Source organism: Emys orbicularis, chromosome 20 (genome assembly GCF_028017835.1).
Source record: "Emys orbicularis isolate rEmyOrb1 chromosome 20, rEmyOrb1.hap1, whole genome shotgun sequence".
Classification (NCBI taxonomy): Eukaryota; Metazoa; Chordata; order Testudines; family Emydidae; genus Emys; species Emys orbicularis.
The window spans coordinates 5986468-6056112 of record NC_088702.1 but is presented as its reverse complement, the minus strand read 5'-3'; the positions used below and the strand labels follow the sequence as shown (position 1 = coordinate 6056112).

Genomic DNA, 69645 nt, shown 5'->3' with positions numbered 1-69645 from the left:
CGCCGCAGAACGGCGTCCAGCTCAACGCCAGCTATAGCTGCTTCCTCAGTCTTGCCTGTCAAACAGTAAATGCTGATGCTGACCGAAGATGGTGACAGGACCCAGAGAACCACGCCGCGTATCTGCCTCTGGCTCCAACGCAGCTTTCCACTCCGTTATCGAGCTCTTCTATCAACGAAGCTATCTGCCAAGTCGCCGCCTCAGATCCTGCAAGCTTGCTTGATGCCCTGAATCAATGGTCTGACAGAAGCCTATAAAAAGTGCTCATTAAAGTCAACTGTCTTCTGCAAAAATAACCCCCGAGGTGTATAGCACGAATGGTGTCTAGGTACTGAGCCACAGTGCTAAATCATATGGACATTTTTGTGCTGTAGGTGAATCTCTCCTAAGTACAAGGGCTGATCTATGTTACCTACTTATACCGATGGACTGGTTATACAGCCGTTCCCTGGTGACATCCGCTGAACCAAAGCAAGGCCCTCTGATACTGGATTAAGTGTGCCCACCTTGGCGAATGGGTTAATGTCCGTTTACATCCGTTTACATTCAAACCATAGGTTATACTGGAGAAAAGGTTCCCGTCTAGATGCGGTCTTAAGCTGAGACGCCTCAAACCCAGTTCACTTGTGGTCGAAGTCGGCATTTGAACCCAGGGGTGGGGAAGCCATTGCACCAGCCGTCTACCCCGTGACTTCCCACCTGCTTGCACAATTATGCTTCATGTCACCTGTGCAGCTGTCACGCTGACGGGCAGCAGTGTCTCTGCCAAGGCAGTCGCAGAACTGTCAATCATTCGCCAGGCACTGCAGAGCTGACCTGCTGAGACGTGTGTTAAGGAGTCCCCCAAACAGGCCTTGATGCTGCAGTCTGAGCGGGGTGGATGTGCGTGGCCGGGCAGAGGCACTGGGATATTTACCTGCTGCTGTGAACTGACCTTGCTGGTCAGTTTTACCTGCCCCATTTCCCCATTTTCCTGAGTTCCAAAGAAGATCATTCAGTTCAACAGGAAGTCAGTCTCTGGCTTCAGCCCTGCATGAGAACCAAAGCTTTTTTTTTTTTTTTTTTTTTTTAAAGGGGTGGATTTTGCAGCCTGCATAGATCCTGGAAGATTTCACACTCCTCCTCTGTGGGGGCTGATGGGCCCTCCTTTCCCTTCCCTGCATATCACGGCTAGCTGCACTGCGAGCTTCCTCATGCACTGCCCCATGTGTGCCTCCCCCCGAACTGCAGGCACCAGAGAGGAGTTTGGTCTCTGTGTGGCTGATTCTCCAGTCCTTGGCCTCTCTGCTGAGGGCACTAGCTGAACTGGCATTTGCTGCAGGAACAGACACAATGTCTCTCCTGGCTTTGTATCCTGGGGAGGGGCCCTGACTCAGGAAAGCACTTAAGTGTGTGCTGAACTTTAATTAATTAATGGAGATATCCCATCTCCTAGAACTGGAAGGGACCTTGAAAGGTCATCGAGTCCAGCCCCCTGCCTTCACTAGCAGGACCAAGTACTGATTTTGCCCCAGATCCCCAAGTGGCCCCCTCAAGGATTGAACTCACAACCCTGGGTTTAGCAGGCCAATGCTCAAACCACTGAGCTATCCCTCCCCCCTTCACTTCAACGGGACTCGCACATGGTTTAGTGCTGTCCAGAATAGAGATGTTTTTGTGAATCGCGTCCCTGCTGGCCAAAGCACACAAGCCAGCAGCCCTGGCGTGGTAGTGGGAAGGTGTCCTGACCTCAGCTCCGGAATGGCCCAAGTCACAGGGTCAGATTCCTCATTGTCCTGTGTAGTCATTTTTGAGAGGTAGGAGGGCATAGTGGTTAGGGCGCTAGCCTGGACTCAGAAGATATAGGTTCAGTTCTCTGCTCTGTCACAGACTCCCTGTATGACCTTGGGCAAGTAGCTTAGTCGCTCCATGCCTCAGTTTCCCCATATTTACAATGGGGCTAATAGCACAGCTGTAACTCTCAGGGGGGTAGTGAGGATAAATTCATCAAAGATTTTGAGGTGCTCAGATACCACGGTAATGGTACTTTAAATAGATAAACACCTCTTGGAAAGTCTATATGAACCATCCGCAGTTACACTTTGCACAGAGGTGAATAACTGTGTTGGGCCAGGGCAATGGAAAATCGGGCCCGATGCGTGTGGCTATTCAAAGGCCCCACTCCGTGCTCAGCTCTTTGGGTGAGGTTGGTCAGAGTTTGGTTGGTCAGAGGTTTGTACAGAGGCTGGCGGAAGCATCCTTCGTCTGCCATTGGCTCGGGGCATTCGTTGTTGTTTGATAATCTTGGCGGGAGAGGCATGTGACCCACTGAGTAGGACACCGCCCAGTGGCTCAGCAAACCTGGGTGCTAGTCCCAGCTCTGGCACTGATCAGCTGGGTGACCTTGGGCAAGTCCCCTTCCCCTCTTGTCAATGTGCAGCATCCGGCACAATGAGACCCTGATCTTGGGGGGGGGGGGGAGTGGAGTGGAGTGGGTGGGTGGGTGAGAGGGGCATGCTTTGAGTGCTACCATAATACAAGCAATATGTATTTGAAGGAAACTTGATGACTTTTATAAATCTACCTAAACAAGGTGTGACTGCTTAGAAAGATCCTCCAAGTACATGGCTCTTAAAAGGATTTTGAGTAAAGAGTGTTTCTTTTAAGCCTGTACAAAGGAGTCAGCCTGGACAGAGGGTGGGGGAAGGTTCTAGGCAGGAGCGGAGTAAGAGATACGTGGGAGCTAAAGGGATGATACAGTTTTACTTATTAAAGTTCCTTGTTCAGTGTTGGAAGAAAGCGCATCTCCCTCTGATGCTTTGTCACCTGAGGCTCAGGATCCAAATAAGATAATTTAAAGAGCTGGCTACTGCCTGCACCACTGCCCTCCCCTGAACATAATTGGAACGGCTTAGCTGTGTGTCATAGGCCCTATACTGCATACAACTAATGGTGATTCTCCTTTAGCTCAAGTGGCAAGGTCTTACACATTTGGCACAGGAGGATCTGAGTTCTATCCTTGCTGTTTCTGTGAAGTCCTGAACAGTATCATGGCAGTAACAGTGAAGTCCTCTGTAACTACAGGTTTGTTACAATATTATTTCACTTGACTCTTTGTTGTAAACTTTCCCCCACTTAAAAAACCAACCAACAAAAAAACAACAACCCCAAACCCAACCCACTTCCTCCTCTCCAAGGGAAATGAAACACCATAACAAAGAAACGTTGGTGGCTGATTGAAAGGTAAGCCCCACTAACACACTGGAAGTTGGAAGGTTGTCTCATTGTTGCAAACAGCAGTTGATCTTCCAAGCCCACTGTGCACTCTGCATTACTCAGCGTTTGTCTACGCGGTGGGACCTCCAGTGGCAGAGATGCGGTGCCGTAATCCCCATAGTGTCGACTATCCTGTAGCAGCTGAAGGGTTTTTTTCCATCTCTGTAGGAACGGCCCCTCCCCCAGCAGTGGTACCGAGGTCAACGGAAGTATTATTCCATTGCGGCCGCATCTACGCCAGTGGTTAGGTTGGTGTAGCTACAGCGCTCGGGTGCGCATTTTTTAGCACCATAGAGCGATGTAGCTATAAATGTTTAGTGTGGGCCAGGCCTTAGGCTGTGGCTGTGTGCAGCTCATGCACAGAGGAAGGATAATCCTGCGGTTAGGTTGCTAACCTAGGATCTGCAAGACTGCACACTGCTTCAATTCCCTGCTCTGCTACAGACTCTCTGAGTGACCTTGGGCAAGTCCATTAGTCTTCTCGTGCCTCAGTTCCCCGTCCCACCTCACTGGAGCATGGTGAGGATAAATAACTCCAAGGCTGAGCCACTCGAATCCCCCAGTGACGGGGGCCAGATAATCTAGATAGTTTAACTCTGCTGTATTGAGATGTGAAATTCAAATGGCTAACATCAAGGATTTGGGTTTGTTTTGGTTTTTTTCTCCCCCAAAAGCCTTTGATTCCTGTTTGAAAAGGCACATTTAAATGCAGTGTGCTGTGTCTCTGCGGTTGTGATGGGGGCAAAACATTGCAGTTGATGACTGCGAGCATCTCGGAGCAAAAAAGGAAAAAAAAGTATCTTTCTGCTGCCGCCAAGCCTCCCAGCAAAGCTGTGCCTGTAGCAGCTATCAGCTGAAACTGACTAATAATACACCATTAGTCAGTCTCACCTCCTTCAGTGCATTTCAGTGAAGCAGGTTAAACTGAAATCTCGTCCCTGACGCAGGCAACCTGATCTTGCAGAAGATTCCCACATGCCTGGGTAACCGGCTGGGGGAGGCATTCTCATTTTTTTTTTCTGGTTCATTAAAAAAAAAAAAAATCTCTCCTCCTTCTCTGTTTTGTTTTCTACAGCAGCCAGTCCTGCCACCACCCTTCCCTGGGCTGTTACAATGGACTCTCCCAATGTTCAGTGTGTGTGTAGAAGGCTGCGATGCTAATGCTCATTCTGGTACCCATGAGCTATTTGCTTCCTGTATCCCTGCTGGAGCATCCTTCATAATATCACGCGAGACAGATACTTAAAGGAGGGCTGTGGCAGATCGGAGTATAGACCAGGTAAGGAGGAAAACAAATGTCTTTGTAAAAACAAGATGCTTTAATTAGTGTAATTGGATACATAGTTGTTGATGTAGAAAGGTTTTTTTGGGGGGGGTTTTCCCCTCCCCCTTTGGTGTGGCCATTTTGTCCTGAAAAACCTTGCCTCTAGGTTTTGTCTGTCTTTTTATTTGTGTATGAGTGTTAATAGCGTCCCATCATCTCACTTGCCCTGCTTATTCCAGATATCCTGCAGCTTGGAATCTATGCAGATAGATCTTTTGTAGGTTGGGTGATGGGCATCTCATGGGAGGGATGGTTATTTATACCGATGTAACCAACGCGTCTTGAACAGGGGAAGAAATCTGCACCGGCTTTGGGAGCGGGTGTATGTGTTGGAAAATGACCTTGGGGACTGTAGATTTAAAAACTCTCATTATCTATTGTCGCCATGTTTTTTGTTGCGCCTATGAGGAGGTCTCTAAAAGAACGGGGGTTTCAAATGAAGCGAAATCACTTGTTAACCCAAGCCCCAACCAAACAAATCATCTCTGGCACATTTGGGTTTTATAAGTGTGTGTTTAACTAAACCACTATTTTAAACCCAGAAGTACTGTATTGATCAACAGCTCTGATCAAAGAATTAGCAAAAGGAAATGGATTCAAAAATAAATAATCTTGGCTGGAAACTGCTGATCGTGCTTATTTGCTGAGATGCTCAGCTTAAATCTTGGTACAGATTTTAAATAGCAGCAATGCATTTATACGCGTAGGAGGGTATTTTGGGGGATTCCAACTTTGACGATGAAATGTCTGCTTATAGATGCTCTTCAAATCAAAACTAGCTCTGGGTTTAAACAGTTTCAATCCTTGATAAACTGCCTTCACACAGCTGCTAAGATTCTGGCTTTAGAAACCATCCTTTCTACCATGGAGGAGAGAGCCTATGACCTTGTTCCGATAGATCTAATTACATCTGTATTTCCCCTTCTCGAGTCCCTAAGCATATAGGTACATTGCAGTAAATATAACTGCCTTGACATGGCTTTATTGAATATCGAAAGGCACAAAGAGACTGATGAGGAGACCTGAGCCGGTGTTGGCTGGATGAGAATGACCTTGTCATAAAGAAGCGGGTCACATTGTTTTCTTCAAGGATGCTTATTTGTTTATTTAAAACTTAGCATTTTTCATCCCTTCTCATGTTATTTGATCCTGCATAAAGGAACTTGGATGGGGTTGTTCAGAGAGGGGAATGGGCGTAGGAGGTAATTTGCGTTGGTTAAAAGTACATCGTGTCATTCATTCAGAAATCAGCTGTCGCCAGCTCCTACATTTTTAATAGCTCTTTTGAGTCGGTGTGTGTGAACGTGATCTACCTGGGGTGGGCATGGCTACATAGGATGTGTGTGGATGTGACTGGGGCTCGCACACAGAGGATGCAGAGTTAGCAGTATCTATTTTAGACTCCCCAGTTTGCATTTAAATCATGCCCTCTCTCTCTCTCTCTCTCTCTCTCTCTCTCTCTCTCTCTCACACACACACACACACACACACACAATATCTCTCAGAAGATGCATTATCCCAGCTGTCTGCTTCCTAAGTGCCTGATCCACACCCACACTGGCCCCGCTCTGCAAAATTCCACTGGCCTAGGGCAAGTAACAATTCCTCCCCAGCCCTTTAGATGAGTGAATGACCCTTGGTTTCTCCGTCCTCCTTGGAAGGGCGGGCGAATAGATTGCATGGCTGGACATGCAGGTGATGTTGCCAGGCTGCGCTGCTTGTGCCCACATCCAGGGGTGACGGGAGGCGCAGCCATTATTATTTTAGAAGGGCTAATTTTAACTTGAAATCATATTTCCCCCCCGACACACAGTACATAAATGGCCAGGTCTGTTTCATCCTGCTTGACTTACACTTTTATACATGCATTTTTTTTCTCTCCCCTTTCCTCTCACCCCATCTCTCTCTCTCTCTCTCTCTCTCTCTCTCTCTCTCTCTCTCACACACACACACACACACACACACACTGCTCTCAGGCATGTTTGTGCTGCCAAAGCTAAAAAATAGACTTGCTGGGGGAAGTGGCTGGCTGGCTGGGGGAAGTGGCTGGCTGGCTGAGGGATGGGTTCCTGAATGTATGTTCCCGATTCCCTCCTGAGATCTCACCTTCAAACACATCCCGCGTCCCCCCACTCCGCCCCGAGGATCTCTGCTTTCTGAGCTGGGGCTGGAATGACCTGCCTTTGCACCACAGCTGGTACCCAGGCTAAATCCCGGAAACGACTGCAGATCCATGAATGTCAGTGGAGCTGCCCCCGTTCATGCCAAGCGGCCCAGGCTGGTTTGATCATCTGGCCTGGCTCCCATTGGCATTAGCAAGAGGTAGGCATGTGTATTGGGCTGGAGCATTTGATCACTGCTGTGACAGAGGTTTGGTCAGGCCCTGCAGGGAAAAGAGAGTGGGGCAGTGGTCAGAACAGGGTCCTGGGAGTCAGGACCCCTGGGTCCTCTCTCTAGCTTTGCCATGATGCTGGACAAGTTGCACCCTTCTGTGCCTCAGTTTCCCCTTCTGTAAAATGTGGATAGTGACCCCACCCTCACATTTCTGTAGCATGTCCTCTCCCACTGCCACAGGTCCTTGCTATCACTCTGGTCCCGGCTTTGTCACTGGGGGTGAGCTAAGCCTTTCCTTGGCTGCAGGGGGGCTCCTCCATTTGTACTTGTCTCCCTGTCAGACACATCTCTGCCTAGCAACCCTCTGTAGGGGGCATTCTGCACCCCTCGTTTTCCAGTAGCCTCTGCCAGCCGGCCCTGCAGATCCAGTTACAGGCCCGCTCAGCGATAGGAGGCAAGCAGGCCTGCCTGTGAGACCTGGGGGAGAAGCTCTGCTTAGTCCTGTTCTCTGCAGCCCCTCCCTAGCCTGACCTGCCTGCACTGCCCCAAGGGGCATATGGGGAGCATCATTTGCAATGAATGAGCTGAAGCTTGTGAAGATCTGGGCATTTGCTCCTCTTCCAACCTGCCCCGCACCCGCCTTCCAGCCATTCGAGGCGCAAACGCTCCAGTCTCTCTAGCTGCCAGCCTGGATTCTGCCGATTATTCATTGCTCCTTCAAACCTTTCTGGAAAGATCTCCCTGAAAGTGACCGTGAATTAGTACCTCACACACCCGGTCACTGGCATATCTGTCATCTCCGCAGCGGTTTCAGCACAGCAGGGCGGGATCCGGTTTTCCTGCCCCGCAAACATTTTTGAAGAGGTCGAAAAAAAGGTCCCCTTCTGAATCGGGATGAAAAGTCCATCCTGAAAACTTGCGCAAACTGACAGCGTGCAAAAAAAAAAATAATCTGGCTTGGGTCAACTGAAGCATTTCATTTTGGTTTTGACCATTTTTAACCCCCTCTAATTCGCTTTCATTTCAAAACAAAAAAGTTGGTTGTCCAGAAAACTGGAATTTTTCATTTAGAAAAGGTTTAAACTCCCCCCCCCGCCCACACACACACACAGACAATTTTTCGAGTTGAACATTCATCCAAACTGACCCTTTCCAAACCAAACCTTTTCTGCAGGATAAACTGGCATTTTGCTCACAAAAAAAAACAAAACATTTCACGGAAAAAATCCCAACCTGCTCCAGTGTTCTTGGGCCTGGCAATGGAGTGGGTGCCCGGCTGCATTTCAGAGCCCGGGTCAGGGTCGAGGCTGGGTCACCAGGCAGGATGCTCTGCTACTAGAACCAGAAGGCGCTGCTACCCCGCTAGTAAAGGCTCTTTGCCAACACAGCTTCCCCATTGCCTGTCTTAACCACCTGGTAAATGGCCTGTATTTTTATTGCCAACCAGGGCAAAAGGCAGGAGGGCCAGAAGCCAGGCTGGGATGCTTTTGGCTGCATAAGTATCCCCTGTGTGGATACAAAATTGCAGATTGGATGCGGATACCAAACATGCGGATATCCGCAGATTTGCAGGGCTCTGTGCATAGGAGCCCTGGGGCCCACCTGCCCCCTGTGTTAGGTGGAGCGTGCAGCGCCTGTGGTTTAAAGACCCATCCTCTTATGCAGTTTGGTCTTCCGCATCCGGCTCTGAAGCCACTGAGATCCCAGATCTGGGAGGTGTTATTGACCCATCTCTGGTGGTAACTGCGCCTCGCTGGGGGTGGGGTGGTTGGGAGAAAGCACCTGGAAAGGCCACGTCCTTTTCCCTGTGTTAGTCAGCAAGGGTGCAGCTTAGGCAGAACGGATCCGATCTAGGTTCATATCCCACGTCCATCGCCATGGTTTCTGGGTGCCACAGACCCAGGTCTCCCAAGACGGAGTCGGTGCAGATGCTGAGAGCTGGGGAGTAAGCTTGCCAGCCCTCCAGGATTATGTCCTGTGATGAAACCTGCAGGAATGCGTCCAATCCAAATTGGCAACCCTAGTGGACGGTGAGCACGCAGCAGCCCAGTGGCTGTGTCCGGGCCAGTCCGTTTCATCCCTGAGCAGCGGAGGGAGCAGGGTATTGTGGGGACCTTTATTTAACTGTTTCCTCCATGGCCCTGCACCTCGGGCACCCGTGCGAGCTGGGTGCGGGAACACTGCCACTCCGACCTGGGGAGGGCTGATACCCACTCGGCGCTGGTGTAAACGGATGCAGGGCAGCGGCCCGGTGTGGCTCTATAAATTTACTCACACCTGGCCCACGGTGACAGCAGGGTTGAACCCGGCCCCTCTGGATTTAAAGGCACAGGCCTCTCCGGCCTGAGCTAAAAGGCCCCTCTCCGGTGTCTCAAGGCTGTAGCAGGCTCTTTATGTGGCCCAGACACCCTCCAGAAGGGGACAGGTGGGTGAACCATGCAGTGGCCACAAAGTGGCGCCTGGCCAGGCTGCGCGTTTTGGGACTGCTGGGCTCAGTTGCTATGCGTGTGGGTCACTGCTGGCAGGAGGGGGGCCAGGTCCCCTGGCTAAGGCAGGTGGAAAGGGGCATGTCCTGAGGGCTTGTTCATTTCGTCATGTATCTGATAGGAAACCCCTCACCCCCCCTGCCAGCCCTCGTGTTACTGCGCCTTGTGGGGCAGCCCCTTCCCCAGGCCGGTGGGGCTGGCGTGATCGGACCATGGGCCGGGGGATGGGCGAGGTGGGGTGGCTTTCTCTGTCACGAGGGTAGGGAGTTCTAGGGGCACACGGCCGAGGAGGGGCAGGGAGCTGGGCCTGTGGATCCAGGGTTCCCAGGGCCATCTTCAGGGCTGCCCCATGGCTCAGGGGCTTGGGTCACACAGGCAGGTCTGGTCTCTCTAGGCTTGACACCACATGAGGGAGAACTCACTGGCTGCCCCACCGAATCCATGGGGCCGGGGAAGCTGGGTGCTGGGCAACCCAAGAGATGCTGCGAGCTGGAGAGACAGAGCCCTGAAACCCCGTGGGCCTCCGTTGGGGTGCTTGGCACTCCTTGGCAAACGAGGTTGTCCCCTGCCGCCTGGCGTTGATGGATCGGTGATCGACCAGGGGAGAGCAGATCCCAGTGCAGAGGGAAGCCCTAGGTTACTAGATTCTCCCAGCGTGGGGGTGGAGGCCTAGACCCCTACCCCCACCAAGTGCCACATGTGGATGCTCTTTTGCATCAGTGACTCCCTGGGCAGCTGATGTATGCACTGGGGCAGGGATTTCCTCCTCTGACTGAGCTGAGCTGGCTGCATCACTCGGGGGGGGGGGGGGGGGGACACGGACCCCCCCACCCCCATAAGGCCACAGACTCACTGTCCAGTAGGACTAGGCAAGTCCCCTAAAGCAGCTGCTGGCTGCGCAATGTGGAAAAGCCCAGTGTGTGAAGGGTTAATGCAGCCGCAGGGTTCGGATTAGCTCTGTGACAAGCAGCCCTTCTTGTAAGCCCAGGGACTGAATAACTCCAAGGTGGCAAAAGCACCATTAAGTCGTTCTGTGATCTGTGTTTGCACCAGCCCCTCCGGTGGGGCTGAGCGGCGATGGCAAAATGCCAGGCTTCCTCTGCTCCGGCTGGTCTCCTGCTCCGGCCTCCTTCTCCGTGAGACTTGGGTTGGTAACTGGGGAGCAGCTTACGGGTTTGCTGGCCTTTGTGCCCCTCCTTGTGGATGTCTGTTTCCTGCCCCTATAGCATAATTGGTAGCTTCCTTAGGAAAAGTGGTGGAGTGGCGGGGCAGGCCCTGCAAGGCAAATATTGGGGTGAACTGGGGGGGGAGGGATAGCTCAGTGGTTTGAGCATTGGCCTGCTAAACCCAGGGTTGTGAGTTCAATCCTTGAGGGGGCCATTTAGGGAGTTGGGGCAAAAATCGTTCTGGGGATTAGTCCTGCTTTGAGCAGGACGTTGGACTAGATGACCTCCTGAGGGTCCCTTCCAACCCTGATATTCTATGAACTGGCACAGCTGGGTGGGTGGACAAGCCTGCAGGTTGGGATTGAGGGGAGCGGCAGAGCTGGTTATAGGGGGAGCCCAGGGCAGGGGTAGCTGCTGGGAGCCAGGGGCCAGGACCACAGTGCCTTAGCAGAGCTGGGTGTGTGGGGAGCCCCACGGTTGGGATAGCAGCAGGGATGCCAAGTTAAGATTGAGGGGGCAGCAATGGAGCAGGAGGGGGCCCAGAGCTGGTCTAGCTGAGGGCTTATGGGTTGGGATTGAGGGGAGGCGGGGGGGAGCCCAGGTTGGGATTGAGGAGCGTTGCAGGGCTCTGCTGCTGGGGAGAGGCCCCTGGGATCCCCAGTATCCTTTAAGAAGCGTAGGAAATGAATACCCAGAAATGTGCTTTTAAATGAGGTTCAGCTTGTGAAACAAAGCCAGGCCAGCCTCTTCTCTCTCCTCCCCCCGCCCCGCTCTGTGCCAGGCTGCAGCTGGGCCTGTGACCCTGCAGAGCGCTTCCTGCCATGCCGGGAGCTGCTGCAAAGCCGGGCCCAGCTGGGTGCACGTGGGGAGAGCTAAAGACAGTCCCCCGTGAGCATCAGTGGCGGCGTCATGCCCGCGTGAGTGAGATCAGCGTCCGTCCAGACTAGCGCTCTGAGCTGCAGAAGTCCTGCCTCGCGAAGATGGTTGCCACCAACCATCCTGCCTGTGTGTGGGTCCGGCGGGGCCGTTCTCCCCCCGCAGAGCCCAGATCTGCCCCCCCCCCCCCCGCGGAGGAACGGACCAGAACTGAGCCGAGGGCAAAGCTGGCTGGCCCTGGGGGAAGCTCCCTGCTAGGGAGAGCTGTTTGGCTGTGAATTCGCGCCACCAGGCAGGTGGCCCGGCCTCCGGGGTAGCGGTGCATGAGTCATTGGGGAACACAAGCATTGCCAGACTGGCTCTGACCCCAGATCCGCCTGGCCCAGTGTCCGACAGAGGAAGGGGTAAGAACCCCGCAGTAGCAGAGGTGGGATAATCTACCCTCCCAGCCCATGGGTCTCACCCTCATCTTGAATAGGCAGCAGTGGGCTCCAGCCCTGAAGCGCGCGCCTCACGACACGTCTGTGCAGCACCCAATAGGGCGCTGATCTCAGGTGGCGGGGACCTCCAGCTGCTGCCGGAATACCCCAATAATTCTTCTCTCTCTCGACAGTATCTAGGGCACTTGCAGCTTGTATGAAAGATGTTCCTCCAGGGGAGTTTGGGGGCAAGGGCTGGTTCTGGTTGGCCTGGCGCTCAGTCTCGGAGACAGGGGCCCTCTCTGTGTTACTGGCTTTTTGGCCAGTGGTATAGGTATGTGGGGCGGGCTGCGGGCTGGCCAGGGCTTTGGAAGATGATCCCCTGCGCAGGGAGCTTTCCTAGAACCAGAGGGTTGGTAGGGACTGCAAGGATTTGAAGACCGCTACCACGTCCCCCTCCTTCATCTCCTCTTTTCCAAACTAAACAGACCCAGTTCCTTCAGCCTTTGCTCCTATAGCGCTGCCATTCCATCCCTTGGACCACCTTGCTCACTCGCCTCGGGATCCTTCCCAGTTTCTCTACATCCTTTCTGTACAGCGATGACCAGAATTGGACGCAGCCCTCCAGGACTTTCTCTGGTGAACTCTGGGGCTGAGCAGGCTGCCCCCTTTCCCCACAGCGCCCCCTTCATGGTGACGAGAGAGGGCGGCCGCGCATCCTTCAGGGCGCTGCAGGTGTCCCCTAGCAACCAGGCTGGGACCAAGGAGCCGCTGGGACCAATGACCCACTGCTCCCTCGCCAGCCATGGTCTCGTGCCAGCGACAAGCGGCCGCCTGGCGCTGCATGGACGCGCAGCGAGAGCCAGGCTCGTGGTGTAAATAGACACAGGGTGGGGCGGAAAACTGCCCCGCGGAGAAGGGACGTGGCTTGGCCAAGGTCAAACAGCAGGCCAGTGGCAGAGCTGCGGATGCAGCCGAGGACTGCTGAGTCCCAGGCCAACGTGCTGCCCGCTAGGGTATCTTTCCTTCCCCATTAGCCATCCCTGCTGTCCATAGCTGGGTCCTTCCCCCACCAGCTGTCCCCTCCTCTCCCTAGGGTGCTCTGTTGATGCTGGCAGTGGCCCAGCTTTCCCCCTCCTGTAGACATCCTGCTCTGAGGTGACGGCTCTCCAGCGGCAGTTTACTGGCCTGGACAGCACCCAAGCCCCACTCTGCCAGGCCTCTGGGTTGGCGTGACGCTGCGGGGGAGCGGGGGGCCGGCTGCCGAGCCCCTGCTTGGAGTCTACAAGCAGGAAACGGGTCACCTCACAAAATCCCTGAAGCTCTTGCCCAGAAGCCATTGACAGCCTTGTTATCTGGTGCTCTCTGGGCCGTCATCAGGGCTTATCTCCCCGCCGTGGCCAGGGCCCCGATCCCAATCGCGCGTCGGCCTCCCTTGTCGCCGTTTTCCCTCCAACGTAATCCTAGAAGGACAGCAGGGAGCGCGGCCGGCCTGGCGGCCAAAGCGCGGGCTTGAGAGGAGGGAAATCTGGGTTCAAGGTTCTGCCCCCGCCTGCCTGCGTGACGCTGGGCAAGTTTCTTCATCTCGGCTCCCTCTCTGTACGATTCCTCCTCTGCCCTGTGTGTGGGAGGCAGCAGAGCTGTGAATAGAACCCAGGAGTCCGGGGTCCCTGGACCCCGCTATTTCAGTTGTGGGCAAGGTGCGGTGAATGGGTCATTTTCCGCTGGAGGCGTTTCAGAATGCGCCAGCCTCAGCTTGCTAGGGCTTCCCTGCAGGGGCTGAGTTGGTGGGCACGTGTTGCAAATTGATTCACATTCACCTCTTGGCCCTTCATGAGCTATCCCAACCCCCTTCCCCTATGGCTGCTGGGAAAGGAGGGTCTTCAGGCCAGCCTAGAAATGAGTAAGTTTTGCTCTCTGACGTATCATTTATAATCGGCGTATTAAAGTATACAGTGCCGGGTTTATTTCCCACTAGCTTCGGCCGGCACAGAGTTGTTGGCATCTCTTTATTATGGCCAATTGGTCTGTGATTTGTGTGTAATAGGGTCTTTGCGCCTCGCTGGGATGTTACCGTCCTTTGCCTAAGCGAAATCCGCTTCTTATTCCAATGCAGGGAATCTTCTTCAAGAGGCACCTGCTTGTCTCAGGAGAATGCCCCGAAGCATCCCCCAAATGTATTGGCCAAGATTCTCACAAGCAGGTAGGGTGGGCTTGAGAGTCAGAGACTTGTGCGCCTAAGTCACATCTTCAAAGGAAATCGATGGGAATGAGGCGTCTAAATACCGTTGAGGACCCGGGCCCTGGTTGTTTTTTTGTAAATCCCATCCTTAAATCCTTATTGAAACTGCTAAATAAGTCTCCTGGTTTTTCAAGTATGGAGCCAGCCAGCAGCTCCTATCTGAGGTCAAATGGGGGCTCTTGGGTCCTCAGCACTTCTTAAAATCAGGATCCTCATTTCGAGACTTAACTGGAGATCTGAGAGCCCAATTTTAGCCACCTCTTTTTGAAAAGTCTGCTCCACCTTAATTAGAAGGCTCAGCCCTGTTAAGCTCTGTCTCGTGACCCCGGGAATGGCTGCTTAAGGGCAATTTCACTGTAAAATATTGATACGAGCCAGGGATATTGTTTGGGGGTAACCTTGTTTATTTATTTACAAAAAAAATGTCCTCAGAGTCCTGGTTGCCTGAACACGGGAGCAACAAACAGCAGGCAATTTCCTTGTTCAGAAATTCCCATGTCTGCCACTCCAGCGAGCACTGTGCCCAAGCATCTCTCTCTCTCACTGCTTCCTCTCAGGATCATGCTCACAACTGCTTCTCCTGCCTCTCTGCCTCCAACACACAGGGCCTTCAAAACTGATAACTTAGCCCTTGCATTTGCAGCTAGGGAATGCTCCCCTTTGCTCCCAAGCCCGCTCAGCTCAGCTCTGACCTGCCTTGGGCAATCCCTCCATTGTTTGTAGCTGTCTCGACTACATAAAGGGGCTTAATTGCTCCTTCCATTGATTCTGAAAGGGAGTGCTTGGAACAGCCATTGACTAGGTCTGTGATTGTCTTTGCCAAAGAGTCAGCTGATGGCACCTTTGAGAATAACTATATATAAATACGGAGATCTCTCATCTGAATATCAACCTGTCCGAACCGTACTTGGCTTGGGAGAGTCGCTGGATAGTTTGGGCATGACCAGAGCTAGATATGGGATTCTTATATATACAATATTAATAATCTATTTCCATGTTACGACAGGTCACCCCCAGCTATGGCTTGGCTTTCCCAAGCTAAGCATGGTTGGGCTACACTGATCTTTGGATGGTAGATCTCCAAGCAGGACCCTGGTGGCACAGGCAGTGACACTGGTGAGTCAGTAGGGGGCGCTCTTCCTTTTCGTATGGAGTCAGTGGCTCAGCAGGGTGTTAGGGTGTTGCGCAGCTGGAGGGGCCACCTGTCTGATGCAGTGGGAGACCAAGGTCCTGAGCTGTTGTGGGTGCTCAAAGACCTGGTGATACATTCGTGTTTATGAAGCTGACTTTTGGGGCCGGGATGCCAGGGCCTTTTGCATTCTGCTGTCCTACATCTCCACTTGCAGTGGTGGTCACATAGCATTCTTCAATTGCTGTCTCAAACGCGTGCTGTGCGGCTGTTAAACGGCCCCTGCGTCCCACCCCAGGGGCGGCTGCATTTCCACAGCAGATGGTTTAGAGGCCAAGGCCATTTCATAGCGAAGCAATGGGGCTGAGTTAGCATTGGCCGAGCTCCTCCAGTAACTTGAGGCAACTAAGAGGGGCCTTGTTTTCAGAGGACGGGGCTCAGCACTGTCTGGAAATCAGTCTCTTCCATGGTGTCATAAACTGGACCTCCAAAATTACTAATGACTTGGAATCCTGGCTTGGAGAACATGGGGATCTTTTTTAAGTTATTTATCTGTAATACAGTAACACCTAGGAGTCCCAGCCATGGGCCAGGACCCCATGGTGCTAGGCGCTGTACATGTTCATTGCTATTAGGTGTATTATGGTAGCACCTAAAGCCCCAGTCCTGGATCAGGTCCCTGTTATGTTCAGGCATACACACAGGGAAGTTAGATAAAAACCATGAATACTCTTGCTGGAAGGTTGCCCTGGAACATGACTTTATTACTTAAACTCCAGAATGGTAACACCCAAGGACCCCAAACCAGTGAGAGACAAAGCAGGCTGCTCCCTAAAGTGGAGCAGCACAACTCATCCCACCTTATTCTAAGCTGGCTCTCTGCAGAGCTGACTGTGATTGGACACTCCTGGCTGAGCCCTCTAGCTTGCAAGCAGGACTGGGAAACTGCAAATTCAAGTGATAGCCTGTGATTTTAACAGTTTCAATCTACCACAGAGCCCATGGCGTTAGGCTCTGTAAGGTGGGAAACTGAGGCATGAGTCCAACTAATTTAGGCTTAATCAATTTTTGCCTTTATTTATACATTTTCAGACAATTGTCACTTATGTTTATGCCAGACAGTAAAGAGATAAAATGGAATAGGTGGGGACCCAAGTTCTGGGAAGCTCTCCTACCCTTCCTGATGGTTGTCTCACACTCTGGCCTCCGGGCTCCTCCTTCAGTCTCATTCCTTCAGTTTCCGGTCTGGTATTTCTCCGATTTGGGCCCTCGTTCACTTGGTTCTTCCACATTTCCACATTAGAGTCGTTCACTTTCCTGCAGCCAACGTTATTTAACATCACACATACCCAGTTCTCCATCGAGCCACGTTTTCATGATTTGTTTTTCCATCCTCCCGTCTATGCTGTTTGTAGCAGTGTGGCTGCTTACTGTGCCCGGGGGGTCGTTTGAAAGGGTTTTACCCTGCCCTCCTTAGCCCCCTCTTGCAGACCCCGGAAGTACTCCACATCGCCTAGGCTTGACTCAGGCTGGCTTAATGGCCAATAAAGTTCACGCAAACCTCAGAGTCCTTAACCGCAAAATAATCCAAAACAGTCTTCAAGGAAGCCCCCAGTCATGAGCGCCACCTGCTTCCGCCGGCTCTCTCTGGCGGGAGCTCAGCCCTTTGGCCCTGCTTCCAAGTTTGTGTGCGTGCGTTCCTTCCTTTCCTTTCTCTCTTTCCACCAGATACACCTCTGCACCTTCCTCCTGCCATTTATATTAGACCACCTGGTTCCCCTCAGGTGGGCGCCATCCTGTAATCAGGATTGGTTTAGCCCCAAGCTCTCCAGCCTATGGGCAAGGCACCCTGTTAGTTATCAAACTAACGCACCGTCCTCCTTCTTTGCCATTCAGCAATTGGCCTCGTGTTTTGGTATCATCGTCCGCTCCGCATGGGTCATCCTCAGTTATTCGTTGTCACCTTGATTTTAGCTACCGTTTCTCACTGAGGTGCCAACGGGAGAGCTCTCGCCCGTCGGCTTAGAGCGTCTTCCTCAAAGTGCTACCCTGCCCTGTCAGCATATTTTAAGCTTTTCCAAATGTGGGTTTTCAGGGGACCTTTGCCAACGTCTAGCATCCTGCTTGGCAAACCATTGAAAAGCCTTGTCTGTAATTTTGCCTGTTGCGTTTTTGAGGTACTTCATTTGGCGTTAGGGCCTAGATATTGAATTGTTCCCCAGCCACGCGGTACAGACAGCAGCCTCCTCCACCGGGAAGTGGCTTTTGAGAGAGGGAGCATGGATGCCCTTTCCTACCTGATAACGCCCCCCTCTGTGTTTGTTCCCCCTCCCAGGACCGTCTCCATCTGCTGCCGCTCAAGGGAGACTCGCCCAATCGACCCGCCTGGCCACTCCGGCGTCTCAAGCTTGGATTAAGCGAATGGGTCGCGGTTCAGTGCCCTCGATCGGCCGCCGTTGGAAAGCTTGTGTGCGTGCTGAAGATTCCCACCGCTGCCCCCTGGCCTGAGGAGACGGGGAGGGGCCCTGCGTGCTCATCCAGGAAGACCCGCCCTCCCCCCCATCAAAGGCGGTTCCCATCCTCTTCTTCCTCACGCCAGTGAGATCTGAAGGCGGGGCGTCAGCAAGGGCAGAGCCATGGATGAGGGGTTCAGGGACCGCACGGCCTTCATCCGGGGGGCGAAGGACATTGCCAAGGAGGTGAAGAAGCATGCCACTAAGAAGGTGGGCAAGGGCGTGGACCGCGTGCAGGACGAATACACCAAGCGCTCCTACTCCCGTTTTGAGGAGGACGACGAGGAGGAGGATTACCAGCCCCAGGACGGCTACTACCGCGGCGAGTCGGCCAACGATGAGGAAGGGGCCTCCAGCGACGCCACCGAAGGGCACGACGAGGACGACGAGATCTACGAGGGCGAGTACCAGGGCATCCCCCGCAATGACTCCCTGAAGGCCGGGGACCAGCTGGCCGACAACCAGCAGGTGGTGAGCGAGTTCAGAGACTTCGAGGACCTGGAAGGGGACAAGAAGAAGGACAAGGAGGAGCTGGCCCAGCAGTACGAGCTCATCCTGCAGGAGTGCGGCCACGGGCGCTTCCAGTGGACGCTGTACTTTGTGCTGGGGCTGGCCCTCATGGCCGATGGCGTGGAGGTCTTCGTGGTGGGCTTTGTCCTCCCCAGCGCTGAGAAGGACATGTGCTTGTCAGACTCCAACAAAGGCATGCTGGGTAAGTCCTTGGGATGCCAGGAGGGAAGGGGGGGGGGACGCTGACCCTCGAAGGGGAAAGAGGCATTCTGGGGGATGGTGTTCCTGGAGGGAGCCTAGCAACCATAGGCCCGAAGCAGTGCATGCTGGGAAGGGGGGCAGGGAGATATAGGCACTCCCTTTGGCTTGGTGTGGAGTGGGGTCCTCGTGAGCTGAAAGTTCGTTTGGCAACCCCACCCCTCTTGGTGTCCTGCTCCCAAATGCACGTGGGAGTGCTCTGGTGTGGGTGACAGTCATTTTGAGTGTCTAGCACTCTCACGGATAGCGCATTGCCTGGTTCAAGCCATTTTTTGAGGGGGGGAGCCCCCCTTGCTACAAAGCCTTTCAGTTGGGTCCGCCCACCCCCACCCCACCTGCAAGGCTCGGGATTTAGTGTGCAGAGAGCCCCCTCCCTGCCCCCAAGCTCCTATGAGATTAGAGTAATTGGTGTGTGCGGTGGGATAGCGGATGGGGTTTTGCAGAAGCCCTGAGTTGCACTCCTGCCAAGGCCACAGTAAAAGGGGGAGGACGCTGCCCTGAGTGGGAGTTCAGATTATTCTCCCTTCTGGTCTCCCAGCTGGTGTGATGCAGCTCCGTACCATGCTGGTGGGAGCAAAAGTAGTAAAAGTGGCTCCCAGCCCCAGGCAGACCCCTGTTGGTTTAGGAGCACAGGTTGAACCCACCCTGGGTTGTACCGTTGCAGGGGGCACACAGGGCGTGGCCAGAATGGGATCCGGGCCCCAATCAGCCAGGCATGTCTGCGATTTTGTTTTTCTTTTGGCCCATGGCTGCAGGCCACCTTCGAAAGCTGGGAGAGGCTCAGTCAGCCTTCGCTGCCTCTCCCCTAGCACATGGCAACTGGGGTTTCTGCCCTGGCTGTGCTGTGTGAACAGAGGGTAGTCTTGCTCCACAGGGAGTCGGGCAATTTGCTTTCCCGGTGGGTGCACTCTGCCCTCCTCCCGCCCCTCCAATGGGGGTTTTTGGTTTTGGCTCATGTTATTTCTGCAGCAGCTCCTGTGTGTGTGCCTGAGGCATGCCACTGCTCTCTGGTGGATGGAATCGGATCTCCCAAGCTCTGTGTCATAGCCCCTGTACTGCTAACAGCTGATGGGGATTCTAAAGCAGCAGGGACCTGGCTTTTCGGGGTGGGAGGTTGAGTTTTATCTGCCCTGCGCCGTATTGAAATCCATCAAGTCCTTGGTAGTCCTGGATTTGGTTTGTCACGGCTCTTCACCTCTTTGTAGGAGAATCTCAAAGTGTCTTACAGGTCAGGCCCCATGATCCATCCCCTAAGGCTGGTCAATATCCTCCCCCTGGGAAGCAGCGAAGTGAAATGACTTGGGTCTCGCACACAGTTAGTCAGAGAGCTGGGAATAGGACCTAGGGGTCCTGACTCCCACAGGCTGCTGCTCTAACCACTAGACCTCGCCCTCCTCCCAAAACTGGGATTGGAACCCAGGAGTCCGGACTCTCAGCCCCTCCCCTGGCTTTGAGACGTGCACGCTCTGTCCTGAGTCCGTTGCGTGTCCCTGACTGTCCGGTCCCAGTGGCTAAAGGCCAGCAGCTCTCGGGGGTCTCCTCCCAACCCCTGCACGGCCATGAAGACGGCCTCTCGGGAACTAGCTGGCGCCTGGCTCTCTCCTGAGTGGGTCCCTGCGGCTTTGATTCCTGCTGAGTCAGTGCCGGCGCCCGCGTGACGGGAGCCCGGTGGGAAAGGCCGCTGCACCTGGGAGACGCAGGCCCAAGGAAGCTGGGGGGACAAGGGGGGAACCAATATCGGTAGCTTATGTATTTGGTCCAGCTTGGGAGGAACTGGAACCCATCCCCCTGCTTAAGTTGGGAGAGCCTACTCCATGGCCCACAGGCCTTCCTCACCATGCAGCCTGAGGAGTGAACGTCCCAGACAGAGCCAACAGCCCATCCCTGCAGCTCCTGAGCCCCCCCTGAGAGGCTGTTTCAGGGGACGCCCCTCCCTCTGAGCTGGGTATGGCAGCATCCTCGCCTGGACCAGGCCTTCGCGTTTGGGTTGTACGGAGGTGGCTAGCGGCTCTTTTGGGCCGTTGCTTTTCTCTTCAGCCCAGACTGAGATCCCAGATCTCCCTCCATGTCCATCCCTTTGGAGGGGGTGAGCGGGCTCCGTCCCCGGTTAGCACAGCCACCCTTGCTGCAGTCAGAGCTGCACCCGGGTTGCCACCTCCTCTGGGGGATGGGGGCGTTGCCTTCCCAGCGCAGGCAGGCAGGGATCCGCGGTGGGCAGCGCTGCTGTAACCTAGGAGCTAGGAGCGGAAGCCCCGTGACCCCTAGGGAAGGGTTCTGCGTAGGTCCCTGGGGGACTAAGGCTGTGCCGTGCCAGTGGCTGACGCTGTCCCTCCAGAATCTCAAATGCCGAGTCAATGAACTGAGCCTCCCCAGGAGATGGGCCTGCATCGTTATCCCTGCTTTACACATGGGGAAACCGAGGCAGATACTGGGGCGGTGACTTGCCCTAGGTCACCCAGCAAATTGGTGAAGGAGCTGGGAGTAGAAGCCAGGAATCCTGACACCCAGTCCTCTGCGGTAACCACTTGCCCCTACTCCCCTTCGAGAGCTTGGAACAGAACCCCAGAGCCAACCGTCTATGGCGAAGGAGCAGTGGGAACTGTGAGGGCAGGGCCCTGTCTGACCCTAATCACCATAGTGTATCAGTACCTGAGTCATGAAAGGACTGGTCCTCCCAACCCCCTGTGAGCTAGGGCAGTGCTGTTAAGCCCTACAGTTACAGGTGGGGAAACTGAGGCACAGAGCAGCAAGTGACTTGCCCAAGGTCACGCAGCAAGTTCCTGGCAGAGCCGGGACTTGAATGCGGGTCTCCTGAGCCCCCGGCTGGTGCCCTAACCAGTAGGCCAGCCTTCCTCTTGAGCTGCCCTGCTGCCTGATATGCTGTCCTTTGCTGCCTCCCAGCTTCCTATGTTGGCCCTGGCTGTAAGGAAGGCTCCAGGCTGGCTTGGGAGGCGGGGGGCAGCCTGGGTGGGGGATGCTGTTCCATACAGGCCCGGTCAGTAGCCGCCTCTCCCTAGTGAGTGGCAGAGCACTGGCCGAGGGAGGAAGCGCTGTTGGGTGGGTGTGATGGCCGGGGTGTAGTGAGACAGCAGAGCTTTAAATAAAGTGCTGCTTCCCCTCCGGAGTGTTACAGCCAGTGAAGCAGAGCGTGGGCTGGAGCCCGGGGTGCGCTGGGCGAGGGAGTTCTCTTTCCTTTAAGTCTAGGTTCAATAACTAGGGAAGGATTCATCCCTCTCGCTTCCTTTGAGAGCGGGCTGCGAGAGGGAGCGTGGTCTAGTGGGGAGAGCAGGAAGGGACCAGGAACCCCAGGACTCTGGGTTCTAGTCTCCGCTCTGGGCGGGCAGTGGTGTCTAGTGGTTAGAGTCAGGGGCCTAGTGGTAGAGTGAGGGGCCTGGGTGCCCCATAGTCCCTCCCAACCTGCAGCCCCCTGCTATCCCAGCCCTGGGCTCCCCCACTATAGCTCTGCTGATGCCTCTCAATCCCAGTTTACGGTGCTATTCCAGCCCCGGGCTTCCCCCAGCTCTGCCCATGCCTTTCCATCCCAACCCACGTAGGAGAAATCCCAGGTGGACTGTGAGGTACGCCCATATCGATATCCTGATGCCCCAGCCTTGTCCTGCGAGGGATGAGAGTGGACTGCAGTCTTTATGGCCCTTTTTTCGTTTTTCTTTTCTGGTGCCCGTAGCTGGGATTTGTAGCCAGGTCTCTGGAGGCTGCGGCCCTCACCCATGGCACCTGTCAGCTCCTGCCCCCTCTTTCATTTTTAAGTTCTGTTTGACTCCAGTAGTTGAGCCAGGCCAATGACCAGGCGAGTAGTTGGTGAGATGAGGCGCTGCTCTGTGGAGCGTCAGGAGGACTCTTGCAAGTCAAACTGCGGTTAGAGCCTGGGTCTGGACGGTAGGATTGCAGGCTTGTATTCTGCAAGGGGAATGGGATCTAGGGGGGAGAGCAGGGTTATTTGGGGAGTCAGGACTCCTGGGTTCTGTTCCTGGCTGCGCTAGTATTTCTCCTAAAAGATCTGCTCTCGGAATGATTTTGGAGCAGCTCCCTGGCCTGTGATACAGGAGATCAGACTAGGGGGGGAAACTGAGGCGCAGAGAGGCCAAGCTCTGTAGGATTTGCTCAGCGGTTGGGACGTAGACCAGACCTCTCGTGTCCCCCAACAGGCCTGTAGCCCAGGTGGGATTCGCACCCGGATTGCTTGAATTGCAGGCGAATGATTTCTCCGTCAGGCCACACTGCTTTCCTCACCTGACTCTGTCTCCCGGATGGATAATTGTGAGGCTAATGACAGCAAAGGGCTCAGGCAAGCGCCTCGCTTGGTAGAACCCAGCTGGAAATGGGGGGCGGGGAGCTGGATTTGTAGCCAGGGGTGGCTTGTGCTCTGAAATCCCTTTGGATGCTGCAGTGGGCGAGAGCTCCCGGCCGGCAGTGACAGTCGGTGACTCACCCCCTGCGTCGTCCTCCTCCTCCCTCTGCCGTCCTCGAACACCGGCATAATTTAGCCAATGTGAACGGCCCCCCAGCTTATCTCCCTGCACCACTGACAGCCCCTCCAGACCTCGGCACTGCCGCAAAGGGCTTAGTGGGAATTAATTCCAAATGAAAGCAAGCAGGAGGAAATCTTGCCTGAGCGGCTGCAGAGAAGAGGAGTGAAGGGGTGGGGCTGCTATAATTGGGGGGGGGGCAGGAGTCTGGGAACCCGGGGAAGGCCCAGAGCAGCCTGGATTTCAAGCGAGTTTTGTGCTAGAGGAAGGCACCGGATTGACGCCCCCGGCATGCGGCGATTTGAGCAGGTGCAGGCCGCACTGCGGCAAAGCTTGCTCCCCCGCCCACCTCGAGCACTGCCCGTCACAGCCCTGAGCGGGAGCTACCCCCCCTTGAAAGAGCCGTGGAGATGGGGAAGGGAGCCCCCCCTCCCACTTGTGGGGCGCTCAGTCTCCACGGCCCTTTCAATCCTTGGCCTGTCTGTGGAGTCCGTCCGCCCAGGGGCTGTGAGCGGGGCACCTCCCTGTCCTGCTAGGAACTAGACTGAGCCCCAGCAAACTCGTCGCATGCAGGTGTCACCAGACGACAGCCACGCCCGGGCCTGAGTGTGAAAAGCGCCTTCGCCCCAGCTCCCTGGCCCAGACCCCAGGAACTGCTTGGTCGCTGCTTGGCGTGGCCCTCTGCAGCTTCCCCTCTGGAGATCTCCAGCTGCAAGAGCTGTTGCTGGCCCCGTGCATAGGGCAGGGCAGGAGTGCGCGTGCATGGGGATGCGTGCAAGACGAGACATGGGCAGGGGATGGGGTGTGCAGGATGAGCACAGGTGGAGGGATAAGCAGGGGGAGGGCGTGTGTGTGTGTGCTAGGGGCCACGTGTGTGCAGGGGAAACATGCGTGTGTCTGTGTGGAACCACGAGGCAGCGCCCAGCTGTGCGGGAGGCTGGTTCCCGTTCGCGTTTGCTTAGCGGCCGGCCCGGCCCCTTGCGTTGCCCCTCCCAGCGCTTTAGGGGGACAGTCACTTGCACTGACGGGATCTGGGCTGTGGAGCGGTTCATCGGGGAAGCTCCTCGTCCTGCCCTGTGCTCCCCATCCCCAGAGGACTCCGGCCCTTTCGTTGAACTCCCGCTGGCGGGGCCCGGCATGAACTCTGGAAGGACCCTGCCTGGCAGCAGTTGCCAGGAATGTCTAGCTGCTAATTCAGTGCTTGGATTTGCTTGGGCTTCTCTCCGTGGTCCCCCTCCCAGAGTTGGGAATAGAACCCAGGAGTCCTGACTCCCAGCCCCCCTGCTTTAGCCACTAGACCCAACTCCCCTCCCACCACTGGACTAAAAAACCCAGGAGTCCTGGCTCCCAGCCCCCCTGCTTTAGCCCCTCCCAGAGCTGGGAATAGAACCCAGGAGTCCAGTCTACCCCCTGCCTCTCGGTGTAGCTCACCCCAGGACTAATAACTACAGTTCCCGCCCCACCCATGGTTCCCAGGACATGTGTTCTGAATTGGCTGATAACAGCCCCAGTCCTGGCCCGCGCCTGGCTGTCTGCGGATCCTGAGGACTAATTCCTTAGGCTTCAGAGTCTCTCCCTTTGATAAGCCACCGCCCGTAACCCTGAGCCTGCCAGCCCCCTCATCGGCTCCTCTCTCCCCCAGCACCCTTAGCAGCAGCCCGAGCATTTCCTTCCCGAACTTCGCATGCGCTGCACATCTCATTACGGGGGAGGCTGGCTTTATTCTCTGCCTCCCTCGCTGGCCCTGCAGGCTTCCCGGAAAAGGCCCATCTCTCATGCCCCCCCAGTCCAGCCACCTTTCCGAAGCATGTGCCTTGTGCTCGGATGAAAGGGCCTGTGGCAGGGGCGCGGTCAGGACTCTGCCTGTCTTCTGAGCATGGGGGGAGGCGGGGAGCTGTTTCTGCAAAGGGTCAGATCAACTCCACTTCCACCATCGCTCTTGGAGCCTGTGCGCAGGGGGATATGTGGCTCTGGTTGAACATGCTCGGGGGGGCGGGTAGCTGCAAACACTCTGCTTGGAAACCGTTCTGCTTCTAACTCACGTTTTCCCCGCGTGTCTCCCTCCTCTCCTCGCTTTACTGGATGTACCCCAGTAGTCTGCAGGAACGGTTACCCCGTAGCCCCAAGCGCGGCCGAGGTGGCTGGGGGCATTACTGGAGAACAGTGTAGTGTTTGTCTTTAGGGAGGCTGTGCCTAAAAAGAACCATGAGTGGTTTGTTCCTCCCCCGCCATGGCTGAGCCCCCAATTCTGGTGGGCTTTGGGGGGCACCTCTGTCGGTGTCGAAGAGCTCCTCCGTGCCAGCTGCAGGGCAGAGCGGTGCTGGGATGTCACGCTGCGGCGCTTGACAGTGCCGAATTCAAACGTAAACGTGACCGATAAAGCCATTGGGTTTGTTACCGTGCCGCGCTTCCGGGGCGCGGAGGACAGGGCCTCCTGCAGACCGGCGATCTCTCTTGTAAGCCCCGCAGAGCTGGCTGGTTCTGTGCCTGGGTCCCACCTGGGGCCGTGCTCTTGGCAGCTGTTGTGAGCTCAGCCGGATTAAGTGGCATCGGAATCTGGTTGGGAGACTTCCAACGGGGCGACTTGACCCTGGTGCCCTTCCCTTTGAAGCCACGGCCTGGACAAGGCGGTGCCAGGGGCACTATGGTCACACGAGGCTTTACCCCAGTGCAAGTAGGGAAGCCAGGACTCTGAACAGCTGCCTTGCGCTTAAAGGCTCCAAGCTTTGGAAGGGAAGGGTCAGAGGAAACGGAGCTGGAGAAAGGGGAGCCCCCTGCAATACACAGCAGGAATCCAGGATGGGCGGGAGTTTGGAGCTGGGTTGGTGGAGGAGCCAGGGGGCGAGAAGGACGAATCTGCCTATTCAGCCCTTGGCTGCTCCTGGTTTGGGTCCTCCAGGAGGCGCGAGGCGGCTGTTGGAAACCAGAGTGGGGGCTTGTGTCCCCTGCCAGTGCTCAGTGCAGCACGCAGGGCGATGGGGATCCAGCGGCAGGTCAAACTACCGAGCCCGGGTGCTGCGAAGGACTGAGCCCCGGGGGAACCTGTGACGCGAGGGGGCAGTCGGGTGGCACCTTGCACACTGGGCGGGGCATGTGGCCGCGTTGCAAGCTTATTGGAGGCTATGCAGGGCAATGCAGCTGGGTTTCCCTGGCATGAAGGGGGAGATGGGCCTCATGCGCCTTGCTCTGGTTGGCATGTGTATTCTGCTGTGGGAGCTGGGCCCCATCAGCCTGGGGACTTCCAGGTGGATCTGGCCACTGGGAGCGATACGCTGCTTCCAATCAGCAGGTGGGGTGGGGGGAGGACAGACCCCAGGGCCAGTGGTGGAGGAGCCAGATGGGGTATAAGTGGGATGCAGCAACGGGGAGTGGAGAGAAGCCATCTCTGGATCCTGCTGCTGGAGGGAAAGGGTGGCTGAGAGGGGACAGTCCCCGTGTCCCATTCCCATCCCCTGTGCCAGCTGTTTGATTATTTAGCATTGTGGTAGCATCTAGGAGCCACAAGCATGGATCCCTATTGTGTGGGGTGCTGTATGGGCCCTGGGCTGGGACCCCCCTCCAGTGCGGGGTGCTGTACTGGCTGTGGCCTGCGGCCCCTCCCCGTGCAGGGTGCTGTACGGGCCATGGGCTGGGACACTCCACTCCCCCGACTTCCGGGGCACTGTACAGGCACATAACAAAGAGCTGGGCCCTACCCCAAAGAGCTAACAATCTAAGATGGGAGATTTGCTCCTGGGCTGCAAGAGCCAAGACCTGGCAGCATGGGCACCGAAGGCTGCTCCCGAAGGAAACAAACCATGCCCGGGCGGACGAGCACAACCTCTTCCTTTAGGGTTGAATTGAGGGGCAATCTCTGCTCTCCCTGTGTGTCCCCCCCCAGCCCTGGATTCAATGGGATGGCGCCTGGGTGGAGGAAAGTTTCTGGCTGGATTAAGTGGGAGGGTGGGAGCAGACTGGACAACCCGCTGGAAAATGCCCCCTACGGGAACAATCCTGCACCAGCCTCGAGGTTCCGCCCGGTCGTTCCATCTCTAACGTCCCTGGCCCTGATTCGCAGGGTACGTCTGTGCTGCAGTCATGGGGTGTGGTCTGCGCCAGCTTCCCTCTCGCCAGCCTGAGTATCCATCGCTGTGTAACCACAGCAGCGTGGCCTTCAGTTCCAGCCCGCCCCTGTACCCTGGTTCCTTCCTCGGAGGGCTAGCCTAGGCTGCAGCCTGTGCTGCTGCAGCTTCACTGCTAGTGGTACCCGAGCCAGCTAGATCAGAGCTCCCGCCTCTGCTGTGTGGACGGACCCCTAGTCACACTCCGGCAGCACAAAGGGGGTGGAAACAGCCCTCTGAGAATCCCACCCCCATGCAAAGGCCTTCCCAGCTGGTGCAGAGCTAACATACGGGCCTTGCACCCACCCTGTTCCCAGCCCCCGGCATGGGGGTGGATTAGGGGCGTGGCTAGAGAGCACTGCACTATGGGTAGCCTTTTGATTCCTATGGGAATCAGAATGTGAGTTAGAGCAGCCCCGAGGCTGCTGTAATTTACACCAGGGTTGGACAGAAGCTTGCCTGACCCCAGAATAGGGGGGGTGGGTAAAGGGGCTTAGGAGCGCTCTTACCTCCCTGCCCCAAGTGTAGGAAGGGCGTGACTATTAATCAGGCACCCTGGTTCCAAAGCCAGCTGTAGGCTCGATCGCTTGAGGAATATGGTTCTTCCTGGCTCCATTTGGAAATGTAGATGCCCCCTTGCCACATGTGCCCCCTTCCCTGAACCCCCCCCCCCAATCTGTCCAGAAGAAAATGGTTGTGGCTTTTTGCTCTTCCATGAGGCCTGTCACCTTGTATCACGCTGACGCATGGCCCTGTGACTGCAGCTCAAATCGAAATGAAAGGCAGGATAAAAATAGCTGCGTCTCCTCTGCGTGCGCTCTGCCTCCCGGCACTCCACTGCTTTGCTGTGGTGGCAGGCTTCCCACCCCGCCAATAAGCCAGTTCTTCCAGCCCAGGAGCCCATCTGGACTTTGTCTCTTAGTTTTGCTAGTCAGGGCTGGTTTATGATTTCTCATTGGGCAATTTCTCCCCTGTGTTTTAAGTGGATTCAGCACTGGCGAAAGGGCTGGATTGACCGCCCCGCAGACCAGCGCCTCCTATGCACGCAACTAGGATAGGCATCGGGGTGAGCTTCCCCTAAATACAGCCCGTCACGGCCATGCCCCAACCCTGCCCTGCAGGGTTCACCTTCTGGGCCTGTGCAGTCCCGGTGGGGACCCAGTCTTCCAGCTGGAGCCACCAGCTGCTGCGTGGACTGGAGAAGGATCAAGGCGTCACAGACCCTGTTTTAAGGCGCAGTCTTTAGGGTAGGGCATGGGTGCCTGTGCTGAAGTTGGCGGGCTTTGTACAGGTTTCCCATTGATTCTCAGGAGCAGGATTAGTGTGGAGGGACGTGGGGTGTGGACAGCTCAAGCTTGTACTTATCCCTCTGGTGTCTGCAGACATCGAGAGCGCCTGCATTATGTCCCGGCACCGGTTTGGTCCAGCGAGCAGCCGCCTCATTCTCCCCATGAATACACTGGTGTAAAACGGGAGTCGGGGGAGGTGCAGGAGTCTTTCCCTCATCGCTCTGTTGACTGGTCCTGCAATCCAATCCTTGAGCCCAGACAGACCCTTCCTCGGACCTGCCTGCATGGATCGATTGCAGGGTTGGGGCCATAGCTTGGGGTTCCCTTTTGGGATGAAAGCCCCTCTGGAAACGTCAGGGAGTCCAGACTGGGTCAGTTCTGTTGGACGTGTCGATTTTCAGGCGAGAAGGGACCGTTCTGATCATCTCGTCTGCCCTCCTGCACAGCCCAGCCTGGAGAATCTCCCCTAGCGATTCCTGCATGGAGCCCATAACTTCTGGTTGAGCTAGGATGTGTCTCTGAGAAAGAGGTGGCCAATCTGGAAGGATGTTGGGAGCTTGGAAAGGGTTCAGAGAAGAGCCACAAAAGTGATTAAAGGATTAGAAAACCTGCTGGAAGCTAAAGGTAGACAAATTCAGACTGGAAATAAGGTGTAAGTTTTTAACAGCCAGAGTAATTAACTCACCCAGGGTTGCGGTGGATTCTCCATCACGGGCAATTTTAAAATCCAGATGGGATGTTTTTCTACGAGACCTGCTCTAGGAATTATTTTGGAGCAATTCTCTGGCCTGGGTTATCCAGGAGGTCAGGTTAGATGATCAACAATGGTCCCTTCTGGCCTTACATCTATGAATGTAAAGACTCAAGTGATTGAGAATCCCCTACGTCCCTAGGTGCGGTGTTCCCAGGGTTCAGACCCCTCACTGTTGCAAAATTTGTACCTTATTTCTAGTCTGAATTTATCTAGCTTCAGGCCATGTCTACACTATAGGGACTATCCTGGCACAGCTACGGTGCCCTACTATGTTGGCATAACCCCATAGAGTAGACCCAGCCTGAAGCAATGGAAGGGGTTTTTCCATTGGTGTAGGAACACCACCTCCTTGACCAATGGCAGCTAAGTCAATGGAAGCATTCATCCGTTGCCCTAGCTGCGTCTACACTGGGGATTAGCAGATTTATTTGGGCATAAGTTTTTTACCCACGAAAACTTATGCCCAAATAAATCTGTTAGTCTTTAAGGTGCCACCGGACTCCTCGTTGTTTTTGTGGATACAGACTAACACGGCTACCTCCTGATACTGGGGATTAGGTCAATAGTGCAGACACCAGGACTGGATCCAGCATCCAGCAGCTCTGTGCAGAGAACTGATCTGCAGTGTCTGAAACTGAAAAACTGGGCGGGGGGGGGGGGGGGGGGGGGGAATAGTGAATGACAATTCTTCAGATTATTTTTTTGGAACGAAACGATCCGTTTAACTCATTTTGGGTTGGTTTTTGGTTCTTTAACCTTTTTTTTTAAAACTAAAATTGAAGTAAAATTTGAAATGGAAAATGGTTTTGAATTGAAAAATTGAAAAGTTTTGCTTAAAAAATGTGGAAATGAAACATTTCAAAATTGGGGGGGGGGATTTTGTGGGGGGGGCAGGGTTGACTGAAACAATTCAACGAATTTTGATACAAATTCGCAAAATGTTTTGGTCAACAAAAAATCTGCATTTTTTTCCATCCTGAAACGATTTCAGACGGAAAATGTTGCCCAGGGCTAGTATCAGCTGACGGTCTCACCAAGGCCTTATACAACGGTGATAACACATCTCTGCTTTTGCTGAGTATTCTCCACCTTATCCATCCAAGGACTGCATTTCCCCGCCTGCCACCAGCCTTGGGTTTTTCCTGTTTCGTGGGTGGGTTTATGACTATAGCCTGGAATTCAGACATTGTAAAGTTGTTACACCAGCTTGAGTGATTTATTGCTAATATTAGTCCGGTGTTACCTCATTGTTTTGCCTCCAACTGGTGTCTCTTGCCTTATACTTAGAGTGCGAGCTCCTTGGGGGCAGGGACTGTCTCTTTGTTCTGGGTTTGTACAGCACCTAGCACCTGAGGGGCCTGGCCCACGGCTGGGGCTCCTGGGCGCAGCCATGATACAAGACAATTAACGCTGACTGTCCCGAGGGGCTTGGAGAGTCCATTTTGCGGCTGGAAAATTGGTTTTGCCCTTGTGCCCTTTGGTCAGGGAATTGACTTGGCGAAAGTCACCCAGCGGGTCAGCAGCAGAGCCAGGAATAGGACGCAGGCCAGCGCCCTCCCCAGGACCCCACGCAGGCTCCGTAGTTGCCTTCAGCCAGCTGTCTGGGCGCTGCCTTGGTGATAGGTGGCTCGTTCCACAGGAGCAGCCAGTGCTTAATTTGGGCCAGGGCCGGCACCTCTGGGCTTGGCAGTTCCTAGCCCCGGCGCCTCTGGGCTTGGCAGTTCCTAGCCCCGGCACCTCTAGGCTTGGCGGTTCCTAGCCCCGGCGCCTCTGGGCCCAGGGCCGGCGCTTCCATTTAGGTGACCTAGGCGGTCGCCTAGGACAGCAGGATTTGGGGGGCGGCATTTTGCCACCCTTGGTGGCAATTCTGCGGCGGGGGGTCCTTCCGTGCTCCGGGTCTTCGGCGGCAATTCTGCGGCGGGTCCTTCACTCGCTCCGGGACCCGCTGCCGAAGTGCCTCGAAGACCGGGAGCGCCGAAGGACCCCCCCGCCTAAGGGCGGCAAAAACCCTGGCGCCGCTCCTGTCTGGGCCTGCTGCATCAGTTAGGAATGTAAAAAAAATGGCTTGATTTTCATTACAAGTTAAGGCCTGGGAGCAGGTGCCTGGCCCCTGTGGGGGTGTGAGTGATTCCAGGCCGTGAGAACTGAGGGGTACGTCACTGGAGGGAGAATCTGGGCTCTGGCTGGCCACGGGCAGTGACCGGGCAAGCGGCAGCCACGAGCACTTGCCATGTGTCCGCCTTGGAGAGCCATCCCCTGGATTGAACAGGCAGGATTTGGCGAGAACTCCCCTACCATGGTGCAGCCGCGGCATCTCCTGAAAGTGACGTGAAGGGCACAGGGGCCGGGAGAGCCTGCCAGCCTCCAGGGAGGAGTGACTCAGCGTGTGTGTGTGGGGGGGGGGGGGGGGGGTTCGTCCTTGTCTCAGACCGCTCACGGGGAGAAGAGCTGGGCACGACGCAGATGAGGGTCTGGCCTGTGTAGGCGGGATGATGTTTCTCTCCCCCGGGCTAGGCTGACAAGCCCGGGCGGCTGCGGGGGCCGAGTTAGCCCTCTCGGCTTTAGCTGCCCGATGGGCCGTGAAATCCCCGGGACGAGGGATCAGGATCGTGCTAATCACGCAGGTCGACAGCTGCCGTCGCCAGGGTGCGAACGTGCCGCTTTGGAGTCCCCCCCCCCACGCTCTGCCACGTCAGGATCGGAGGCTGGGGGTGAAGGGATTCGTTTCCCCTCCGTACTGATGCGATCGGCGGCTCAGAGCTGCACTGCGACACAACTGGCCCCCCCTGCACCCCCATCTCCCCCTGTGCTCACCCTACCCTGCAACATTACAGAGACACCCCACTGCACCCCTGTGCTCTGCCCCCTAACTCAACCCTGCAGCATCACAGGAACCTCCCCACATCTCCATCTGTGCTCAACCCCGCCCCCCCTGCTCATCTCAGCCCTGAAGCGTGACATCGTGTCCTCTGCTCCTCCATTGCCCCCTGGGCCCGGACCCCACCAGCTCAGTTCTGCAGCATGAAACAGTCCCCTCTGCGCCCCCTGTTTCCCCTTGTGCTCTGCCCCCCAGCTCAGCTGTACCCCATAGCACATCTCTCCCCATTTCCCCCTTCCCATCCCCCGCCATGCCCTGCTCCCAGCTACAGCTGCCCGCCTGGCTCACAGTGCCCCGTGCGGCACAGGGCTGCCCCTCGTACCAGTCCCGTTAGCCAGGGCTCCCCTCGCGCCCCCATCCCCCAGCGGAAGAGAAGTGCAGCAAGAAATTAGCCACGGGTTGCTGGGACAACTTGGGAGATCACAGCACTTGCTGGCAGGGCAGGCGGGGCGGGAGTGGGTGGGAGTGGGGGCGCTGGGAGCCGCACAGAGCCACCAGCCAGAAGAGTGATGGGCCGCCCGCTATGGGAGGGAGGGATCTTCATCTCCTATGAGCTCCTAATTCGTTGGGTTTGGGGTTCAGACACAGCATGGGCGGCAGGACTGCTGGGTTCTCTCCCAAGCTCTGGGAGGGGAGTGGGGTCTAGTGGTTAGAGCAGGGAGGCTGGCCGCCAGGACTCCTGGGTTCTCTCCCCAGCTCTGGGAGGGGAGTGGGGTCTCGTGCATAGAGCACGGGGTTGAGTGTGGAACCCAGGAGTCCTGACTCTTCTTCCCCCTGTTCTAACTGCCTGCCTCCTAAAAGTTGTTGCGCTACCCGCCTGCCGCGCTCCACCCCAGCACCTGCTGCTTGGCGTTGGTGGCCGCACGGCCCCTGCATGGACATGCTCTGCTGAGCCCCGAGGCGAGGGAGCTCCAGGGCTGTGCGCTACTGCTGACTGGTGCCACTCTGTTTGCTGTGTCCCTCCAGGCCTCATCGTCTACCTGGGCATGATGGTGGGAGCGTTCCTGTGGGGCGGCCTGGCGGATCGGATCGGCCGGAAGCAGTGCCTCCTTATCTCCCTCTCGGTCAACAGTGTCTTCGCCTTCTTCTCCTCTTTCGTGCAAGGTTACGGCACCTTCCTCTTCTGCAGGCTGCTCTCCGGAGTGGGGTAAGGGAGGCCCGCCAGGAGCCAGCCCGTTGGATGCTCTGCTGGGAGGGTGGTGTATTCACGCCTCGGATGGGATCCGGTCCCCGAGGGGGCCAAGGGGAAGGTCCACCTCTGGCCGTGTCATGGCTGGTGGATCGAAACTGATCCTGAGCCATTTCCAGTCTCCGTGCACCATGTTTGCAGGTGGGGTGGAAAACCCGTTCCCCGGAGCTTTTAGAGCCACTGAGGTCTGCTCTGGGCCAGGTCAGAACTGGGATGGTCTAGTCTGGGATGCTGGGTGAGCGGTGGTATCCGAAGAGAAGAAGCTAGGTAGACCTGCGGTCGGAACTGCTACACGAGAGGCGGTCGGGAGGCCATAGCAGATGGGCCAGAGGCTGGATACGTTATGGCAGAAGGTGGGAAACTGGCAGAGATGGGCCAGTGGTCAAATGGGTGGCAGCTGGTGGGATGCCAGTAAGGTCTGATCTGAAATGGCAGGAGGTGGGGATACCAGACTGAATGGACCAGTGGTCTGATCCGAAATGGCAGGAGGTGGGGATACCAGACTGTATGGTCCAGTGGTTTGATCCGAGATGGTAGGAGTTGGGGATACCAGACTGTATGGTCCAGTGGTTTGATCCGAGATGGCAGGAGGTGGGGATACCAGACTGTATGAACCAGTGGTTTGATCTGAGATGGCAGGAGGTGGGGATACCAGACTGTATGGACCAGTGGTTTGATCTGGAATGGAAATGTCCCCGGAAATTCTGTAATATTTTTCCATCTGCTCCCTTCCCCCTTGGACATCCTGCCCAGATTCTCCCTCCCTCCCTTCTGATAATCTCAATGCAGCAACTACCAGCTCATCCAGGGGGCTCCATCCCCTGTTAGGGTCCCACCCTCGAATTCCCGCTGCTCATGCTAATGGAGGAGCCCGGCTGGGAGATCAAAGGTGGCCACTGATATGGAAGGTGCGACTTGAAGTGACTTGTCCGAGGTCACCCAGCAAATCAGTAGCTGGTCCAGAAATAGGACCCAGGAAGCCTGTCTCCCTCCCCCCTCCTCTAACCCCTAAACTCTTTTCTCCCAGTGGGTTTATAAGCCAAGTTGCCACTTTGCCTGCTCAAGCTAGCTCCCACATCTGGGCAGGAAAGCAGGTGCCGTAATGAATTGAGATGCTAATGCCGCGTGCACCTCTGAATTCCCCTTCTCTGGGGAGCACCGCCTGGAATCTGCCAGCAGAAATCTGCTGGTAATTAAGGTAATTAAGAGCAGGCTTCCCCGAGAAAACCAACGCTGTGGAAAGGAACGTCCAGACCCAGTGCCGGAATCCGGCCAGACTGGTGTCTCTGCAATGGATGTGGAACAAGAGTCAGTCTGGGATCTCTTTCCCCCCACCACCCTGCCCTAAGCAAACACGTAATTCATCTAGCCCAGGTATACGACCTGCTCCACCCGCTGCCTATCTAACTTGGTATCCTCCACTACCTGCTGCTATATTTGATCAGGCTGATGGTGCATCAGGTCTGCTTTCCTGGCTTCAGAGGATGGTGTTAAAACCTCAGCACCTTGCAGTAGGGCGCGGACGAGTCCTTCCTGACCCCCCGTTCCCATTTGGCAATGAGCTTATGCCCTGAAGCATGAGGATCGCCAGCCCTTGCAAGCTCTCTCCTACTGGAAGCTGTTCTGATCCATGTTTTCTTCCTCCCTTTCCCAGCATCGGGGGCTCAATCCCCATTGTCTTCTCCTACTTCTCGGAGTTCCTAGCTCAGGAGAAGCGAGGTGAGCACCTGAGCTGGCTCTGCATGTTCTGGATGATTGGGGGCATCTACGCATCAGCCATGGCTTGGGCCATCATCCCTCACTACGGTAAGAGAAAATGGGGCCAGCTGGTGCTCCCGTCCCCCTTGTGCTGGGAAAGCCACCGTGGTCTCTCCCCTCTTGCTCCAGCAAAGACTGTGTCAAAGAATGGGTGGGTCAGGGGTTGGTAGTAATGGACTATGGATAGGAGTGGCTGAAAATTTTCCATCCAAACTGTTTTCTGATAAAAAAATGGATTTTTTACTGAATTATTATTTTTTTTGCAAGAAGTGTCTGCTTCCCTCAGAAAATCCTGTAGTGCCTCAAAGTGGAAACATTTTGATTCAGAAATACCACCATGGTGCATCATGGGAGTTGTAGTTTGGGTGCCGCCTGTCCCCCATTTTCCTCTATGGGCTGGACTCCTGGGCCGGACTCCATCTCCCATGATGCACCATGGCTAGGGCTTCTGAAGATGTACCACCTCCCCTTTCCAAGTGGGGGGGGAGACTGTGGTGCATCATGGGACATGGAGTCCAGCCAGGCAGCCTGGCCTATAGAGAAAAGAACAGGAGTACTTGTGGCACCTTAGAGACTAACAAATTTATTAGAGCATAAGCTTTCGTGTGCTACAGCCTCTAATAAATTTGTTAGTCTCTAAGGTGCCACAAGTACTCCTGTTCTTTTTGCGGATACAGACTAATACGGCTGCTACTCTGAAACCTGGCCTATAGAGAACGAGGCACCCGAACTACAGCTCCCTTGAGGCACCAGAGTGGCATTTCCGAATTGAAATCTTTAGGTATTCAAAATTTTCCAGGGACGGAACCCCACATTTTTTGGACCAGCTTTAGCTCTGTAGCCCCTACCACTCCAGTTCACACCAGTTGTCACAGTTTAGCTGTCTGCGTGGATTGTGTTTCGCCATCCCAGCCATTCACACCCCCAGGCTGGCAGCCTCAGCAGAGACATCTGGTGGGCCTGAACTCCCCTCTTGCGCCTGCCCTGGGCCAGGCCACACTGGTAGTGTAGGAGCAGAGGGCATGTGTGTAGGGGGACGCTGGCCCCGAAGCTGACTCTGAGACGTGCCCCGGCTGGGATGTGGATGCTAACAACATCCAGGGCTCCTGTGCATCAGACCAGGGGCTTTGTTATGTGCACTAGGCTGAACTGATTGCAAGATAAGGAGTTGGGAAAGAAATTCCCTCGCCAAGGGGGCGTGTTGGGGCGGCAGGCAGTCTGGGGTGGCATTTAAACCCTGAGTGCCAGGTTCTGGACTGCTCCAGGGGTGTCAGTCACGCCAGCGATGCTGCCTGCCGGCCACTGGGAGCCGGGCTCCTGCTTTGCTCCTCCCACACTCTTCCAGTTCCCGACCACACCCACGGGATGGGAGCCGGCTTGGTTGGGGGAATCGGGGTCATGCTGGGGAGGGTGCTGTGCAGAAAGGGGGAAGCTGATGCTTAATGGGGGTAGGCAGGGAAGCCCTAAGGAGGTGGAGGAAGGAGGAAGGGGGCAGGAATGGAGACGAAGACGCAACTGCTCCTGGTGGGGTGGAAATCTCCCCCCACGCTCCTCCACTTAAGAACCTAAGAACTTAAGAATGGTCACATTGGGCCAGACCAGTGGTCCATCTAGCCCAGTATCCTGTCTCTGACCATGGCCAGATTTAGGGACACCCTGAGCATGGGGTTGCGTCCCTGACCATCTTGGCTAACAGCTATTGCTGGACTTATCCTCCAGGAACTGATCTCGTTCTTTTTTGAACCCGGTTGTGCTTTTGGCCTTCACAACACCCCCTGGCAACAAGTTCCACAGGCTGACCGTGTGTTGGGTGAAGTCGTACTTCCTTATGTTGGTTTTTAACCTGCTGCCTATTAATTTCATCTGGTGACCCCTAGTTCTTGTGTCAGGTGAAGGGATAAATAACACTTCCCAAGTCACTTTCTCCCATTCATGATTTTATAGACCTCCCTCATATCCCCCCCCTTAGTTGTCTCTTTTCTAAGATGAACAGACCCAGGCTTTATAATCTCTCCTCGTATGGAAAACATTCTAGCCCCCTAATCATTTTTGTTGCCTTTCTCTGCACCTTTTCCAATTCTAATCTATCTTTTTGAGATGGGGTGACCAGAACTGCCCGCAGTATTCAAGTTGTGGGCGCACCATGGCATTATATAGCGGCACTATGATCTTTTCTGTCTTATTATCTATCCCTTTCCTGATGGTTCCTAATATTCTGTTCGCTTTATTGTCGGCCACCCCACATTGATTGGAGGTTTTCAGAGAACTATCCACAATGACTCCAAGAGCTCTCTCGTGAGAGAGAGGTGTTGTTGTTTATTACTTCTCATAACACAAGAACTAGGGGTCACCAAATGAAATTAATAGGCGGCAGGTTTAAAACAAATAAAAGGAAGTATTTCTTCACACAACGCACAGTCAACCTGTGGAACTCCTTGCCAGAGGATGTTGTGAAGGCCAAGACCATAACAGGGTTCAAAAAAGAACTAGATAAGTTCATGGAGGATAGGTCCATCAATGGCTACTAGCCAGGATGGGCAGGAATGGTGTCCCTAGCCTCTGTTTGCCAGAAGCTGGGAATGGGCGACAGGGGATGGATCACTTGGTGATTACCTGTTCTGTTCATTCCCTCTGGGGCACCTGGCACTGGCCACTGTCAGAAGACAGGATACTGGGCTAGATGGACCTTTGGCCTGACCCAATAGGGCCAGTCTTATGTTCTTATGTGAATGGTAACAGCTAATTTGGACCCCGTTGTTTTGTTTGTATAGTTGGGATTAGTTTTTCCAATGTGCTTTACTTTGCACGTATCCGCACTGAATTTCATCTGCCCTTTTGTTGCTCAGTCACCCCATTTAAGTAGGGTTACCATATTTTGAGCCTCCAAAAGGAGGACACTCCACGGGGCCCTGGCCCCGCCCCCGGCCCCGCCCACACCCCCCGCCCCAACTCCGCCCCTTCCCCAAAGTCCCCGCCCCAACTCCGCCCCCTCCGCTGCTTCCCGCGAACATTTGATTCGCGGGAAGCCTGAAGCAGGTAAGGGGGGTGTGGGAGGAGGAGGCGCGGCCCAGTCTGGCCCCCCCGGCGTCTCCAGCCTGGGTCGGCTTGGGCTCTGGGGTGCCGGCCCCGGGCCAGCCCCCGGCCGAGCACCCCCGGCCCGCCCAGCACTGCCGGTCCCTGGCCCGGCCCCCGGCTCAGCACCCCCCGGCCCCGGCCCCCGGGCCCGCCCAGCACTGCCGGTCCCCGGCCCGGCCCCCGGGCCCCCGGCCGAGCACCCCCGGCCCGCCCAGCACTGCCGGTCCCCGGCCCGGCCCCCGGCTCAGCACCTCCCGGCCCCCGGCCCCGGCCCGGCCCCCAGCTCGGCACCGCCGGCCTGGTCCCCAACCCGGCCCCCAGCTCGGCACCGCCGGCCCGGCCCCCGGCCCGGCACCGCACCGCCGGCCCGGTCCCCGGCTCGGCACCGCCGGCCCCCGGCTCGGCACCGCCGGCCCCCGGCCCGGCCCCCAGCCCGGCCCCCGGCCCAGCACCGCCGGCCCCGCATGTCCCGATTTTCCCGGACATGTCCGGCTTTTTGGGATTTCCCCCCGGACGGGGATTTGGAGCCCAAAAATCCGGACATGTCCGGGAAAATCCGGACGTATGGTAACCCTAATTTAAGGAGATCCCTTTGTGACTCTCGGCAGTCAGCTTTGGATGTAACTATCTTGAGTTCTACCACTTCTCACTCCTCCTCCTCCTGTTTTTCGCTCCTCTCCTCTCCTGTTCCCCAGGCTGGAGTTTCCAGATGGGCTCCGCGTACCAGTTCCACAGCTGGAGGGTCTTTGTCCTGGTCTGCGCCTTCCCCTCCGTCTTTGCCATCGGCGCTCTCACCACCATGCCCGAGAGCCCACGCTTCTTCCTGGAGGTAAAGGCTGTGTGGCTCGATGCGGGGAGGGAGTCAGAAAGGACTAATCTGTGAGTGTCCGTGTTTGGGGCCCTGGGCTGGGCTGCAACAGGATCTAAGGCAGAAAGGGGGCACTGGCTGGCTCTGGGGTATGGGGATCGGATCCTGAACTGGCCCCCAGCTCTGCTCCAACCTCCTGCAGTAGAAACTAGAGACAGGCCAGGAGCAGCGGTCAGATGGGACTGACGGGGCTTTGGGGTCGCCGCCCCAGGCCTAGCCACGAACCCGTCAGCCTCAGCAGTGAACAGGTGCACCAGGACTGAATCCCACCCCCCTTTGCCCCGAAGGGGGGGCGATGCAGAAAGCTGGTGCGTCCGTACGAGCTCTGGGGATGGAGCACCTGTTACCAATGCTAAATCAGCAGCCTGGAGCAGGGATGGTGCTTAGAGCCCGCTGGCAGCATGGGGCATCCCATGGCTCTACCGTTTGTTTGGGTGACTCGTGGCCATGCCCCCATGCACAGGTGGGGAGGGGCTGGGAGGGGGGCAGGGAAGGAAGGGCCATTCTGGCTGCAGCGGGGGGGCATGATACCTGGAGAGCGGCGACACCTGGCTCAGGGCCTGGTCTGAGAGGTAGGGCAGTGCTGGCCCGAGGCGTGGGGTGCCTAGGTCAGGGGTTCTCAACCTTTTTCTTTCTGAGGCCCCCGCAATGTGCTATAAAAACTCCACGGCCCACCTGTGTCACAACAACTGTTTTTCTGCATATAAAAACATAGGTGCTGGAACTAGGGGAGCTGGGGGTGCAGCTGCACCCCCTGGCTTGAAGTGGTTTCCATCATATACTGGGTTTACAGTTTGGTTCAATGGCTCTCAGCACCCCCACTGTCCAAATTGTTCTATCACCCCTATATAAAAGCCAGGGCCAGCATTGGGGGGTAGCAAGCAGGGCAATTGCCTGGGGCCACATGCCACAGGGGGCCCCGCAAAGCTAAGTTGCTGGGCCCCGGCTTCAGCCCCAGGTGGGGGGCTCGGGGCGACGGGGCTTCGGCTTTCTGACCTGAGCCATAGTGAGTCTAATGCCGGCCCTGCTTGGCAGACCCCCTGAAATCTGCTTGGGGCCCCCCAGGGGGCCTTGGACCCCTGGTTGAGAACAGCTGGCCTAGGTGACCCTAATTCTTAGGGGCATCTCCTGCATGGCTGACCTCCCTTCAAGCCAGGAAGCCCCTTGTAGGCTGAGTTGCAGTAGCCCAGGTGCCTAGCACTGGGGGCTCTGGAAGAGCTGGCAGTGGGGGGCAGCCTGCCCCACGCTGCCCCCTTGGATTTTCTCTTGCAGAACGGGAAGCACGACGAGGCCTGGATGGTGCTGAAGCAGGTTCACGACACCAACATGCGAGCCAAGGGCCACCCCGAGAGGGTGTTTTCGGTAAGCGCCGCTCGGTCGCTCCCCCCCCGGCTGCTCTGGTCCCCCGGGGCAGAGGAGAGACCTTTAGGCTAGAGGAGAGAGGGGCAAGCCAAGGAAAACGCTTGTCGGTGGTGACGGAGGAGGGTGTCGTGAGTAGGGCACTGGGCTGGGAGTCAGGAGACCTGGGTTTTATTCCCGGCTCTGCTGCTGAGTTTGGACAAATCGCTCCCTCCCTGTGCCTGGATTCCCCACCTGTAAATAACGACGACGATCCCTATCTCTTTCCATCAGCAGAGCAGTATCGTTATCCCCATTTCATAGCTGGGGAAACTGAGGCACAGAGCGGGGCAGCGACGTGCCCAAAGTCACCCAGCAAGCCGGGAATAGAACGTGAGTCTCCTGAGTCCCAGCCCAGTGCTCTATCCGCTAGGCCATTTCCCTACCTCTTGGGGGGGGTATTGAGAGTCTAAAACCCGCTCGTGGGTTGTGAGGGGAATATGGTGCCAGCTGCCTCTATTGGGCCATTGGTGGGATAGGGACCCCCCGTGCAGGGATTGCTAATGCTATTTTTGTTCGAAATAATTTCTATCACCCCAGAAATATAACAGGCCCTGCACCATGGGCCAGCAGCAGGGCTGGAACCTGGCATCTTCCACACCAAAGCACAGACCCGGCCTCCAACCCCCTGAGCTAAAGGAGTAACTCCGTTAGCTGGTAGCAGTAATAGGCCATTATCCTCTATATGGGCCAGTTGCTAGAGGGTAACGTGGCACGCCGGGCCAGCATCCGACATCTAGGCCAGGATTGGCTCGAGTGGGGAGAATCTGAGCCCTAGGACGAGGGGTGCTCCCCGCTGCTAGGAGGAAGGGGGGCGCTGGACTGCGGCATCAAGGCAGACGGGGGTGGTGAGAGGGAACTGAGGGAGAATGTGAGAGGGGGAGATTCATTCCCAGCGCGAGGCACAAAGCCGAGCGGGGTAGGGGGGAAGGAGCGGGGCTAGGGAGGAGAAGACCTGAGGGGCTCCGCTTGGATTCGGTATGATTAGTTTTTCCAGTGAGCCAGTGAAAGGTGGGTGGGGGGCCATGGGGACTGTCGGGGCAGCAGGGGAGGGGGCAGGGGGTTGAGACGGGGTGTTTGGGGACGGGAGAAGTACTGCAGGGCAGCCCGGTTCCCAACCTGGGAGAGGTCACCTCCCTGCAGGGGTGAGGCCCCGGCTCTCCGGTCTGCGCTGCTTCAGCATCGTGGACAAACCTGCCGCCAGGGGCAGAGATCGGGGTGTAAGCTGGCACTGGTTCCCCTAGCACGGGGCGATGGGTCTTCGGCTGGTCCGTGGCCCCAGGCTGGAGGGGCCGGACCGGCTGACATGTCCGCCCTCTGAGCGTCCTGCTGCCCGTGCTTTATCCCTGCCCCGTGCCGGGGGACGTCCCTGTTCTGCCCCACGCCGCCAGTAACCTCGTCCTCCCTCCCGCCTGGCAGGTCACCCACATCAAAACCATCAAGCAGGAGGACGAGCTGATCGAGATCCAGCTGGACACCGGTACCTGGTACCGGCGCTGGATGGTTCGGATCCTGAACCTCTTGCATCAGGTAGGGCCGGCCCCTGGGGACCTTGTCATAAACCCAGGAGAGCAGGGGCCAATTCCACCCTGGTCTGGGCTACACCGGGGCTGGATTCAGGCCGGAAGACGGCTCCATGCAGCCAGAATCCTCCCCCAGCGTGGCCGAGAGCTGGCAGGACGCCCCCCGTGAGGCACTTGGCCCTATGTGCTGGGCCCTGGGGGGAAGCGGGGACCTCCCCCCCCCCCAGATGACCAGCTTTATCAGGACGTGCCAGGCAACCTCATAGCCTGGCAGGGATTGTGGGGCAACTCTTCGGGGGTCAGAGGTCAAAGCTGAGTGACCCCTTGCAAAGCGATGGAGATTTACCTATCCAGCAACACCGGCCTCTTTTGCCTCTGGCTGGCCTGTCCCTTGGCCGGGGCACTGCGCCCAGCGCGGGGGCAGGGGGCTTCCCCAGCCCCACCGCTCCTCGGCTCCTCTGCCGAGAATCCGAGAGCCCTGGTCCCACGGTGACCTGGACTGGGTCCCAGTCCCCTCAGGGGATCATTCGGGCTGGATTTGAACCCGCAGCCGAGCGTGGCCACGACCGCAAGGGCGCTCTCCCAGCCCGAAGCGGGGAGGTCGTCCCCGCCCCCGGGCGGCAAGTGTGGGTTCCTGGGCGAGGGGGTTATTTGGGTGGCGCTGCAGCTGGAGCTTCTGTAACACACAGACCAGCATGGCAATGTCCGGGCTCTCCCCCCTGCTCCCTGCCCGCGGCCTTCCCCGGCACCACCCCGAGCTTGAACAATCTGCTCCAATAGGCTCCAGTCAGGCTGCGTTGCCGCGACCGAGCAGGGAGGGGGAGGCGGACGTGCCCAGCCGGGTCTCCAGGGCTGGCCACCTGGCTCGTGCGGTAGGGAGTCCCTTACCAGCCAACCCCGGGCCTTGGGACTTGGTGAGGGGGGTCCAATGGCCACTCAGCGTCCTGTGTGTCCCAGCGCCCCCCCGGGCCCTGCTCTGCTGAAATCAATGGGGATTCCTGGGGGCATGGGGCCTGCACCCCAGCCCTCTCTGTGCCCATCCCAACCCCCCTGTAGGCCCCTGTTCCTGCACATGCATCAGCTCGCCCTATCTGCTGCTGTATTTCTCTCCATCTCTGTCTTCTTCCTCCATCGTGCCCCATCTCCCCGCTCATCCCCCGTGCCTCCATCTTCCCTCTACCTGTCTCTCTTCTTGGGTCTTTCCCCCATGGCCCCCCAGTCCCCAGCTGTCCCTGCTGGGAGCTGGGTGTGTCCCTGGCTGTGCCCGTCCCCCAGCAGAGCTGGCGTGGCGGTGAGTGGTCCCTTCATGCTCCCCGTCTCTCCCTCCTTCAGGTCTGGAGCAACTTCCTGCAGTGCTTTGCCCCCGAGTACCGGCGCGTCACGCTCATGATGATGGCTGTGTGGTTCACCATGTCCTTCAGGTGGGATGGGTGCGGGGACCCCAGGGGGAGGGGCTGGAGAGGTGATTTTGGCCCCGGTGTTGTTTGCTCTGTGTGACTTGCTGGGTCAGTTTCTTCCTGGCTCTACTCCCAGTGCGGGAGGGGATTGACCAGGGTCTCCTCTGAGCCACGAATTATCCCGGGCTCAGTGATGCTTCCCTGTTGCACGGCGTGAAGGCCACAACGTGCTTTGCAAAAGGTGGAGGAATCCTGTTATGCCCATGCTACAGCCAGGGAAACTGAGGCACGGGGGGGGAAGTGACTCGCCAAAGGTCAGGCAGGGTGTCAGTGGTAGAGACAAGAGTGCAACCCAGGAGTCCTGACTCCCAGCCCCAACCCTGCTCTAATCTCTAGGCCCCACTCCACACACACAGCTGGGAACAAAACCCTGGAGTCCTGAGTTCCTGGCCCCTGCTCTAACTGCTACACGTACTGTCTCTGTTAGGGAGAGGTGGTCACACCCTGGTGTAGATCTTATGAGGGATGCGAGTATAATCCATGCAGTCTGAAGGAGGGGGGCGTAAGATATTGCCGCTGGGAAGGGGAATGGGGCGTGCCCAGGGAGGGATTAATACCTTGTGGTTGACAGGGATTTTCCAGCAGCTGGGTATCGATGTTCCCCTGAGCCACTTGGGTGCCTTATCAGACCCCCGCCCCACCCGCTGTAGGGTTGGTGCCCAGGGTCAGAGGCCAGCTGTGCAATCCAGAGGGGGCACGCGCCCTCTGCTCATGCTGCCTGGCTTCGCATGAGGTCCGCCATGCGCTTCCCTTCTCCAGAGCTCTTTCTGCAGCAGCCAATCGGCGCCGTGCTGTGGTCGGCAACAGGTCATACCCAACAGCTTGGCATCAGCCGCGGCTCCGGTTAGGGCCAGCAGGAGAACAGCTTTGTTGGTGGTGGCACCGAAAATGAAACTTTTCTAACTTTTCGGCAAATCGAAAACTTGAAAAAAAAACCAACAGAACATTTCAATCTGGGTTGGATCCTGCGTTGAATGGGGGCAGGGGGAGGAGCATGAGCGTTAGGGCGGGGACGGCTGGGCTTGGGGGTTGGGGGGGAGATGGCGGGAACAGCATTCTGTCCTTGCCGGGGTCTGGAGCGTTGATGCAGAGCTGAGACAGGAGGTGTGATAGTCAAGGAGAGGAAGGGGATGATGAAGCTTCCAGCACCGTTCAGGCTGAGGCAATATTTTTAGGGCCTAAACTCCTCGGGCCGTACATCGGTGCAGACTCAGTGGAACAAGGCCAATATACCCTGGCTGGGGTTCTGGCCCAGCAACTCCAGTGGAGCTGTGACCAATTTACACCAGCTGGGGATCTGAGTTCAGATCCTTAAAAGTATTTAGGCACCCCGTGATTTCAGTCTTGGCATCACTGTGATTAAATATTCCATTGACTTTTAATGTAAATGGAGCAATTACCAGCATCATAAGCAGAATCAAAGGCCACCAATTTGCACAGTGGCCCTGCGAGGAGAAATCTGCCTCTTTGGCTTTTTGGGACAAAGGAGCTCAGCTGCCGATATCGGCCGAGGCCGCGGGGAGCTGGTGAGGGCTCCAATCAGGAACCGGGTCTCTGCAATTGATCTCTGCAAAGTCCTGGTAGTTGGAGCTGGCAGAGAGGTGATTGTCGTGGCGTTCCTCTCGTGCAATCAAGGTCCTGCTTGCGGGCGCAAAAGCTAGAGTGTCTTGCTCCTGTTCTAATTCAAGTGAACTGATTGCCAATTAACTTTAGCAAACTAATCTCTGGACTACTCCGCTAAAGCGTATTACAGGACAGGTGTGGGTCCGTTATGGGGATGGTTGGATAATTGCTGAGGCTGGGCGTATTGTTCGCAGTGAGCAACACGCCTGGGAATTGGGTGCCGAGTGCTCGCTGCTCCCATGAAATCCACCCGCTGGGCATCTCTGCAAACTGGGCCCCAGGCTGTCCTATTCCTGCTGGTTGGGATGCTCACATGCCTTCGTGTCGCTTTGCTGCGACTCGTCAGTTGGGTCACATGGTATCACTTCTTTTCTTCGATTGGATGAGCGAGCGTACAGGGGGTCGTCAATTATTTTTTGGTCAAGGTCCACATTTCTTGGTCAAGGTTCAGACTCCAGAGAAAATAACACAAAAATAATAACAAGAATGGTGGTAATAAGTAAATAAGAAGATTTTGGTGCCTGTTTGAAAGCGCCTGGCAGTCTGGCTTTGGCCCGCGGCCCGCCTATTGCCTACCCCTAGGCAGGCGGGGTGAGAGAGAGGACGGGAGTCAGAGACCCTCCAGTCTTCTCTCAGGCGGAGAGTTCAGCTCCGCCTCCAGAACGCCACGTGCTGACCCAAACCGAAACTTTTCCCCACCCTATTGCTGCCAACAAAGGCTGCCCCCGATTCTCCTTGGCGATGTCCAGAGTGGCTTTGCGTGACGGTAGCTCCCCCACCCCTGGCACACAGCACGCTCTGGCTCCAAACCTCCCTCGTTCTGGTTGGCTTCCAACAAACGAACTGACCCCCTCCCAATGAGCCAGGATCCCCCTGGTGCCGTGCCACGCCCACTGTGCTCCCCAGCTAACAGGGCCGGACGCCAAGCACGTTCCCCCTGCCTCACATCCAGCCCGTCGCCCCCACTCCCAGCGCACTGCTGAGCCTTTCCCTGCTACCCTGGCTCAGAGCTAATTAATGCTCCGCTTCCTTGCCAGACACTATTCGCTCGGTGTGGGATCCATCTCGCTCACAGAATCCGCCCCCCTCCTCCCCTGCCGGCTCCTATTCCCAGAACAGGATTTCACACTAGGTTTAGCTGCTGTCAGAGAGGCTGGGGGGTGGCAGTGTGTTTCAGAATGGGGGAGGGGGTGGCAGGGCTGTTTGCCGCACTCCTTGACTTTCCCGGCACAGGCCTGGCCCTGCCAAAGCTCTTACGCCCCATCTACAAGGGGGCGCCCCCAGGAAGGAGCTGTGCAAAGGGAAATCTGGGAAAGCCAGGCTAACAATGAAGAGCCTTTTCTGCAGTGGCGAGACGTGCTAGGCTGTGGAATAGTCTCCGGTGGGAGAGGCGGTGGCTTCCCCATCGCTTGCGGAATCGCCATTCACTCCCAAGCAGCCCCATTGAGTTTAGCAGCCAGAATTTGGCTCTGTGGCGGTTGTATTTAACCGGCTTCTCTGTTCTCGGCCACCTCAGCAATAGGGCCGTGTAACCAGGGCAGGCTGTCTTGTATCAGAGGGGGCTTGTATCCCAGCACACAGCCTACAGGGCGGGTCACATCACGTAAAGCCCCACAGAAGTCAGCTGGCTTCTCCAGGGTTATCTATCTATCTATCTATCTATCTATCTATCTATCTATCTATCTATCTATCTATCTATCTATCTATCTATCTATCCCCACACACCCCATCTATCTATCTATCTATCTATCTATCTATCTATCTATCTATCTATCTATCTATCCTCTTTTTGAACATTAAGAAGAAAGCCTATTAACTCCACATATCTCGGCAGAGGGCGGGAGCGTGATCCAGTGACTGGATTGGAGCCTGGGGATGGATCAGGACTCCTGGGTTCTGTGTCTGGGAGGGAATCTGCTCCCGTGACCATAGTGTAGGGCTTGGAGTCAGGACTCCTGGGTTCTATCCCCGGCAGTGTTATTGACCGCACCCTGGGAAGGACTTCAGGAAGACTTTGGACTCTAGTAGCTGTCCTTGGTGCTGAAGCATGGAGCTCAGGGCAGAGAATCTGCCATGAGACTCGCTGCAGGAAAAGGCCATTTCTTTCTCCCCTTCCCTCTCCCCTTTTTCTCTGAATACCCCACGGGCCCCCAGCTATGCAGGGGTCAGTACATTTTCCTGCTGTCTTTAAGCCACCATTACAGTCGGCTGGGGGCTCATCTGAATGGTTCAGGGGTCGGTGTGTGGAGCGGGCGGGGGGCCAAGCATGCCCAGCTGGTGCCCATGCTCTGGATACACACAAGATCCCAATCTACAGGGCTGCCCTCTTGATGAGCATCCCCCCCCCCCACCACCACAACCCACCGAGCCCAGAGACCTCCTCCCAGCACTGGCCATCCCCCAGTGCAGGGGGAGCCAGGTGAACCCCATTCTATGGGGCAACTCTGGGGCCTTCAGGTGGCTGGTTCAAATCCACCATTGGATGGCAGAGAGCAACAAATGTTTGGGGAAAAGGCTTGGTGGGTCTGAGCCCAGATTTAGGGGTGGGGATCCCCAGTCTCAGCCAGCCCCTTGTTGGCAGCCTCAGCACAGAGGCCAAAGACAAGATGGTCCATGGAGAATGGATGCCCACAGAGGGATGCTGTCAGGGCAGCGTACTGGGAAAGGATGCCCTGTTATTAGCTGAGATTTAAGCCCCAGATCCAGCACGCATTGGAGACAGAGCCCGGACTGGGACTGAGAGACCTGGGACCCTTGTCTGATACTTAGATTGTAAGTCACGCTGGTTGGGGGATTTTTCTGAGAAATGTTTTTATGCAAAACAAAATTGCAGATTCATGGAAACCGAATTGTTCTGCAGGAAAGGGGCAGGCTGATGAATTGCCCAGCTGGAAAAAAACGTCAGAAGGATCAGAGTGGGATGTTTCAACCTTTTTGAAACCAAACGTTTATTTTCCAGTCGGAAACAACTTTTTGTTTGGAAATTTAACTTAATTTATACTTTTTAAAAAGTTTCAAAAAAAGAAAAACAAACAGGTCAAAATGGAAATGAAGCATTGGAAAAGGATCAAAATGAAGCAGTTTGATTGACCTGAACTGCAGGGTTTTTTTCAGTTTGTGAAAAAGTTTTGAGATTTCATCTTTTCATCCTGAGTCGAGACGGGAACATTTTTCAGAAATCTCCCGGGAAAACCATTTCCCACCCAGCGCTAACTGTGAGCTCCTTGGGGCAGAGCCTGAGTTTTGCTCCTTCTTTGTACAGCTCCTAGCACACTGGGCTCCTGCCCCATGACTTAGGGTGCTAGAGCTACTGTAATGCACCTAATAGCAATAACAATGTACAGCTCCTAGCACACTGGGCTCCTGCCCCATGACTTAGGGTGCTAGAGCTACCGTAATGCACCTAATAGCAATAACAATGTACAGCTCCTAGCACAACGGGGTCCTAGTTCATGACTCAGGCTCCTAGGCACGACAGACAATAAGTACTGATCTCTCTCTCTCTCTGATAGTTACTACGGCTTGACCGTCTGGTTCCCAGACATGATCAAGCATTTACAGAACATCGAATATGCCTCCCGCACCAAGCTCTTCACCCGCGAGAAGGTGGAGCACTTCACCTTCAACTTCACCCTGGAGAACCAGATCCACCGCAACGGTGAATACTACAACGACAAGTGAGTGGTGGGTCGTCCCTCCTCACCCCCAGGGCAATTAGCAAGAGCCCTCTTTGACCCTTGTGAGATGGGTCGAGGTGCTGGGGGGGCCGTGCTCACGGGAAAACAACCGGGTGTCCTGTACTGGGCAGAGCCTGCGAAGACACTGGGAGGTTGGTGGGGTCTAACATGGCTCCGTGGTTGCAGAGAATGGGCTGCATGTGCCTGCGCTGGGGGATCACTAGTCTGGGCAGTGCCGGGAGGAGGTCTCGGGGCTCGAGGGGAGGAGGGCTGCATGAATAACTAGGTGCTGGAGGAAATGCAGCAGAACCTCACCAGGAGTGCAGCTGGGGAGGTTGGGATCCTTTGTGTAACCAGAGCACGGGCATCAACAGGGCAAGCTTGCCCCTCACCCCGCCACACACCGACCCCTGCCTTTACGGACCCCCATACTCCATGCAAGCCTTGAGTTATCTGCTGTGCCAATTGCAGATACTTAATTAACTCCCAATCGTGGATACTGAACTGAGACCCACCAAACTCATTGCACAGAAGGGGTCTCCGAACATCCAGTGTCTGGCTTAGCAAGGTCCAGAAACCATTTTTGTTCCCCCGTGATGGAGGGAGACCCACACTTCCCACGCCCCCTATCCCAGTCGCTCTTGGGTCGCTCAGTCCCCGGGTTCGTGCCTGGCAGGTTCATCGGCCTCAAGTTGAAATCCGTCTCCTTTGAGGACTCCCTGTTTGAGGACTGCTACTTCGAAGACATCACCTCCAGCAACACCTTCTTCAAGAACTGCTCCTTCTTCTCCACTGTCTTCTACAACACAGGTAACTTCCTGCTGCCCTGTAACATGTCAATGGGCCATCTAGACCGGTGGGTCTCAACCTGGCCCAATCAGCACAGAGCTGCAGCCCATGTGACATCCTGAGGGCCATAATATTGGATACGGCCCACAATGATAAATAGGTTGAGACTCCTGAGACAGTACCAGATCCACTGGGCCACACTGACTCTGGCTTTTAGCTTATGTCTTTACTGCAAAGGTGTGTTCTGAACTTGGGTTCGCTGACTCAGGTTAACATAGCAGTACAGACCTGGCAGTTTGGGTCAGCTGCTCAAATTCAAGTTTATAGGGCAGCCAGGGACTGAACTTGAGATACTAAGCCCTGTCAAAAGCCAAGTTGCTGTGTCTTCACTTCTATTTGAACCCGAGTTAGCTAATGTGGGTTAGTTAACCCATGTTAAGAACACACCGTATTTTGCAGTGTAGACATGCCCTTAGAGACAGGCTGAAATCTCCAACACTGGACCTCATAGGGGAGGTTCCTTCCTGACCAGCCAGCTGGTGGTCAGCTTGTGCCATGGAGCATGAGGATTAATAGCCCTTGTGTTCGCTAGCCTAACTAGCGCAGATGCTGCTTTTGGGGTCCCTGGAAGGGGAGGGCAAGCGACATGAACGTGATGTTTGGGGGGGGGGTGTCAGTGGAGGGCAGGTCAATTGGCGCCTGCACTGACTCATTCTGCCCTCTGGTGGGCTTGGACCTAGCCATTAAAACCCAGGCTCCCGGCTGTTCATGTTGATTCTCTGGGCCAGTCTGCAAAACAGAAAAGTGTTAGTCTTGGTTACTTGGCTAATTACACCCCGGTGGCTGACAAGTCCCCTGCATGTCTATCTCCACTTCCAGCACTGCTGTATGCTGTTGAACAGCAGCTGTGTTTCACTTCAGAGGTGGCTGCATTTCAGTGGTGGGTGGGTGACAGCTGCGCAACGTTGCTGCGAGGCCGCTAAACAGCAGCCATGTTGCACATGAGAAGTGGTTTGCTTTTCGGTGCTGGGTGTGCAAGCAGCTGCTGCGCTCCACCCCAGAGGTGGCTGCATCACAGCCCATCTGTCCCCCCCCACTCCCCTTTGCTTGGTGGGAGGGGCAAACGGCCTGCTAATCGCTCTGCAGCTCAGCGCAAGGCCACGCCCAGTGTCGTCTTCTCCCTCTCCACAGACCTGTTCGAGTACAAATTCATCAACTCCAAAATGGCCAACAGCAGCTTTCTGCACAACAAAGAGGGCTGCCAGCTGGACTTCAGCGATGAGAACAACGCCTACATGATCTACTTCGTCAGCTTCCTGGGCACCCTGGCCGTGCTGCCGGGGAACATTGTCTCGGCCCTGCTCATGGACAAGATCGGGCGCCTCCGGATGCTGGGTGAGGGGCGGGGATGCTGCCTGGGGACTGGCAGGGGAAGTGGTGGTGGCAGCATGGGGATAGGGATAGCCTGTTCCTTCTGCACTGATCCCCCTGTAGACCCTGGCTGCAGGAGCAAAAATTGACCCCTGCCCCTTTAATCCAGCTTCCCTGTGGCTTGAAGTTGCAGCTGCCCCCTCCTGGCCAGAGAGGGTCTCACCCTTTAACAGAAATCCCCAGGCTGGCTGCATGCCTCCTTGGTAGAGCTGGGAAGGAAAGGTTTCCCCAGCCCGTGAGAATTTTTGAGATTTCAAAGTTTCCCCCCATCCAGATTCGGGACAAAAATTTGAAAATCTTAAACATGGTCCCGAACTGAAAACCGGAATGTTTTCTTTCCGAACCCGGCCGGTGACCCGTTCCGTTTCGATCGTTTCAAAAGGTTTGGTTTTTAGGTCCACCTCTTCTCTTTTGAAAAGACGGGGGTTTATCAGACCCAAACAACGTTTCAAAATGAAAAGTCATTTTAAGCTGAAAGACAGAACTCCTCAAATGGTTCGAAAGGGGAAATTCATCAGATTTGACCCTTTCCCACGAACAGGTTCAATGAGTCCATTTTCCTACCAAAAAAAAAAAAAATGTTGATTGAAAAATTCCCAACTGGCTCTATTCCTTGGCTGATGCCTGAGCTAGATACACTTGTACCATAGGCATCAACTGTTCCCAGTGAACCTTCTCCTCCTTGACCTGCACCGAGGGGAAACCTCTCCTTGCAGAGCAGGGGCACGGCTAGGATTCGGGCCAGCTGCTTCAGCTGTCTCTTGTAGCTGGAGGGCCTGGCAGAATTGCAGAGTCTGTGGCTCTCGCACTGGCAGAACGAAGGAGCAAGGAGCAAGCTGGTGAGAGATGGTGGGCAGGGCAGGGAGGCTGCAGAAGAGAAGGATCTTGCACTGGGTTGTGTGGAGGGGACGGTCAGGAGGCCTTGCAGGACTGATGGAGGCTGATGCATAGGAGAAGGTTCTTGCACCAGGCAGGTGATGCTGGCTTTGACCAGGTACGATTCCAGCCAGGCCTGTACCTGCGGATACACCCTCCTCCCCAGCCTAACACGCCTCTCCTCGTCCTGCTGCAGCCGGCTCCAGCGTGATGTCGTGCGTCAGCTGCTTCTTCCTGTCGTTCGGGAACAGCGAGTCAGCCATGATCGCCCTGCTCTGCCTTTTCGGGGGGGTCAGCATCGCCTCCTGGAACGCCTTGGATGTGCTGACGGTGGAGCTTTACCCCTCGGACAAAAGGTACAAGTCTCCGCCTCCATTATCCACCCAAGGCAGAGCAAGTCCTGATCCCGGGATGCCCAGTCCAGACGTGGGCTGGTCCCGTGAAGCCACCTCGGGGTGGCTGAGAAGGAGGAATCCTGGGTTACCACCTCGACTGGTAGCTTTGGGAACACGATGCAATAACGATAAATACCTGTTAGGGCCTGAAGGACGCTGCATGTTGGGGGGAGGGAAGGTGGCCCAATGGCTAGAGCAGAATGACTGGGAGTCAAGACTCCTGGGTCCTATTCCCAACCCCAGGAGGAGAGTCTAGTGGTTAGAGCAGAAGCAAGGAGCCAGTCAGAAACTTTCCAACTAAACTAACTTAATTTTGCTGGAAAATGCCAGTTTGGCAGCGTGAAATCTTGAGCCAAATCAGGCAGAGATTTGACCAAACCTTTGTTGAACGCCAGCTCCAGGGGATGGAGAGGCAAAGACCAGGGCGCCCCTGCCTCCCCCTGCCCCGGCTCGGTGGGACGAGCAGCACCTCCCCGGCACTAGGGTGACCAGATGTCCCGATTTTATAGGGACTGTCCTGATATTTGGGACTTCGTCTTCTATAGGCGCCTATTACCCCCCCTACCCCCGTCCTGATTTTTCACACTTGCTGTCTGGTCACCCTCTCGGGCGCCCAGAGCTGGGGCGGTTCACAGGGAGGCAATGTGGTAGGGCCGTCTGCCTCTCCAGCACTGGGAAGGAAGGTACTTGTCAATTTCACAAGAAATTAACTAGAGCCTTCCCTGAGGGCAGCTGGAAAGCCAAAAAGTTCCATTTCAGTTCTTCCCAAATGGAATTTTTCCTTAATCTCGTTTCCATGAAAATTTCCACAGTTTTGACATTTCAGCCTGCTTTGGGAGGGCACATTTTGATTAATAAGATTCGGACTTTTCAGCTTGGAAAAGAGATGACTAAGGCGGGATATGATAGAGGTCTATAAACTCATGACTGGTGTGGAGAAAGTAAATCAGGAAGTGTTATTTACTCCTCCTCATAACACAAGAACTAGGGGTCACCAAATGAAATGAATAGGCAGCAGGTTTAAAACAAACGAAAGGAAGTATTTCTTCACACAACGCACAGTCAACCTGTGGAACTCCTTGCCAGAGGATGTTGTGAAGGCCAAGACTGTAACAGGGTTCAAAAAAGAACTAGATAAATTCACGGAGGATAGGTCCATCAATGGCTATTAGCCAGGATGGGCAGGGATGGTGTCCCTAGCCTCTGTTTGCCAGAAGCTGGGAATGGGCAACAGGGGATGGCTCACTTGATGATCACCTGCAGGGGCGGCTCCAGGCACCAGAGTAGCAAGTGCGTGCCTGGGGCAGGAAGCCGCGGGAGGCGGCCTGCCGGTCGCTGTGAGGGCGGCAGGCAGGCAGCTTTCGGGAGGTCTGCCGGTCCCGCGGCTTCGGCGGCAATTCGGCAGCGGGGATGCCAATGGCGCAGCACCGGCGGACCTCCCACAGGCATGCCGCCGAATCCCCATGACCAGTGGACCGCCCGCAGGCGCGCCGCCGAAAGCCGCCTGCCTGCCGTGCTTAGAGCGGCAAAAAACATAGACAACAAGGAGTCTGGTAGCACCTTAAAGACTAACAGTTAGTCTGTTAGTCTTTAAGGTGCCACCAGACTCCTTGTTGTTTTTGTAGATACAGACTAACACGGCTACCCCCTGATAAAAAATATAGAGCCGCCCCTGATCACCTGTTCTATTCATTCCCTCTGGGGCACCTGGCATTGGCCACTGTCGGAAGACAGGATACTGGGCTAGATGGACCCTTGGTCTGCCCCAGTATGGCCGTTCTTAATGTTCTTAAAACTGGACAAATTTTCACAGAAAGGAAGCCCCCCCCCTCTTTTTCAGCCAGTTCTAGTCCCAGCTCTGGGTGGGGAGCGGTGTCTACTGGGCAGAGTAGAGCACTGGGGCACAGGACTCCTGGGGGTCCTCTTCCCACCTCTGCTGCTGCCTGGCTGCACAGACCTGTGACTTCCTCTTGCTGTACCCCCGTTTTCTCATCTGTGAATTGGGCACTGACTGTAGAGTGAGCCCTGGCATGGGTGAATTTGACTCGGAGAGTGGGACCAGTGAGAAGATCTTATGCCACATCCCCAAGAGCCAGCAATCATAGTTTAGCCGGACCAGGCCTACGCTGGCACGCTGAGCCTGCCGGCTGGCATCCCCTGCATTTGCAATTGGCTTCCAACCCCTCTCCCTGGGCTGCCAATTTGTCCCGCCCCCCTCCTGAGATGCCAGGGATTCCCCATAAACCTTTGTGCTTGGGGAAGGCCCACAAAGGATTCTGGGAGCACATCAACATTTGCATGGTGGGGGCGGGCGAGGCTGCAGGTTTGAGGCTGAACATGCGGAGGACAAGGCATTGGTAATGCAGAGCGGCTCAAGGGCGCCACCTCCAGGCTAAGCCATGAATCACATCCCTTTCACCTGGGCCTGAATCACTGCAGCTGACCCCTGCTGACACCCCTGATTGCAGGGGAGAAATCACGCAGGCCCAACTGATGCACAGAGCTGCCAGCTTGGGCCTTGGCTGCCTGGAGGGCCCGTCACTGAGAGCGAGGGACATTGCTGCATGGGCACCAGGTGATGGTCTGGGCTCCCCTTGTGCCTGACGCTTGTGCAGACCCCCTAGGAAAAGGGGATCTTTGACTGCAGCTTGCCGCAGGCTGGAAATAGACAGTAGGAAGGAAGAGGAGAGCAGGTGGCCTGTGTACAGGGACTGGGGAGCTGCTCCAGGCATTAAGGCATTAAATGGACCAGCCTTTGCTTTAGCAGGGGGCTTGGGGGCTCCTGGAAGGAGGATCCCCCTTCTCTAAGCGGGTGGGGCAGGGGGATGGAAGCTGGGCCCTTTTGCTGACTAGAGGCAGGCTGGAGAGTTTGCAGCTAAAGTTAGAACGCAGGGCCTGTCGTTGAAGAGTTTTATGGTAGCTTTGCCGTAGTCGGTGTTAAATACACTGGGGTGACTGATTTCCTGATAGAAAAATTCATGCGAACAGCAGAGCTTTAAACAGTCTCTGTGTGTGTGTCTACAATAAAAATCCTTTCCCCTCTCCATCACTGGGTGTTATGGGTAGCATCTGCGCCCCAGCTGAGCTCAGGGCCCCATTGTGCCGGGTGCTGTACATATACCGAGAGAGAGGCAGGCCCTGCCACAAAGCACTCACAGTTGAAATGGAGAACGGGTGCGAGTGGAAGGGACTTGGCCGAGGTCATGCAGCAGATCAGTGGCAGAGCCAGGAATAGAACGCAGGTGTCCAGATTCCCAGGCCACGAGGCTGAAACGCGGTCAGATTACTCTGGACCGCTGCTGCTATGACCCTGCTTGTTCTCCATCTTTTAGGGAGAAACGGGACGTTAACCCCATCCCCCCGCCCACCAGCCTTCTGCCCCCCCAACCCCTTTAGCTCGCCCGTAACCTCGTCCTCTCTCCCCGCTTCTCTAGGACGACAGCCTTCGGCTTCCTCAACGCCCTCTGCAAGCTGGCAGCCGTCCTGGGCATCAGCATCTTCACCTCCTTCGTCGGCGTCACGAAAGCCGTGCCCATCTTGCTGGCCTCGACAGCGCTGGCTGTGGGCAGCTCGCTAGCGTTGAGGCTGCCGGAGACGCGTGGGCAGGTGTTGCAGTGAGTGGGGCATGCCCCCCCCCGATTTCCTCCCCCCCAGGAGATTCAAGTTGTTAGACACTGTGAAATGTCTTATTTTCTGATTTCGATGATTTTATTTTTTCGCTCCCCTTCCCCCAACCGCTCCTTCCTTCCCGTCCTCCCCACTCTTTTTTCGGTGTCATTACGTGTGTGAGAATCGGCTCATTCGTTGTGGGAGTTGGGGAGGGGGGGGAAGAAAACTTGACTGAGAAGGAGAAGGGGGAAAGAACCTCTTTGCACTAAATTCAGGCTGGAAACGGCCCAGCCCCGGCAGTGTGAACGGATTAACTGGGCAGGCGCCAATTGACATAGCTCCTGATCAGAGCTAGGGGCTAGGGCCAGCTCCTCAAAGGGGACATCTAATGTCTAGGCGCCCTGCCACGCAGCAGTAACCCAAAATCCCTTGTTGGAGCTCGCCCTTGGGTGTGCGCTGGTGAACACGTGATCCATTTAATTTCACACATGTGGGTGTAAACTAGTAGTACGTGCAATGTGTGCTCACGGATCTTGGCTGTGTAATATTCTCCAAATCCTCGTTTATTTTTTTCATCAGCCACCTGTGGTGTGTGGAGAGCAACGCAACCTCCCCTCCCCCCCACTGCTTTTTTGAGGCCCTTTGAGTTGTATGTAAAGTGGCGTCGATTTCAGGTGTTAACAAAGCATCCGTTTCAGGCTCCTAAGCGAGGTTTGCAGGAGCAAACCGGCAGAGCTAAGTTGTTCCTCTGTGTCACGTGAACCGAATTTGAAATCCTGATCTGCACGCGTCCTTGCATTGTGTCTTGCTGGTGTCACAAATCGCTGGTCAATCCGCGCCAGACGCCGCTGGCATCCACCCCTGTAGACTCTAGTGGTATCGGACATTCATACATTTTGCAGGCAGCAGGTCTAGGATCTCATTGGCATGGCAGAGGCTGTATCAGAGCAGCGGTTCCATCCTTGGCTCCGGTGGGTGGCTGGTCCTAATGTGCCGAGCGCCTCAGTTTCCCCATCTGTAAGACAGGGATCATGATACTTGCATCCTTCTGTTGAGTGCTTTAGGGGAAAGGTGCTGTATGTGAGGGCAAAGCAGCATTCTTTTCTCTCCTTTGGACCAACATCAGCTCAGCTATCCCTCTGTAACTGGACCGAATTTCACGCACTAATCCAGGGAGATTCCCCTCTTCCAATTATCCATTTCAGCTGAACAATACAGCGATGCTCGGTTTCTTGTATTATTGTTTATTCAGGGATTTTAAACATTGTTTCTTCTGTTTGGGGGGAGAACATTTGACTTTGAAGCTTAGGGATTGTGCTTTTGGTGGTTGTTTGTGCTTTTTTTTTTAATTCTCCCCAAGTCCCTCCCCACAGAGGCCATCCAGAAACACAGCCTGGGGTGGGGAGGGGGCAGGGTGTGATAGTAGCACCTGTGAGCTCCAAACGGAGATCAGGGCTCCATTGCGCCAGGCCAGCAGCCCAGCTGGCCTGAAAGTGACGCTAACCTCTGTCTTGTCTGTGGGTTGCTGGTCATTCCAATTAGGCGTTTCGTGTATTTAACGCTGTAGCCCTCTGTCTCTCTGCCCTCCCCCAGCTCCTTGGTTGACCCTAAGATCTGATCTACACTTAGATCAACCCAGCTATGTCGCCCTCAAAGGGGAAGTATGATCCTTGAAAAATCTATTGCCTGGGACGCTTGCCGGAGGGAACTCCCCAGGGGTTGAGGGCAGATCAGAACTTAGCATGTAAGGCCCAATCGCTCCACACAAATGGGCTCTATTTTTGCAACACCCAAAGCACCGCACCTTGCTCATTAGAGACGGGACAAACCCGAGCCCCGAGCTCCGGCTGGCTTTTCTTGCTGTCTCTTTCCTGCTGCAGATTTAACTGACGTAAGGCAGGGCTGGGCAGCGCTGCGTGCTGCCAGGGGCTTCGAGGCATCTTACGCCAAGATTTTGCTCACCGCGTGTATCCAGGACGAGCTGGGCAAATGTATTGCTCGGCTGAAGGAGCAGTGAGGTCAGAGGTCCTTAGGGACAGCAGGGGGCTATTTTAAAGACACCCTATTGTGGGTTGCAAAGGGCCCACCCTGATAGGCAGCAGTGGATGTTGGATGGAGAACAGCAACCTTGTTGTAGCAGCCATCTAGCGCCATCTACGGGCACAGCGTGGAAGCACACTCTGGCTTTCCTTCTCTCCTTAGGACCAATGCACTTTTTTCATTCCAAGATGGGTGTCACATGCTGGCCCTTTAATTCTCTGCGCTATAAAGCCAGCACTGTCCAGGAACCAAGAGGCTAAGAAGCTGTCTTGGGGGCTCTCCTTTCTCAGAGCAAGCGGACGCGCTGGTTGAAGCTTAGAATTTAAATGTTCTTTAAAACCCCAGCTAATGTTAGGCAGATGTCTCAGCATCTTCCCCATCTCGTGGCTTGGAAACCATGAGAGAAGGATTCCGGCCGTGTCCTTTCTGCTGTCAGCAAGGGGATGAAGGGACTTGATTCTGTTCTGACCTTGCGCTGGAAGAGACACAAGCGCTTTGCCTTGCTGGATGGCAGGAGAGTGTTTATGCACATTCACCCACTGAGGTCAACGGGATTTAAGCACGTGCTGGAGTGATGGCCTAAAATCCGGATGGTGAGTGAGTTCCAACCCAGATCTTCAATTAATCTAACCCCCCCACTGCCCCGCCACTTAATTCTAACAAGCAGCAGGACCCCAATGATGGTGCGGAAGGAAATAAGGTTTTTAAAACCAGATCTCTACCTTGCAGGGTGACAGAGCAATTCTTAATTTAAAAACATAATAATAATGCACTGGGCTACATCTTTATGCTGCTCTCTGTTATCCTGGGGGTAAATCTGGAGTAAATCCATGTCATACCAGTCTAACAGAGCAGAATCTGGACTTCAGGGCAACTTTGATTGGAGGAAAGGGGAGGGGAGAGTCATGGTTCTCTGGTTGTATTTTATAACCCATTTACATAACAAAGCCCCCTAATTGTCACATTGTAGGTTAATCGCTCAATGGGCCATGCAGGTTCCATGCTTTAATAGCTAGATGTGTCTCTTTGTGTCATCATCTGAAGATCTGAACAGGCGTGTGGTCCCCGGTGCCCATTCATCTAATCATAGCAGCTGGACACACACCAAGCCAAAAATGTTATTTTCAACAAGGGATGAAATTGACAAGCACCTGTGTTGGTTTTGCTGGGGGTCTTTGGTGTAATGGGTGCCAGCCGAGCTCCAAAACAGGGAATTAAATATCTTGCCTTCGCTGCAGAGCTAAAAAGAGAAACGAACTGTATTTGGGCGGGGGGTCAGTTTAAGGTCACCTAGGTCCACATTAGACAATAGAGCAAGGTCGCCAATTCTATTCTGATGCGTAGAGAAGTGTGGCGTACACCAAGGGGGGAAACGTACTGCTGTATCATTTTAAGCGAGAGTTGTATTTTTTTACATTTTAGGAGATATTTAAGAGTCGTATATTTTTCTTTATTTATAATTTTACACCAGATCTCAGTTTCCCCTCCTCTCGCAAGCTTGCGACAAAGCATAGCTGAAAGCAAGAGGTTTTGTCTCTCTCTCAGCTCCCCTGCTTCCCCCGCTGGGCTATCTGAGCACATCACAATGTCTAATGCTCACAGCCCTACTGTGCGGCAAGTTACAGGCAGGGAAACTGAGGCACAGAGAGACAAAGAGTCTGTCTATCCTGTGATCAGAGGAGTGAGTGCAGCACGAGTAGACCTATCCAACCTAGCTGTGATCTCACTCGCTTGAATAACAATAGCAATAAAGTTGCAGCACCAAATAAATTTAATTTATTTAATTTATTTAATTTTAAACCCACTCAGCCCCCTGCCTGTGCTCTAGCCTTCACTGCTACCGGTGCTCCAGTTAGCAGGCTTGGGCCTGTCTATACATACTGCAGTCACACCGCTGCAAGGAATGTAGACGCTCCCTAAGTGACTTGCCCATGGTCACACAGGGAATCTGTGGCAGAGGTAGGAATCGAACCTAGCTCAGGCTCCCTAGCCCAGCTATTATTCCTCTACTTCTCCGGCAGAAAGAAAGGGCATAATGTTTCTTCCATTAACAAAACTTAATTAAACAAAGGAGTCATCATTTCTGACAAGCGAAGGATTTGCCCTGGAGAATCAGGGCCGCTGGCCCAGGTGGAGGGTGGCATCAGTTTGAGAGTGATTTTCATCTCGTGCACAAGGCTGCATGGCCACAGTTCACTTTAAACTAGGCTTATTTGGGTTTAGCTTAAGATGCTTGAGCACCGGGTTAACGTAAACTGACCTAGCAGCAGCCACACAAGGGTTTGCAGCACTTTAAGAACCACCTGCCGTTAAGCCCGCGCAGCTGCTTTGTAGGTGCTAGGTCTTGGTATTATCCTCTGGGCCCAATTCTTCAGTGCCTCGGGCCTTGCAGCGTCATGTACAGCTGGGTAAAGTGAACGCATAGCGCCACTGCTCTGACGTGCCGGCACTGCACACCACATTCAGTCCCTTGCACAGTGGGTGCGCACCACTCCCTAGTGAGAAAAGTGGTGATTTGCACTGATCAGTGGCTGCACAAGGTGCAAGGCAAAGAGCGAATCAGCCCCTGGGCCTCCCATGATGGCTGATAGCTGGGGGATCAGAGAAAGGACATGCATCAAGCACCTGCATGTAATGTGACAGAGAATTTCCTTCCTGACCCATGCAGCAATCATAGCTCCAGTCCTGAAGCATGACAGTTGATCTATGTTATTTTAGCAGCTAACCACAAGGTTATTGCTGGGTAGCCAGTCCCTTTAATAAAGGTACCAAAAGGCCAAGCGCTATAGTAGGACAAAGGCCCCACCTAGGAGGAGGCTCAGCTCAATCGAAGAAGCTATACTGGTCCCAACTACGTTGGTTTTTCCACCCCACTGTGCATGGGGCCAGACTGGATTACGACCACATTGTAACCTGAGCCAGAAGGGACCTTGAGTGTTGCCCACACAAGCTCATTTTAAAAGGCCGGTGTAGATGGGAGATTAGAAAACCTGGTCCTGATGCTGCAGCCTAGTGGACACCGATGCAACCTGCTCCAGTGAGGGAGGGCTGCATGACCCAGTTGATCGTCAATGTGTCGCTATCCTAACCAGGCTGTTTGCGCCTCTCTCCTATCGGATCGGCAGGCGCGCTTGCCTCATGGCTGCCTGAGCGACGAAGGGGACTGATTTTTTAGAAAGATTTAACTCGAGACCCTGGACTCAGCTTAGAGTCCTGTGGCACCTTATAGACTAACAGACGTATAGCAGCATGAGCTTTCGTGGGGGAATACCCACTTCTTCGGATGTATTCATCCACGAAAGCTCGTGCTCCTACACGTCTGTTAGTCTACAAGGTGCCACAGGACTCTTTGCTGCTTTTACAGATCCAGACTAACACGGCTACCCCTTTGATACTGGACTCCGCTTGTTCCTATACTGGGTTACACATTTCTCACCATAGAGACAAACCACTCTGGGCCAAAAGAGTGAGGCCGCCATCAGTGGGAATAGCACAGCTGGTGTGGATGGTCTTGTGCAGTCATTTACAACAGACGAACTGAACTCTGGCCGGAATCTTCAAAAGCACCCATGTCACGTGGGAGCATGCGTCCCATTTTCAAATGTGACTTAGGAGCCTGAGTTTTATGGACTTTCAATAGGATTTGGGCTCTTAAGTCACTCAGCTGCTTTTGAAAATTTTACCCCTAAGTCCCATTGTGAATAGGGCTCATGGGTCCAAGCATCTGAGTGTTGTGCACGTAGCTTGGTGCGCGTAAGAGATCTGATTTGCAGACGGCTCACCTTCTGGGCAGCGAGCTGCGTTAAGATGGCTCAACGTGGGTATGCAACAAAAAAAAAAGGTGGGGAGGGGACCAAAATCACTAGTCGCTTTTGACAATATGTCTCCTAAATCTCGTTGAAAGTCAAGAAGATTTAGGCTCCTAAGGGTTTAAGTCACTTTTGGAAATGGGACTTAGGCATTTTGGAAAATATTACCCTGAGTCTCCATTTAAAAAAAACAATCATCATTGTATCACGCTTTTCGTTTAAAAATCTAGTTGCAAACTGGAGCCCAAGACGAGAGAGCAGTAGGAGAGCGACGTTCTAAGCAAGAGGGATTTTTATCTTACTGGAGCAAACTGGTCCGAGGGAGGGGAAGGTCTGCCCTACCCCCCGCCCCCTTTTCAAGAATTATTTTGAAATGTAAAAGATTTAAAAGAGGGAACGTTTTGGAAAATGTTCACCGGCTGCTTGAAAAGAAAAGGGGGGGAAGGGGATAAATGTCACAAACATTTTGAAAATGGTCACTTGCCCTCCCCCCGCAAACCTGGACCAAATGTAGGTCCCGCCCCAGCTTGGCCCCAGCTCTTCTGCAGGGCCCGGGGTCCTTATAAGTAACCAGCACCCCAGTCTTCTGAGGTCAGCAGAAACTCTCTCCCTTCCCCACAACCCCTGCTGCGATGGCTCACACACAACCCCGCCTGTGGGGCGCCTTGCGGGTGTTTGGGAGCAGGAGCGGCGGCATCCCTGGGTGAGCACAGCGCCAGCCACACACGATGTAGGAAAAAGCACAAAGCCGGACAGATTCTCCCCTGCACCCTGCTGCCACTCAGAGCTGCCGATTCTGCTCCTCGACCCCGACCCCAGGTTCCTCGTTCCCAGCTAACCCCCAGAGCTACACCAAGGCAAAGCTGAAGTAACCCAGGGCAGAAGTGGGCCCCTGGGAAGCCAGAAGATACAGATTAGGAGCCTGAGTCTCCTTTCCACTGAGGTTACCTTTGAGCATCAGGCCTGTAGCAGGAACAGCAGCTGCACCGCCCAGGCCTGGATTCTGATCTCACTTACGCCAATGGAAATGTGACATGACTCCAGTGGACGTGCTCTGGGAGGAAGCTCACTGCGACAGCGACCAGCTACCAGCGACGCTCCTCCATTGGAGGAACAGCAGTTGGTGGACCCTGCTGGTGCCTGCTCCATTTGAGCCGCGCTGGTACAGTCACTAATGATGTGTTTTGAAAGGCGGAGGGAAGGGGTGGGTACATAGAACAGGCTAAACAGGACAGCTCTGAAATGCACCGATCGCCCAGGACAACCCTTACTTGACCCTTCCGTCAAGTTCGATGACACCGTTCTGTGGGTCAGACGCACACAGCCCTGACCACCGAATGCCAAATATTTGTTGACTTTTTTTTTTTAATTACTGTAGTTCATTTCTTCTCACTCAACTAAACAGATGCAGCAGTCCCAGCTGATGGGGAGCGGGAGGGTTAGGGCAGCACAGGTGTGTCGGGGGGAGGGGCATTTGGTCCAGGTGGAAGGGTTTGCAAGTGGTGCTTTAGGGGAAGGAAGGAGGTTGTTTTCAGAGCCCCCTGCAGGTCGGGCTCCATGCACAATTGGATTTCCTGCCTTCCCTCTGTGGAGCAGATCGGGGGGTTCCCAGAGCACATTTTAAACAAGCAGCTAAAGTCTTAAAACCAGCAGCTGTTGGGCAAGCACAAAAGTACCTGCACCAACCTGGAACAAGACCAACCTAAAACCAGCTGGGCTTCCTCTTACCCTGGAGCCCAAATCCCCACCACCCTCCCCCCAAGCATGGGGCACGAGGCACTCATACGCCTTTGGGAACGCCTGGAAAGAAACAGCTGCTGCGTCTCAACCACGCCTCCTCCCCCCCCCCCCCCATTGCCACCCGGCATCCTCACTTCATCCAGACTGATGCACCTTGGCAAAGGGACAAGACAAATAATGGGGGGGGGGGCGGCTCTAGCTAACGAGAGGCAAGCTAGAACTGGGTAAAAACCAGAATCATAGAATCGTGGGACTGGAAGGGACCTCAAGAGGTCATCTAGTCCACTCCCCTGCACTCATGGCAGGACTGAGTATTATCTAGATCATCCCTGACAGGTGTTTGTCTAACCTGCTCTTAAAAATCTCCAATGATGGAGATTCCACAATGTCCCTGGGCAATTTATTCCAGTGCTTAACCACCCTGACAGTTAGGAAGTTTTTCCTAATGTCCAACCTAAACCGCCCATGCTGCAATTTAAGCCCATGATCATACGTCATCGCTTAACCCTGCTCGGGTGCAGCCTAGTCCCGTGGCTGGGCTAGCACCCAAGGGAGTCCTTAGAAGGACAAAAGCATGTGGGAAGCAAAGAACTACAGTCGCGACGTGCGTTCCCATAATGGGAGGGCCAGATTTTCAGCCCGTCCCCGCCTGGCTTGTTGCCCCTAGCAATGATCAGTCACAAGGGCAGATACAGCATTTCTTCCCTCCCACCGTCCCTTAGTTTAGGGCCTCTCCTGCCACGCTTGGGCCGCCACTGATTCAGCCGTTAACTGCATGGAGAACGGTCTTCCTGCCCCGTGAACGTGGTCGAGCGTTTAAAGTTTTTGCCCCTCCGTCTCACGTGGGACAGAAGAGTCGAAATCGCAGCTATTCGCACAGCCAAACCCTGATGCCGTTTGCCAGCTGAAATATTTTTGTCGCGCTACTTTCTGGCCGTGGCCTTTCCCCTCGGACTGTTTTTCTTTTCTTTTTCAAACCTTGTTTTCGATTGAATGCGCTGAAATGGCCAACCCAAGAGGCACGGCAAATGGGAACATGTCACTTACGAAGCGTCGAGCGAAGCGTTTCGATGGTGTTTAAACGGTTCCCTCCACCCTGTTCCGAGTCGGGCGATTCGCCAAACCCAGCCCCCTTTCGGCTTCGACGTATCGACGGGCGGTGACGAAAAACAATTCGTCACAAACTTGCCCGCAGAGGGCGCTGCAAAGCCCTGCAGTCTTACATCTTAACGTGCATGACTGTGCCCAGGTCCAGGCCAGATTAACGCCGCAGCAGTTGGCCAAGCTGCTCCTCCCCCGCCCCATGCAGTTACACCATGCGCCCCGCAGTCTGGGAGGCTCCGAATGCTCTGGCCTCCAGGCTGTGGGGAGCATTTCTTGAGCACCATCTTCGGAAGTGCCATCACACGGAGTACGCAGCACAAACCCCTTCCAAACCAAGCGCTCTGGGTAATCCTAGCTTGCCACGGCCAGAAGGGACCGGTTTGATCTCATCTGACTTCCTGCATAGCACGGGGCAGAGAAACCCCTGCAGTCAGGGATTCTCCAGGCCTTGAGGCTGAGCTGGGTCAGATCTTTGGGCAAGACATCCAGCGCTGATGTACTCTGCCATAACCCTAGCTAGATTTTTAAGGTCCATCCTTGTGGCATCTGGGTGCAGGTGAAACATCCACGGGGCAGATTTGCCTGCACAGAGAGTGCAGGAGGGCGAGGGAGCCTTGTAGGTCTTGCCTTGCACCTCGCACAAGAGCATTCGGATGGGGTAGTGTTTTGACACCCAATCTGCCCTGTTGGACAGGCTGCCTTCACTGCAAAAACTGCTGTGGTTTTACATCTCCAGGGGAAGCCCTGGTGGCTAGAAGGCACAGGAAGTTTGTTTTACCCTGATGTAGCTAATCAAGGTCAGGGCTATATTCTCCACCTGGGAGATTTCCCTAGACTAGCTGCCTCATCTCCTCTTGGGTTTTGCATCAAGATGCAAAAAAAATTACACCTCTTTTTGGCAGTGAAGAGCGTGCGAGCCAGTGGAATGGGTCCCCACAATGTGCATCAGTGCTGGTTTGAACTCAGCAACTCCCCCCCACCCTCCCCAAAAAAATCCAACCCCCCAAAATAGAACCTCCCCCATCCGCTTTACACCCTGGGATCTCGTAACTAATCCCGTGCCGAACGGATCTGCCACTCATAGCAAGCAGACCCAGAGCTGGTTCCACGCGACCTGCACCAGCCCTAACCAATCAAACAGCACAACCCATCTTGTTTTTCTAAGTAACCGTCTCTCTCGATCTTTCGCTCTTTCCATTCTTCGGTGTAGCTGGTCTTTTTAAGAAAACATGCGTAGTACTGTCCGTATGCAAAACTGTGCTGTGGTGTAGTTTTTAGATGTTTGTAAAGAACAACAAAAATGTACAAAACCCCCTCTCCCCCCCAAAAATCAAGCAAACTAATAATTCAGATGTGGTCTTTGGTTTGTCCATTTTGTATAAAACAGAGTGATTAGATATGACAATTATTTTAAATGTCATGCTGGGAAAAAAATCAAATAAAAAAATATAAGGTGCTGTGAATTAAATAAAAAAGACCGTGTCAGGTTCGTTTGGCTGGAAAAGGAAATTGCGCCCCCTGCTGGCTCAGTGACAATTTTTTCCAGCGCTATGAACTAATATTCCACAAAAATCAATGTAAAAAAAAAAAAAGATTAAAAGATTAAAAAAAAAACCAGCTGCCTCGGAGTCAGGTTTGGGCTGGGGGGTGGTCTTAGGGGTGCTGGGAAATAAATGGGTTTGTGCCCCTTTTCGTTTGCACACGCTGTGCGTATGGAAGTGGGGGGAGCGGGACAGAGTTTATGAAAAAGGCCAGCAGAAAATATAATGCAAGATGATTTGCTCAGCCTGTGTTTCCACTCGTGGGACTGAGAGCAGAATCTCCCCTGTTCCTCAGAACTGCACAATCACAGACAAATCATTTTTATTTCCTAATCGGATTCAGCTACCGCCCCGGCCAGGAAAAACATCCTCCAACAGTCCCAAAGGAGAAAGATAACGAGAGCTTCAAAACTTCCCAGGCCCTGTAACAGCCGGGAGCGTTCCAGCCACGCATCTGAGCCAATCGATGAAGACTGAACATTCCAAATCCCAAACACACAGGCCAGACCTCGGTCATTTCGTCACCACGTGTGCCCGCTTACGCTAATCCTTGCCCTAATAGTTATGGGGAAAACCCAAATGGGCTGCTACAGATCTGTTTTCTGTCTGGATTTTTGCTCCAAATTTAGTTTTTATTGGGGAGGGTGTTAAAAAAAAAAAAAAAAAAAAGACCCGGGGGATGGACAGATGGACACACTCACGGTCACAAAACTGACCAGTCTATTTTCCATTGCCCCAAGCTGAACACATTGCAAAATAAAGCAGAAATGATGAAAAGTAACACTGAAACAAAGCAGAAATGAAGATTCTTTCAACCCCTAATTTCCGTTTTCCTCCGTGCAGGAAATGAGGAAAACGCACTGCTTGCTATATCCCAGGTAGGTATTAATTATTATCATTATTCATCTACTGCCTGTTTGGATGTAGAGCTCATAGCTGATGGCAGAAATGACTTCTCTCTCATTGGCCTTACATATATTTTTAGTAGCCCTGCAGAGCCAGCACAAGCCAAAGGGCTTCTATGAGTCTTGCAGGGCCAGCCCAGAGACAGGAGCGGGGGACAGAGTTTATTCTGGCTCAAACATCCTCAACAGAACTATTAACTCTGTTCCAATGACAGGCCCAAATTGCATTCCCGGTCATCAGGGGCAGGGTCTGCTCTGCAGAATCCTTGTCGCTGTGGACGATGCGAACAGGGTAAAAACCAAACCAGCACGTCTCAGTTTCCCAAGTGAAATAAAGAAGATTTTGCAGCTGCAAACTCAACCTGAGTCAACCAAATCCAGAGACACGACATCAATGCTTTCCAGCGTGAACCCATTCTTTGCTCGGCTGAGAGCTTTATTAACAACACAAGGGCTCCCCCCCACACACTTTAAACGCACGACACTGAGCTTTTTAAAGCCGTTGGAGAGATTTCGGGCACCCAGTCTCCATTAAAAATCAGGCTTCGCAAATCTCACCCAGCTTTGCAGACACAATTATCATGAACACGTGCATTAGCGCCCATCGGGAGTCTGGTCTGGTAGCCGGACCCTCCTGCTACCATGATAGCAGTGGAGCCAGGGGTATTTCACATGACCGACTGAAAAAACCAATAACCCGCGGCCAAGTGCAGGGAGCAGGCGGAGTCTGGGGCTGACCCTGGTGGACTCCTGGCATTGGTGGTGCAACTTCAGGCTGTGAATGTTTCCACTTCCAGCGCTAGGCGGCTTTGCAAGGCTCTGGATGTGGTCACAATGTGAGCGTCAGGGTCACCCCGGGGAGTGAGCTAACCCAACCCTCCCCCCCCAGCGCCGTCCCTCAGGGTCACCCCTGGCTGCCCAGTTTGGTCGCCATGTGCGGGTCGTGTTTGGATCCCCCGAGGCATCCCGGACTCTGGCTCACACTCTGGTTCTCTTCCCACTGCTGGGGGGTCTTGGCTTGGATGGAGAGGGCATGGACGGGCCCGGCCAGCTCAGCCTGGAGGATCTCATTCACCAGCCGGTGGCGCTGGAGCAGGGGCAGGCCGGCGAAGCGCTGGCTGGCGATCACCACCTTGAAGTGGGTCTCGGAGCCCCGGGGCACGGCGTGCATGGAGCTCTCGTTGTGCACTTCCAGGTGCACCGGCTGCAGGGCCTGCAGGAGCTTGGCGCGAATGGACGACTCCACCGGCTTCTCCTCCATGGTGGGACCGGCTGTCGAGTACCCAAATCTGGGGGCTGGCCGAGGGAGGGCTTGGCGAAGGAGGCGGGAGGGGAGCATCTGGAGGGGGGACAGCGCCCCAAGGCTGCAACACAGAGAGTGGAGAGGGACAGACTGAGACAACATGCCCTTGTACAGCATCGGCTGCCTGCAGATTTGGAGGGTAAGGGGCAGTTGTGCATGGGGAGGGCAGAGCCTGCTATCAGGAGGGGGAGCACGGGGGCAAGAGAATGCGGGGGGGGGGGGAGGACATGAAGGGTGAGCATGACGACATCCTGCAATTTGGATGGGGGGGGATATTTCATGCAGGGCAGGGGGAGAACCTGGGAGGGGAGGCTGCCTGCGGGGCGGGGGAGATCCCAGGTCTGCCTGGAGGGAGAGGGAGCCTGGGTTTGCAACTGGGGGTGATCTACATGCTGGAGGGGAGATCCTGGGTTTGCGTGGCTGGGGGGGGGGATCCCGGGTTTGCGTGGCTGGGGGGGGGGATCCCGGGTTTGCGTGGCTGGGGGGGATCCCGGGTTTGCGTGGCGGGGGAGGATCCTGGGGTTGCGCGATTTGGGGGGTGGGTGGGAGGATCCTGGGTTTGCGCGGCTGGGGGGGGGGAGAGGATCCCGGGTTTGCGTGGCGGGGGGGGGGGGGGAGGGGAGGATCCCGGGTTTGCGCGGCTGGGGGGGGGGGGAGCAGGATCCTGGGTTTGCGCGATTTGGGGGGTGGGTGGGAGGATCCTGGGTTTGCGCGGCTGGGGGGGGGGAGAGGATCCCGGGTTTGCGTGGCGGGGGGGGGGGGGAGGAGAGGATCCCGGGTTTGCGCGGGGTGGGGGAGCAGGATCCTGGGTTTGCGCGGCTGGGGGGGGGGGGCAAGATCCTGGGTTTGGTGGCGGGGGTGGGGGGGGAGGATCTTGGGTTTACAATGGGGGGGGCTACCCCAGCTCCCAGGCTTGACTCATCCCCAGCGGACCCCGCCGGCCCCTACCTGTGCTTGCGACCCCCCCTCAACCGTTCCTGTCCTCACGGCTCCAGCCACCTTCCTGCGGCCACAGCCTCCGCGCACGTCCAGGCAGGGCTTTGCATCCTGGGAAATGTAGTTCCCTCCCCTCCCGAACCTGGGCTGGAGAGCGAGAGAGAACTACAGCTCCCAGGAGGCCTTTCACCAGCCCGCCTAGATCCCCCCACCACCTATTCCCCAGGTGCACTCTGGGGATTGTAGTTCTGTCAGCAACCTGCTCAGTGTACCTTCTGCTCCATTGACCCCACTGGGGCAGCATAGGAACAATCCATCCCAGGCTGCCCTGGATCACTCCCTGCACCCTGGGTGTCCCTGGGGAAAGGATGGAGCCATGCCTGGTTGTTGACCCCATAAGAACAGCCCTCCTGGGTCAGACCAAAGGGCCATCTAGCCCAGTATCCTGTTTTACGCCATCCAATGCCAGGTGCCCCAGAGGGAACGAACAGAACAGGTGATCATCAAGTGATCCCCCTTGGCATCAGCCTTCCCCAGGGCACCGTGTCAGGATGAATTGGACCCTCTGTCTAGAGTTGG

The 69645-nt window shown here is 55.2% G+C and overlaps 2 protein-coding genes across 2 annotated transcripts; one reads left to right on the top strand and one right to left on the bottom strand.

Annotated features, from left to right (window-relative positions):
* The first annotated feature begins 17867 nt into the window (after nt 1-17867).
* Nucleotides 17868-55697, top strand: SV2A (synaptic vesicle glycoprotein 2A). The gene is made up of 12 exons (XM_065420243.1): nt 17868-18456; nt 32987-33167; nt 34864-35015; nt 38738-38871; nt 40183-40272; nt 41728-41838; nt 43164-43252; nt 48424-48588; nt 49265-49398; nt 50569-50772; nt 51881-52040; nt 55514-55697. The coding sequence occupies exons 1-12, from the start codon at nt 17868-17870 to the stop codon at nt 55695-55697; spliced, it is 2193 nt and encodes a 730-aa protein (XP_065276315.1).
* A 10932-nt stretch (nt 55698-66629) lies between these two features.
* BOLA1 (bolA family member 1) lies at nt 66630-69172 on the bottom strand. Its single transcript, XM_065420211.1, has 2 exons — nt 69079-69172; nt 66630-68191 (listed from the first exon to the last, which is right to left on the bottom strand). The coding sequence occupies exon 2, from the start codon at nt 68164-68166 to the stop codon at nt 67732-67734; it is 435 nt and encodes a 144-aa protein (XP_065276283.1). The 5' UTR covers nt 68167-68191; nt 69079-69172; the 3' UTR covers nt 66630-67731.
* Nucleotides 69173-69645: the final 473 nt, after the last annotated feature.

Excerpts from the sequence above, each read along its gene's own strand:
- SV2A (XM_065420243.1), top strand. The coding sequence starts at position 17,868 with ATGGATGAGGGGTTCAGGGACCGCACGGCCTTCATCCGGGGGGCGAAG. Across the intron at positions 18,457-32,986 it reads CTCCAACAAAGGCATGCTGG|GCCTCATCGTCTACCTGGGC; the intron begins GTAAGTCCTTGG and ends GTGTCCCTCCAG. Across the intron at positions 35,016-38,737 it reads GGCCATCATCCCTCACTACG|GCTGGAGTTTCCAGATGGGC; the intron begins GTAAGAGAAAAT and ends CCTGTTCCCCAG.
- BOLA1 (XM_065420211.1), bottom strand. The coding sequence starts at position 68,166 with ATGCTCCCCTCCCGCCTCCTTCGCCAAGCCCTCCCTCGGCCAGCCCCC.